We start from the raw sequence: 54,935 nt of genomic DNA on the forward strand, positions 1-54,935 counted from the left end.
GTCCTTTTGTTTACACCATTTGAACCTCATTTGCCAGTAGCAAAATATGACAGTTGGTTTTTTACCCTTTTATCTGGCAACAAAACTGACACCTTTTTTACAAGGAGTCATGTTTGCATTGAGCACAATACCTGCGGTCATAATGCAAACAAAAGCATAACTCTGATAATGTATGCACTGTCCTTGAAATTGATTGGTCCACACCCGAGACAGCTTTCTTTAGAGCCTGGTCTCACATGGTGTTAGACCAGATGACGCCAAAAGGCGCACAACTCAAGGACAATGCACCATCAGAGTATGAGAGCTCGGGGTAAGCATTTACACCATTGGAACCTAATTTGCTAGATAAAAGGGTAAAAAAAACAATTATCATCCTTTTGTATATTCGAAGTGCTGCACGCGAGTGTGTTTGGGAGGTGGGCAGGGGAGGCACATCTTTGGCGGAGTGGTTCGTGCACTGGGCTATTGTAATCCGGGTCACCTGGGTTTCAACGCTGGCCATGTACATTATTGGCAATTGGTATCTGGACCTGGGCAGGGCCATCCCTTTAACTAACTCAGCCAAACGTACCTGCTGGTGTTGTGTGTGCAAACACGAGGGCACTGTGAAGACACATATGCCTAGGAATTGATGTTTTTACTAAATTTTCCTTACAAGAATCCGGGTAAGACGTATGGGTTTACAGGTATGATATGGTGCTCTAACAGAACGTTGATATATATATTATAATGACAATGGAGAGGGGTCTTTTGTCTAGATGTTCGCACGACCACAATCTCTGTGACACGAAGTTCATCTCCTAACCATTCACATCATCAGAACATGAGATTGTATTTAAACTTTGGCCTGTGCCTCCGTTCGCAAAACAAGACAATAATTTTAATACACAATATTGTGTGACATCATCATTGGAGAGACCAAGGGGGCTATGCGTAATGATGCCCTCCCCTCTCTCAATACCCACCGTGGCCTCGTAACTGACCTTGGGCAGAATGCACCTTTGCAGGGCATAAGTCTGGAGGCGGTGCGGCATGCAGGATGAAATGTTGTGTGTAGGTAAAGATTACACTTTGAAAACTTTACATGACATTTAGTGCAAATGTTGGCTCAATTGCTCTGTTGTAAACTAACAGATAAAGTCTCTGTAATTTGTTCCCACGTTCTTCTCAAACATTGCCAAGTCACTTGACGGATGTAATTGGTTAACATCGTTTTAAATGGGGGCATACTCAGGAGTTGTGGGTGTATGACAATGTTAAACAACCTTGAAACAAATGTTAATCGGTGATCAGAATGAGCAATGATGCAATCTGCTGTTGTCTATCATTGTGGCGAAATGGGAATTCATGTAAGAGTTATTGTAAATATTACGTCAATATGAGTGTTTAACAGGGGATTGAGTTCACCAATAAAACACCCCTCACTTAGAACATGGGTATGGATCTACCCATAAGACACCCCTCACGTATGAACATAGCATGGTCAGATAGATAAAACACCCCTCACCTAGAACACGGGAATGGTTCAACCTATAACACACCCCTGACGAAGGGCACAGAAGTGGTACGGCCGATATTGCGTGACTAAGCCGTGTGGAGGAGAGAGGCGAGGCATTTTCTCAAAGAAGAATCCTTTTGATATTTGGGCTATGAGGACAGGCGTAAGTAGTTTAATTTAATACAGTAATTGTAATATGAAAAGTGTTATTGCACAAAGAATGCATATAATGGGGGAAACTGTGCCGTGTACTTATATAGCAACAAAATGTTGATTACGATTTAAAATATTACACCAAAAGATGCATACATTGGGTGAATAATTTATTAGGGAAAAGTTATGTTCATGTGTTAAGATGTTGATTCTATCTGGAAGTGATTCCCAACAGATAGTATGAGGATGTAATTGGAAAAAGTAGTCGGCTTAATATTGTGGGAAGAGGAATGTTGAAAGATGTAATGGGGCTCTGTACAAGTGTGATGACTCTCGGACAACACGAACTGTGGAGGGTCGCTTTATTTCTTATTAAGGGTGCTTCACGCATATAACTTATCCAGAGATGGCACGCAGATAACTTGGGCCAGGGATGGCACGCAAGTGATGACGACGCGAAGACAGTCGACCCCGATCCAACGGCAGCCCCGAACCTTGCCTCTCGCCTCCTTTTATCCCCCGGCGTGGCCCTCACTCCGCGCCCAACCACGCCCCCATTCTCGAACTCCCTGGCCCGTTCCCGAACTTCCCAGATGACCTCCCCCTTGTAACAACTCGGCCTCTATTAATATCAACCCCTGTAATTACTACTCGTGACCGCTAGGCCACGCACTGTCCCTGCACCCGCAGTCACCACACACGCACTGTCTCTACGTGAGAATTTTTTATTCCGATCAACTATTTGGGACATGGTGCGCTTCATTGTCACAGCTGCACTGTGTGGAGCAGAAGCCAATGAACGAGAGTCTGAAAGGGAGGTGGTGACTGCCGAGAGCGTCATCAGGAGCCGTCAGGCCATGCGAAAGGACTTAAAAGAGGGCTTCCCCTATTCACAGGAAGAGGGCCATTGGGTTTCCTGCTCATCTTTAGGATGCCCAAAAATCCATTCCACGACTGCAAATATGGCTGTCTTGGTAGCAACTACGTCGTTGTTACAGATACAATGAAAGTTGCGTCACTGTCTTGTGTGAACTCACAGCAGAGGAGTGAGGTGTGCAAAACTGGAGTGTTGATTTGCTGTCAAGCATAGAGAGGTTTCACGTGAAATCGTTGTCCCACGGAGTTCTTGATTCCTGTTGTTCATACTTGATGTTTTATGAGATAAACGGCTGTTGGATTACAAGTGCATCCACGTTGACATTACTGCGTTAGGGGATTGTAAGTCAAGCTACTCTTAACAGAAACATGGAGCTACTGAATTTATGTCTGTTACCTGTCGACCCACGCTTTTGTTATAACCTTGCCACAACTGGCAAAGTGTGTACCCGGGGGCATGGATGATGGGTCAAGCGCACGGAGCCACGGCCCCCACTTTCAAAGTGAAAGGCCATCGTTTATGGCTTCAGCACAGGAAAGATCTGGCGCATTTTAAACTTGTCGTGGAAATGAGGCATGAGGTACTATTGGGAAAAAAAATTAGGAGGGGAAAAAAAAACTTGGTGTTCTGCCTAAAAAGCATGTTTTGTGGCTTGGACCTTATGGGCCAGACCATTGGTCCGCACACTAAGTCATCCCCTTCTGTTTAGAACGGCATTCTGTTTTGCTCCTCCCTCATGCTTCTTGCCTTGACCCCCAGTGCATTGCCAGGTCTTTTTTTCTCTAAAGGGAAAAACTCGCATCTGTGAGAGCCATTAAGAGAAAACACACATATGTGCCTGTGTGTGTATGCGTGGAATCCATTACTGAAGTTATATCCTTGTTTTGAGCTGATACTTTGTTTTCATCATCGGCATAATCGTCCCTGCACTTTCATAAATGGGTCTCATTGAATATAACAAATGTTATTCACATGTAATGCATGAAATGGATACAACCAGACAGGAGCGACTGATATTTAGCCCTGCTGTTTAGGACTCTTGATAAATTACCTTAGTTGACTGCCCTCAAGGTGGCACAATTCTTTTGACCTCAGCGAGATGATGGCCCGAGTTGATCCGCAACAAGAAATTAAAATTGCAACATTCTAACTGCGAGTCAAAGCGATCTAACCAAGAATCCCGGGCATCCTGAATGTGTCCTCATTTAACTTAGTTTGTAGTGGCCCATGGCTCTTTGAAACTCCGACAGCAGAGAAGCAACCACGGCAATACTGTCAATCCACTGCTGAATGATGGCTTCCCTGTGTCGCATTGGTCAGATGAATTTGGGCCCAAGTTCACCATTTTGGTCTTTGAGGGTTGGTCAAGGGGGGCCAGGTCAGGTCCAGGTATTACTCACAATGGATGTTGGTCAATCAACGACCAAGAGTGGCACAACACACGAGGGATTGGTGGGGCCAAACCATGGGCAAGAGCCTTTGTCTCTCCAATATTGATGTCTCTATTAAATCGCTGCACCAGGTGTTAATTTAAGGCTGAGCTGACCTAGCAAGAGGCATGGAACAGGTTCTTCACATGCCAAGTTCCACTGACGCAGTGCAAAAACCCAGGCCGTCAGGATCGTAGTGGAGTGTGCTAGTTCCTACGCCCCACTCCCACACTGCACAGACACAGACCCACACACACACAGACACGCACACTAAGCTCTCAGGAAGTCACACACTCATGCCAGCACATGGAGCACTGTCCAAAAATTCCTAGAATAACTTGGACAGTTGTGGTCAAGCAAACGTAAGTCAAGTGAGAAAACATAGAGTGCATGCCGATTTAAAATGTTTCTATATGCTCTATCCAGACAAAAACACGCACACACACACCAAGATTTCTCAATTTAGCTGGATTGATTGTTGAAGGCAAATGATATTTGTAAACACGTATTCAGACTGGTCGTGTGGGGTGCCGAGTTCAGAACCAAGTATGCACATGTTGACAAAACCATGAAGCCAGGCACTACTCTTTCTACGTTGAGGCCTCCTTAGAGCAAGCCCAACTGATGCTCATATACACCATTTACCACGATTTGAACATGGTTAGGAATTGAACTTTGCTTGCCAGGACTGTAACGCAGCACACGGACCAATACACCACGCACCGTTCTCAGAACGCACGCAATTCACCTATACCAATACAAAGACCACCGGCTTTGCCTTTATGGACTGTTGGGAGCAAGTAGTCTTGAAGAGCAACTATTAAGACCTACATGGTGTCAGCGGCGGCTCAGAGGTCAAGCGGTGAGCTGGCACCGTTCAAATCTGGGCATTCGCTCAAATGATCAAACCGAGTTCTTGAAGTCTAGAAAATTGACATCAGCCCAGTTACCAATGACTACACAAAAACCGACCAATAGTTTTATTTTTGCACTTCAGATTTGACTAAATTCAATCTCTTAGAACTACAATTCTGTTTTACTTTCATGCTACAATCTCATAGCAGAGCTTTGTGAGAAAGTGTGCCCTTTCAGAAGCCCTGTGGAAAATCTCTTCCATGCGCCTTATCTGACACGCGCAGTGAGGTTTCTCAATGGATTCTTTGTTTCATGACGTGATGCCAAAAACACAATGTGGAATACATGGCTAGAAAACGTGGGGGGAGGGGAGAGACCTACATGGCACAAGAGGGTAAGAGATGTGGCCAACACAACACACGGCCATGTCGCCTTCGTTTCCCCGGTGCTCATATGTCCACATGAAGCAGTTACTCGTTTCAAGTCTTTCAATTTACGTAGGGGGAGACCTATACTTATCCTAAAGTAATTCATATAGCGCCTTAACCAAGGAACTTTACAGAGAGTTAAGAATGGTACATATGCATGTAATGGTGGAGATGAGGTGAATGAAATAGATGAGAGGAAGCAATGGGCGAATCTGCGATTCGTGAATTCAGTGGAAACGAAATTGATGACAGTGATTGATGATGGATTGAATTAATGGGGAATGAGTGATAGCCATAGTTAGTTCTGATAGCACCACACACTATTTGCTGTGGAATGGAAATCACACTCGGGCCACCGCATTTGTAGCACGAAACCACTGCGCCCACGTTCCCCAAACAACAACAACCGCCATTCGCCACTAAGTGGCGGTGACGTCACCACGACGCTTGTGCCAGGCCATGTGCACCTTGTTCCCCAAACACACGCATGGCCACACACACGCACAGAGGCCATCCAGCCCTCCAGGATTGTACAGAAAAAAACCTCCAGCGCACACAGAATGAACGGCTGAAAAGCGTTTCGAACACACATCGGTTACGAATGCAGAGATACATGGCATGCCACCAACAGTAATATAACTGTACAGTTCAGAATGGAATGCCAGCAGAGCGGCGCATGGGAAACCAGGAGCTGAGCGAACGTGTCCCTATGTTTGGAAGACACTCGAAAATAACGCCACTAGGGCGCAGCTGCACAGGCATAGGCCAAAGATAGTTCAATGACTTTGGTGACCCGCAGCAAAGGACGCGTAGGAATGTAGTCTATAAACATTAGGAAGAGAGAGTTAATTTACAGTACTGGGCCTGGTCGTGGGAGGCAGGCAACGGTCCAAGTAGGAGGCTGCTTGCGAGGCCCCCCCCACCCCCCCCCCCGAGTCGCTTACGGAGGTCGTGACCGCCTGTCGCGAACCCTGAAGCGACCAAATCAAGAGGCTCAGGCACGCCCAGGCCAGGAGGTGTTCTTGCTGCTGCCAGCGTTAAAGGGGCCGACCTGGGAGAATGCATCCTGGGTACGATGGACAACTGAATGCGGTAATGGTGTCACCTGAAAAACTCTGGTTGGGGGGATGGCAATGGGAAATGACGACGACTACGCTTCCTGATGGCTCAGAATATTGGAGAGTGCGCGGACGACGTTCACAGAAACCCTTCAGTGTTTTTGTTTGGAGGGGAGGTTGCCCAGAGAAAGCCTTTCAAGGGGGATTTTGTCGAGATATTCAAATTTGGGATCTCGAATGCAAGAACAATGTTAAGACCAGGAAAACCGAAGAACGTTAAAGAAAGAAATGTAAAACCCAAGACTGAATATACAGGATTGTGCAAAGTGAGGTGGAACGAATCAGGACAGCTGTTTATGAAACGAGGATAGATGTCTGGAATCTAACCCAGGAACTCTGCAGGGCCAGATTAGTGCTCCAACCATGGAAACCACCCAGCTATCTCCAAACACACACTTTAATTACAGCCTGATTCATCCCAGGTCACCCTTGTGCAAGAGACTAATTATCCCAATAGGCTCTCCACCCTGTATGAGTAAAGACCACCGGTTGAAATGCCAATGCTGTATATATGAACCCTGCGAAGATCACACGAACAGCCTTCTATTGCACCAAGGCCTTGAGGTGCCAGCGTCGGAGATGTCCTAGTGAGGCCACTCGCACTTCTGTGGGCTGCTCTGCGGGGCTTTCAGGCACTTCTTCAGCAGCTCGCATCCGGGAGGTGCCCAATTCTGTGACACACATGCGCACAAAAATACAAAGATCCCCTGTTGTAGCCTAAACAGACTGTCGAGGCAAGTGCTGTTAGCGAGTAGCACCTACGAGGTGCTGGCACGGCACACGAGGGGGTGGGTGAGTGGCCAGCACCATGCCCGACTGCCTTTGTCTGCCTAGTGGCGATGTATACACACTGCACCAGGTTATAATTTGAGGCCGAGTCGGCCTAGGGGAGGCCCAGGACCGGTTCAGAGAGAAGATCGTCACTGGTGTTGGCCGTGGGTGGAAATCGAACTCGGGTCCACAGATTTGTAGTGCAGAGCGCACACAAACACGTGCACATGTAAACACACACATACACAAAAGCACACAGACACACACGCAGGTACACATTTTAGGCTGAGTTAATGTGGAGAAATCCCAAAAGCTAAATTCAGAAACCACTGCCCAATGGTGGTGTGGCTCCAATTCCAGGGACTGATTGCAGACTGCTGGGATGGAAACACAAGAGAGTGATGGTCGATGCCAAGAGGTACGGTGCGTCCCTGCAAACGCGTGCTCACGACACTGCTGGCGGAACAAAACTTCCACCACAGGGACCTCTACAGAGTCGTTGGTTTACTTCTATGTTGACCGCACACGTTGGAAGAGGTGGACATAGCTCAACAATTGTAACCACATTTTACCACGTCATACGTCACACCGCGATCGACCCATTTCTACTACTGGAAGGACAGAGGCAATGGGGGAGGCAGAATTAGGAAACTTGCACCATTGGTTCAGCTGCCGTGCCGGGAGATTGAGTTGGGCCTCCATCTGGGCCGCAAGTCCGGTGCGCGAAGCGTTAAAACACGGGCAGCTCCGTCTAAAAAAGGGCGCCCCTGTGTGGCGACAGTGCTCAAACACACAACGATGGGGACGCGCTCAGTGGTGGGCGAAGGGGCGCGATAAACTCGCAACTGCGTGGTGAGAGGGCAGCACCCAGTGGCTTTCTCTAGGTATAGGCAACGCTTTGTTTTAAAAACTATTGAGCTAACTCAATTATCTGGAGTAATTGGGGTAAGGGGAAAGAATGGCTTGACAAAACAAAAATACAGCTCATCCAAAACACGTGTGCATTTAGTTACACAAATATATTTGTTATTTAGGTATATAAATTGGGAGCGATTCTGTAAATTGGGGTGTACATTGGGAGTGAATACTCAAAATGTGATGCTGTATTTGTATTGCTTTTAACAATAATCGGTTTACTTGCTGACGTTTGCATCACGTGACAACCAAGTCACTGACCCGCGACGAGGGGCAGCTCCTGGGAATATGAGCGCAGGCATGACAGGCGCACATGAGCACAATTAAACCAAAACCTGGATAATCTGTCTTCAGATAATCAAGAGTTAACGGTACAGTAATTCTTGAATTTCTCTGAAATGAAACCGTTCGTATGTTTGGTATTCATGCCATTCTCATTGTGCGATGCTACCCATGAAGGTGCTATTGTTTTACAGGAAATAGTCTGCAGTAGTTTATCAGTTGGGGCCGATGATTGCTATGTGTTGATTCGTCATAATCGTCATAATCCATGGGGTGCAGATCGCCCGTTACGTGTTCACTGCATGTTTCGTCATTTGTTTCCACTTTCCTCTCTGTCTTGTGCCAATATGCTCAGGTAGTGCCACATCTTTCTGGCAACAACCTCTTCATGTCATCGTCAAGCCATTCTCTGTTAGGTCTTCCTCTCTGTGTTGAGTAATTTGCGGGAGACTTAAAATTCGTCAAAAAAATTGGACCACGAACGCCGGTTCGCTCGCCCGACACTTTTTTTGCGAATGTCACAACGTCTTTCACGCCCACCGCGAAGCAAGCGACGCGCCACTCACGGCTGGGACATCCTCGCCGTTAACCAGGGTGGCCACAAGGTTCCAACCGCGGACCTCTGCAACAAGCGAGCAGGACGGGCGACCGCTCGGGCCGTGATCCCGAGGCCGCCACAACCGCTGCGGAGAAAAAGCCGCGTCCCACCTAACAAGCAAGCGGCTATCTCACCATGACGGCAACGTCGCACACGTTTAGCTGGGGCTGCCCGGCTACGAGGTTCGTCCTGTGCTCCTCCACTGCCTCGGAGACGGTGGCGAGCGCCTCCTGATACTCTGCCTCGGTGGGGCTGCGAGAGAGAGGCAGGTTACAGGGCACAGGAGAAAACAATCCCCCCTCTGAGAATAGGTTTTCCCCTTTTTTCTGGCAACAAAACAGTTGTGTTAAGATGTTAAAACACCAAACTGAAACCTTTTACAAGGAATCATGTCTGCATTAACCACAATACTTGTGGCCAGAATGCAAAGAAATGAAGCTGTCTCTGGTGTGGACCAATCTGTTTCAAAGACAATGCATATATTTTTAGAGTTTTTTATTGTTTGCATTCTGACCACAAGTATTGTGGTTAATGCAGACATGATTCCTTGTAAAATATTTCAGTTTGGTGTTTTAACATCTTAACACAACTGTTTTGTTGCCAGAAAAAAGGGGAAAACCTATTCTCATATTTTGATACTGGCAAAGGAGGTCCCAATCCCCCCTCTCTCTTCGCTGCAGAGACTGCTCGTGATGCGTGCTGGTGGCGAGCACCCTGTCAAGGCGGGTCGCGACGGGCTGGTGTGGCTGTGGACAGCAATCAAGTGCAGCCACTCTTAGCTCCCAAGCGCCAACGCTCACCCATTCAAACTGCAGTGGGGCGCCACGGTGGCGAGATGTTAACTACCTCACCTGCTGTACAGGTGGTCGTGGGTTCGATCCCGACCCTGACACCTGTTGTATATTTGGAGTTTGCATGTTCTCCCCGTGGTCGCGTTGATTTTTATCTGGCTCCTCCAGTTTTTCCCTCCACATTTAGAGACGTGCGTTTAGTGTGTTGGGCCGCTATAAATTTCCACACAATAAGCCACTTTGTTGAGCTATCATTTGTGGCCAGGTCGCTTCTGAAAAAGAGCTACATAGCTCAGGTGGGACTTGCCTGCTAAAATTGCAATAGTTTAGTTTATAGCTTAAAATAGTTTAAGATTAGAAATTCTGCAGCCGAATGATGAAAGTGGGCAGTAGTTATACTAAGCAGTGCATGATTTGAGATTGGTGACCACAGTTTCACTGTGAGCTATTCTTAATCGCCCAGTTCAGTGTAGGACGAGACAGCTGAATCTGCTGCGTACTGTTCTGATGCGGTTCAATACGGACTATTGTTTGCGGGGTAAATTGAAAATGATGATGATGATGATACCTGATTGGATACTTTTCTCCAGGATCACGCCCAAGGTGGAAGATGAGGGGCAGGCTCGTGTGCTCCGTTTGGTTATGCGTCGTCACATCGTCAACATGTTGTCCTGGACAAAAGTTGACTCCCTAGCGAGACAGAGAGAGACAGCCAAGCACACACACACACACAGAGATACACAGACAGAATTAAGAGGAGATAATCCCTCCTACTCTGAATGCACAGCTTATAGACATCCTACTTGCTAGACTGTCTCCTAGAGTTAACTCATAGCCCTGTGTGACTCACCAACCCCGCCGCATCGCGGACATGCGCCTTCCCCTCCAGTTGAGAGTTGTTTGACGCTCGGGATGGATTCCCGATGTTCGGAATCCGAACAAAATCCCGAAAACGTGAAATCGCATTAAGTGACGTCACTTAAATGATGTCCCTTCTGTGCTAATGCTGTCCAAAAGCGGCACCGAGTGATTTCACCATTCCTTGCATTATCACATTTAGTTTGGTACATAATGCAAACGATCCAAAAATCTGAGAGAAAAATATATAAATTATGTTTAGAAATCTGGAAATCTGACATTTTTTATCTGAAACTCATCCCTACTCGATGCTCTGTCAAGCATGGAGGCATCTGTGTAGTCAGGTGATGCTGTGGTTCAAGCCCGTGGCTCACAATCATAAGATTACCAATTCAAATCCCATTTCAGGGTCAACTCAGCCCATAATCTCTCCCGGGTTAGCAAACTGAGCACTGCTGTGTGGGAAGTCAACCATACTAGGGAGAGACTGGCTCCTGCCAGGGGAATGTGAAATGTTTTCTGTGAGCACAGAGCCGCCAACAGAGATGACTCCTACACGACTTCCCATTAGAGAGGAGAGATAGACGCTTTGACATTCTAACTCGATTACGCGTGCAAGGGAATTAGAGACCATCAGCATATTTATTTATACTGGAAGAATCCAACGAGCTACACAGCTCTTATTTACAGACGTCCAGAATATTCAGTCAAAGATCCAACGGTGATCGCCCGAGCAAAACATCCGTGCGTAACTGGAATGAGGCAGAGCTGATTGTGACTTTTTTGACTTCCTTTCACTGGGGGAGGGCCCGAGGAGCGAGGTGGGGGGGGGGGTGACACCTGTTTAAATTCCTCCCAGGAGTTGCTCCACGTCCACAGGTGTGCCTTGTAGGCGCCACAGCGCACGGCCATCAGCTCATTGCCCCTGTAGTAGAACACGGGTCTGCAACAGTCGACAGCAGAAACACAGAGAGGCCGCCGTTGCAATGTGTTCGTCATTGCAAGGCACGCGGGCCACTGGCTGCCCCCTGGTGACCTTTAGTGCGGCCCCTGACGTGCGCTTTTACCTGTGGCAACACCACAGGAAGGAAAGAACAGTCGAGGTTGTAATGTGTGGATAAATAAAAAGTAGGGCAGAGCGGTGGAGAAAGGTGGCTTAAAGAAAGGGACAGAGGCAAACTACGCAAAGTTGCAGGTGGCTTTTGCGATTGCTTCTGAAAGTTGCGCAAAATATTAGAAAAGGGCCAGGTAAACGGGAAAAGGTAGAAATGCCGGGATGGAAGTCCCCAAGATAGACAAAGGAGGCACGGCTCAAGATGAGCAGCAGGAAGAAAGAATGGGCGACGGGCAGGATAGGGAGGAAGGGGAGAGAAGGAATCACTGGGCCAACAAGTCGGGAATGAGAAGGTGACTATAAGAGGGGAGGGAAGAGAGGGAGCGGAGCTTGCGTGGAGGGGAGCAGCGTCCGTTTTCACGGGGGGTGGGAGGTTGTTGTTTTTTTGCGGGAGGCTTGAGCTGGTTTAGATATAGAGAAGGGGTGGGTGCTTAAATTGAATTGAGGTTTAGTGGAGAAAACAAATCTGAACAAGACAGAGCAAGCGAGAATACAAGGGAGAAAAAAAATAACACGAAATTTCAGACATTGAATTGTACAGCCACCCCGGCTCGAGACAAATGAATTACATTGCTGGGGTGATGGATTATCACGTGCCTAAGTTACAGCCAAAAGAATGTTCATGTTTTACATTTCACGAAAGTTTACCAACATGTTATATCATGAAGTATAATTTAATACCAACCAATACACGCGTGACAAACACGTGTTGCTTTCCAACGGGACAACCCGAGCAAAGCAGCCACGCCCATTCTTGACTACGCACGCGTCACTTACACCTGTGTTGTCATCATTTACACTCGGCAGACGACGATATCGCAACAAACCCTGCCCCCTCTAGACTCCTCTGCGACTCGTTGGTGAATGGACCGGCGGCACCCAAGGATGCCCTGGTAATGTGGTGTTGCTGGCCCTGGCTGCCCCTGGGGCTGCCCATCGCTGTTGTTTAGTACTTGTTGTTGTTGTTGTTGGTGGTGCTTGGTCGTGGGTTGTGCCGCTCTCTGCCTGCGTTTTACTACCTCGACTGCCCCTTGCCCCATCCGCGACCTCCCACGCCCCCTCCTTCTACCCTCACGAAGCTTACTCTTTCGTTTTGTAAAGACTCTTGCAGATTTCATCCCCTGACAAAATTTGCTCAAAACTGGGTTTCACCTGTGTTCACCAATCACCACGTCCCTACGATTAGCACGGTTGGCGACGTACGGTGCAAAAGAAGTTCAACATACATACACCACCCAACCAATCAAGATAATTACCACGGGCAGATATCAATTCTTCGCTCCTAGCCGAGACGATCACCTGGGTATGGTCTGGTTGTTGAACAGCGCAGGGCTCAGGTCCAGGCCATCAAGCTGCCGGTCGGAGGGTGGCCTCAGCCCAGCGAGCGCCAGCCCGGTCACAAATAGGTCCATCACCGTGCCCAGCTGCCGACTCACCTGCGGCACAGCAAGCAGCACAACAGCCCGTGATGACGATGATGAGCGGCGGTGGCTCGCACAAACGTGCGTGCAGTGAAACTGGATGCACACAAGCACGGTCGGCCACATTCGTGTCATTATCCCTTTGCCGTTCCGAGATGTCTGCAAGTTGCCGGGTGGATTTCTCGTTCACCGCTGAATCTTGGAACGTACAAGCCGCTCAACACTAATTTCATTTAGAGAGGCGTAGCGCCGCTGTCTGAAAGACATTGTGCTCACCACAGAGAACTGTAGCGACATGACCACACTCTATGACAGCTGGCACCCAAGTGTGCCACATTCCCTCCCGCATGGCCTTTTTCTTCCGATTCTCTTCCAATGACGAAATAGGAAGCAATGAAATGTCATCAGAAAAATGGAATCGGAAGAAAAACTGATGACGTACACGCACGTCATCGGAATTGAAAAGCGTTAACCTGAATGCGTTTTGAGATGGCCGTGTGGCTCAGAGGTCAGAGTGCTGAGATCCTGGGTTCATATCTGTGGTTTAGCCACCTGTGATTAAACTTGAGTTTTCAAGTGTAATGAGTTCATGGTCTTAGACTGGTTCCCATTGACTGCACAGACAAAAAAAACTATAATAAAAATTGGTTATCCATTAAAATTGGTTAATTTCGACTCTAACATTTAAAAACGTTCCTGTGACTGTCATGTCATGAATATTTCTCTCTATAACAGGGCAGGTGAGTAGGTGGTGCCCTCCTAGTATGGTTATGAGGTCGCATCAAGAGATTTCAGAAGCAGTGTTGTGTTATCTCCTTCAGCAGATCAATCTCCAACACTGATGCAATGCTCTGCACAATGGGGATAGACATTTGGGGTAAAGAGACAATTTCTTTTACGACTTTGATAAAACACAAATACATTTCAGTTGTAAGAGTTGGGCAATGCCAAATCTAAAAAAGCCAAATCTAGTGAGGTGGGTGGGGCTGCGGTTAGAGCAATGCAAAAACACTCTGGAAGGTAAGATGGACAATTGTTGCTTGGAATTTTATATTAGAAAATTTGTAAAAAAAATTAAAATTGTAAAAGTTTTTAATTTTAAAATGTTTTACAATTTTCAAAGTTATTGAAAAAATATATCATATATAAAAAATGTTTCGAGAACCTCTTATACATTAGTCATGGTTGAAATAAATGTATTTTTGGAGGATGGTACAGAGGGGAAAAGAGAGCTATATATTCTTAGGTGTTTTCGGTAAAGTCACGTAGGTAAAACATCAAAATTAATAAAAATAATAAAATAAAATAAAGATCACGACGTTTCGGAGGCTCATCAGAATGTGGTAGCCAATGAGCCAATGAATGGAAAGTATCGGCCCCTCTCTCCCGATACTTTCCATTCATTGGCTACCACATTCTCATGAGCCCCCCCCCCCCCTCTCCTCCCCCCTCAACTCGCTTTTAAGGGATTACATCTTGAATCATTGCCTCACTTGATGCAGCTGATCTGGCTGTGACTGTCCCACCTGATGACGGAGACTTGTGTTGCCTCCGAAACGTCGTGATCTTTATTTTATTTTATAATTTTTATTAATTTTGATGTTTTACCTACGTGACTTTACCTAAGAATATGATTCCTTGCAGTCACGAAAGCTTCAAGTCTGGAAGAAAAGAGAGCTATGACGTTTGCTATCCCAAGAACGTGGCGGGAACCCACTGACCACTCAAGCAACTGCTACTTCTGCATGGTGGACCCTTCCAAACGTCAGACTGGCAAGCATGCACCTGCTATGACCTATCCATCGCCCCGGTGCCACACTGCCAAGAGCTCCCCGTACCCACTCCTCCGGAGAGCAGCCATCTTTAAGAGAGCAGCAAGTCAGAGAGCGAGGAAGACGTTATAGATCCAGATGACAATTTCAGAGGTGGAGCTGAGGAGAGAAACCCATACTACCCCAACCAAAAAGACCTCGATGACTTGATCAGAAATCTTGGTCTCACCAAGTCCAATGCCGAGCTTTTGACATCTAGGCTCAAGCAGTGGAAATTGTTGGATTAAAGTGTGCAAGTCGCAGATCAGATGAAGCGTGACCAACCTTTTTGCAGCTTCTTCACCCGTCAAGATGGGCTCTGCTTCTGCCACAATGTCTGTTCGAGGCAATTGGAATTGCCTGTAACCAGAATGAGTGGCACCTCTTCATTGACAGCTCATCCAGGAGCCTCAAAGCCGTGCTGCTCCATAATGATAACAAGTACCCGTCTCTTCCCCTGGCTCACTCGGTGCACCTCAAAGAGGATTACAACAGCATCAAGACCTTGCTGATGCCTTGAAATATGATGAGTAAGGCTGGGAGTTCATCGGAGACTTCAAAATGATGGCATTCTAGATGGGTCTACCAGGCGGTTTTACCAAGTTGCCCTGCTATCTTTGTCCTTTGGGACAGCAGGGACACCAAGGCGCACTACCACAGGCGGGACTGGCTACAGCGGACCGAATTTTGTGGGGAGGAACAACGTCAAGTGGGAGCCACTGGTGGACCCCCAGAAGGTGCTGATGCCACCACTGCACATCAAATTGGGCCTTATGAAACTATTTGTCAGAGCTGTAGATAAGGAGTCGGCAGCCTTCAAGTATCTTCAAGACTTCTTCGTTAAGCTGTCTAAGACAAAGGTCAAAGCCAGTGTCTTCGTCGGACCACAGATAAAGAAGATCCTGGAGTGCAATGAATTCCCCAAGAAGCTCACGAGTAAGGAGAAAGCGGCTTGGGACAGCTTTGTCGCAGTGGTTCGTGGCTTCCTGGGCAATCACAAGGTCGAAAACTATGTGGAGCTGGTTGAGACTCTGGTGAAGAACTATGGCGCACAATGGGCTGTAGGATGTCCCTCAAAGTCCATATCCTTGATGCTCATCTTGATAAATTCAAGGAGAACATGGGAGCATACTTGGAGGAGCAAGGCAAGTGCTTCCACCTGGATATACTGGACTTTGAACGTCGCTACCAAGGACAGTATAACGAGAACATGATGGGAGACTACATTTGGGGGCTGATTCATGAAAGTGATTTACAGTATAATCGTAAATCTCGAAAAACTACTCGCTTCTAAATCTTCTGTACTTTAGTATGTTAATTTTGATTCATATGTTGTTATGTTGTTATTTTCTGACTTTATGTGAACGAAAAGACACAAATTCGCCTGTTTTCTCATTGAAAATAGGTAAATTTCAAAATATCCCTGTCCTGGTCATAAAAGCCAAGTTTGTTGGGAATAATAAGCATTTTCTATACTTTTCAGGTATAAGCAATTACGAAATAACCCTTGCTACCCAGGAACAAAAATTGTGTTACATTGTGTTATAATAAGGCAGCCACACAGGCCGACTGGGATCATTTGCCTTAATATGCTGAGAATTTGTGTTTCAGTTTCATTTATTTGGTATAGCCCTGTGAGCCATTCGGCTCTTGAATCGGGTGCAACCACAACAAACAAAAAACATAAACAAGAAAAACATCTTAAAGTGACTATGCGTAAACAGAAAAATCCATGAAAAAACTTCTAATTCTTCCAGAAAAAAAGCACCGTACACCAACGCTGTGCAAAAATCCCAGTGGGATGCAAGTCAAACAACAACAACCACAAGACAACTTAAATTAAAGCCATCATTTAAACTCCGTACTACAACAAACAAACATTGCCAAACGAAAAACGTTTCGAAATCACCAAAATAAAGCCATAAGCAATGTAACAGTGATCATAGGAACTATGACCGAAATTTTACAATAAACGACATAAACAACATGTACCACCAAACCCTGCAGCCATAGCTGGCTGCATGAGTCACTCCACAACAGCAGGAGCATCAGTAGGAGTATCAACATTTTTCAAATGCACCTTAAAAGATCAGCACACTAAATCAAAACACAAGATCATACGTTGCAGCGGTCATCCGGAACGTGTTATAGGTGAGTAGTGCAACTTTGTAGGAAGTCAACAGTTGATGTCTCTATGGATATCCTTGGCCCCACCATGGGAATGTGGAGTTTCTACTCCCGGCTCTGGCACATCATGCTTAAGGGCGAGGGAACAAATACACGGAGTTGAGTGCCAGCTCACCATGGCTTGCTAAAATTAGTAAATGCCCAAGGTTACGGAGGCTGTGCTAATCAGACATTAAAGTACATCTGGAAGGCAGAGCTGATTAAATACAATTAAATGACTCATTAATACATGTATTTGTTCTCTCGCCCTTAAGCAATCAAACCAATCAGAAAATAATTTATTCAGGAAAAACCAAGACCGTTGTCATCAACACTGCCTTCACAAATGCGGTATATTGTGGAATAATTTGTCCTATGCTGAGATTTCTCTTCATCCCTGTCTGATCCCGAAGGCCACTGTAGGAAAAACCCGTCCACTCGAGGTGACAGGGGGAAGTATTGCAGTGGTTCCTCCACCGCGCTACGAACCCAACGACCTGACTGATTATTTTTGCCATGGCTAACATCAGCGGTGAATGACATCTGGACCAGTCCTAGGGCCCCCTGCTTTACCAACCCACACTGACCAGTGAGTATGGTGAATATATTATTGAATAACTCCTGGGAACCCGCACAGCGTGGGGAGGCCCCTCATCCAGCAGTGGATGACAAAAGTGCCGTACTTGTACATGAGTACATTTGTTATAAAGTGAATTTCTAGTTCAAAGGGTCTCCTTGCAGTGCTCACTACCATTGGAAGCGCTGGGCCAACAGCAAAACATGCCAGGTTCCTGTTTGTTGAGAACCATTGGGATGATATACAATGTCCGTATGCATTACAAAACACTGGGTTAACATAATAAATTAAATCAAATGATCCTGAATCGCGACACCTTGCTGAAACGCCGAGGGGGTGGAATGTCACAAGTCTACAAGGCCTCGTCATCGATTAACTTGAATCGTCATTTTCATTCGCACGATAGACACCTTTTAAATGTACACACATCACTGATACAGAGCACGCCGAGTGCACGGCAGTGAAACACACGAGTAGCGCATTGAGTAACACTGTCATAATGCCTAAGCTTTAAAAATGTGATATTACAAAAAAGACATCCATTTACCAGACGCATTATATTTTGAGCGCAATCTTTTACTCTCCTTGGGGTTTTTTTCCTCTATCTCCCCGAGTTTCACCTGCAGCGCCCCCCCCTCCCAAGTGTATAAATTCTCTTATCAGGCTCGAGCAGATGGCAAAGAGAGAAGGGTTTCGTTTTTTATCAGCGCCACTGCCAAAACATTGCTGCTGCTGCTGCTACTCCTCGATCAAAGGCAAAGTAATCTCCGCGAATCCACTTTGCCAAAGGGACAAGGGAAAACTTGTGAAAAATGGCAAAAATGCATCCACAGTTGACAATTCGTTTTTAACCTCTGGTGAGGTGCTGCCGAAGCCTAAACATGACGCTGGCTTGTTTATCTTAGTCCAAGGCCTGTTTGAGACCAATACATCCTGGATGTTCATTTTAATAAGGCAAGATACACAGACTCGTAAGGAACACTTGTGCGTTTGGTCTTAGAATTCAAAATAATTGAGTACTGCGCCTTGTGAAGTCTGCATTGGCTGTTTAATATTAGCTGGTTCAGGACCATGCATAAGCACTGCAACCAGAGTCATTTGGCTAATGAGGCACTTTGAAATGTTTTTATACGCACAGAATATACACACACACACCTCTGCCAATTTTGATGATGAAAGATTCAATTAAATAATTGTGAACCCTTGAAGCTAATGCACACTTGTTTAAAAATAATGACAAGCTATTGCTTCACGCGATTTGTCCAAATAGCGCTCTTGGCAACACGATTTGATCACAATCAGAAGGTTGTGAATTAAAAAACCTGGGGTCAAACTGGACTGTGCATGCACTGACTCCAGCCACAGCGACGTGGGATGTCCACCACGAGCTCGGGACTGCCGATGGAGAATACTCGCCAAAATGCTCAATTGAACAGGGATACGTGTTGACTTTTAAGTTTCACATTTATTTTACAATTTACACCAAGAGGACATAATTTCATGAGATGAAGAGTCCGTTCAGCAGCCTTGCCGGATGGAGCATCAGGTTGCACCTGGGGTTTCTCACAGGACCTCTCCTGGATGTCCTCTTTTACATTTGAAAATGTCGTTTACATTTTATTGAAAGGTAATCAACTTAATTAAGTTGAAGTTGTTAAATATAATCCTTTTTATATTCTTGGTTCTTTCGGTAAAGTCACGTAGAAGGAAAATAAAAATATAATAAAAACTATAAAACAAAAAAATTTTCAATGACGTTTCGACTGCAACACAAGCCATCATCATCAGGTGTGAAATTCACAGCAAGAAAATTTGAAAAAAAAATTGCTGTGGATTTCACACCTGATGATGATTGCTTGTGTTGCAGTCGAAACGTTGTGAGTATTTTTATTGTTTTATATTTATATTATTTTATTATTTTCCTTCTACGTGACTTTACCGAAAGAACCAAGAATATGAATCCCTGCAGTCACGAAAGCTTTAAATCAAAATATAATCCTTTTTATTTTTTCTCCACACGCTGCTATGAGATTATTTCCCGCATGACAAATCGATTTTTTTTATTCTTAAGAGCTGGAATTTAGCCAAATGACATTTTTTAATGACCTTTCCGTGTGCAGTCATTGGCGACCTCATTACGCCTGTGAACTTGGTTTTTAAATCACAGGCAGCTGAAACCGCGACTCGAACCCAGGATCCCGGCAATGCCGACTCGGCACTCCAACCTCTGCGCCACCCCGCCACCTCAACAGATCACGCACAAATTGCCACCGGCAGATTGAGCATCGGGCACAAGTCTCGTGTTCCCCTTTCGTCATCAATTCCGCGAGCCTCTTCGCCCAGCCCACGCATTGACTCACCGTAGCTGGGTGGATGCGCCCAGGCCACCAGGCTATGGCTGGCTCCCTCATGCCGCCTTCGAACGTGGTCTCCTTGCCACACAAGAAGGGCCCATTGCTTCCAGCTGGGAGGTGCAACGAAACACACACGACAAATAAAGATCCTACGCTTAGCCTTTAGAAACGGTAGAAGCAAGTGCAATTAGTGAACGCCTTACCAAGACCGATAAGGCACGCGAGAGGTGGTCAACGCCACGCCAGGCAACCTTTGTCTCTCCTTTGACGATGTTCACGTACACCAATGGGTGATCATACAGTAAAAGCCCGATATAACGCAGGCGTGGTGGGACACGAGTAACACCCGTGTTATAGGCAACCCGCGTTATAATGGAAAATGCGTGTGTGCATCTCCACATATCTATGTCTCCATGTCTGTGTGTGTCTGCATGCATGTGCGGGGAGCAGTAGCGTAGCGGTTCGTGCGGTGACCCGAGTTCCAATTCCAGCTCACAGCCAACACCAGTGACAATTATCTGAACCAATCCTGGGCCTACCCTAGGTGGACTCGGCCTCAAATGAATATCTGGTGCGGTGTGTAAAAACATCGGCATTGGGGAGATAAACGAGATAAAGGGCATGGTGCTGGCCACCCACCCCTCGTGTACTGTGCCAGCCTTCATAGGTGCTCGCTAACAGCACTTGCCCCAACAGCCTGGTAATGCTATGCGGGGGATCTTTGTCTCTGCACGTGTCACTGTGTCTGTGGCTCCGTGTCCGTTCGCCCGACTGCGGATGCGGGAACGAGAGAGTTGGGAGGGTCAGGGGTGGGCGCTGACGTGACGGCTGCCTGCCGTATCGCGCCGCCACCGATAGAGAGGGAGTTGGGGGGTGGCGTTCGGATCGGCCACTGGGACGTTTCCACGGCACACCACCGGTTATTTTTGTGTTTTCCTGGGACATGACCTGACCGGCGATGTATATCCGAATCTGATGATCCGCATTATATCAGGCCTTTACTGTATTCTATTATCATAATTGTTAATATATATGTTACCTGGATAATCCCCCAAGATGGAACATGTCGTTTGCAAGGGTGTCCAGGGTGTTGTCAAGTGACACACACGCGAAGCAAACACGTAATGACACGTCTACACACATTTTAAAGTCTACAACTCACGCGGTATACGTTTATGCAATGTCACGCGCACGTATAAGAAGACAGCCAGGACAGCGCGCATGAAGGTCACACCGCAGGCCTACGCATGAATAAGTGGTGCACACTGCACATTCTCTAGCTGTACGCATGTTGAACTTCTTTCGCGCCGTACGTGGCCAACTGTTCTCATCGGAGGGGGGAGGAAAAACATCTAAAGAAATGAGTTTTCAATCTAGATTTAAAAGTGCATAGCTACAGTGGCTTCCTAATACCGGAAGAGCGTTCCCAACGGCCGCAGGAATGCATCTGAAAGCGCACGACACGGTGGCCGTCTTTGTTCGATGGATATCCAAAATTTGTGAGACTCAATTGGCCCCAGTGGAGGCCCAATGTAGATTTAGATCCTACGTGCCACTGATGTCAGCCTAGGCGGGAATCAAACCTAGGTATGCGGCAATGTACTCGCTTCACCACTATTGTTCACCACAGATTACATATTTAAATTAAAAAATCCACAAGTGATGGGTTAGCTTATGGGGCTGAAGGCCATGTCAGAACACGAAAGCAATCAGCCATCGAGACAATGTGGGTGGGATGTGGCCGTGTGGGTTTTAGGGCTCAATGGCGATGTCAGAGCACCTGGGCAGTATCGTTAAGATGCCGCAATCAATTTTTGCTGCCTCGTGTAACTAAACTGGGTTATCAAGTGTAGTGAGTTATTGGTCTCAACCTGACCATCAAAGGCCGTACAAATAAACCCACCATGTTAAGTGTACCCACGTCATTAATGTTTACCGAATTGCTGCCCACGAGTATCACCTATAACGTCTACCCCCAATGCAGAACCTTGCTGGGGTGGTGAACTGCACACGGGATAAGTCTAAAGCGAGCGGAGCCCACGCACTCTCTCCTGCGAGCTCTCTAACTGCACTCCGCCGCAGGCTTGACGAGCGGTCCCAGCTGACGGAGGTGGAACATCCAGGACAAGCGAGGCTTTGGGAAACAAAAAAAACCTCCACTGGGGGTTCGCTTCTAGGGACCCTCGTTCGTATCAAGCCTGTCCGTCAACACGTCCTGAGAGTGCAACCGAGGCTCGAATGAGTGGGTGGTGCTCCACCGGTGCGTTACGCCTACGCATGATGACCACGTGATACCCCAACCACCAAAACCATACTCATTTAGGCCTAAAGTTTAATGGTAAAGATAAAGAGACATTTTGGCCTGGGCAGTGGTTCTCAACCTCTTTTGGCTACTATACTGTGCCCCCCTTGTTGAATATTGTTTCAACTGAGTACAGCCCCTTTGCCTGACCCAACATGGTTCTGAGAAATCAATGCATGAATAATGGACATCAATATTTTATCATCATTAGACCTCCTTTGCCAGTACCAAAATATAATAATAGGGGTTTTCCCCATTTTTTCTGGCAACAAAACTGAAACCTTTTTACAAGGAATCATGTGTGCATTAACCACAATACTTGTGGTCAAAATGCAAACAAAAACACGCTCTGATAATATATGCATTGTCCTTAAGACTGATTGGTCCACACCAGAGACGGCTTTCTTTTGAGCCACGTCTCCATTGGTGCTAGACCAGAGGATGCCAAAAGGTTTCAGTTTTGTTGCCAGAAAAAATGGGAAAAACCCTATCATCAATATTCTACCCAATTGTCCATTTAGTGAGGTATCCTAACTGGCTACTAATTGCAAAAAAAAATGTCAACGGACGCTCCGCACGTGTGACGTAATGTGTTCACACTCGCTGGCTACTCTTGGAAACCACATTGTTTACGATCAATGAGTTTAGAAAGGTCTTTTATATTGTTCTAGTTTACCATATGCATTTCAATGTTATCGTAGCTATTTTATATGGCAGAGTCATACATAACTATTCACCAATGACTCTCACGTCCGATATCATTTCACACGATTATAAATCACCTCACGTACCCCCTGGGCTATTTGCACGTACCCCCAAGGGGTCCGCGTACCCCCCCGATTGAGAACCACCGGGTGAGGGAATGGGCTGTCCAATCTAATCGATCAACAACAACAACAACGGTGGCCAGACCTTCCTTGGGTCCTGACATGAGTGCCGCTCCATTGTCCGAGGTGAAAAACACGAACGTGTTGGTGTCGAGGCGGCGCGAGCGCAGCTCGGAGAGGATCCGCCCCACGGCTGCGTCGATCTCGCGCACCGCGTCCCCGTACCTCCGGAGGCAAAAAAACGAGAGAAGGAACGGGCATTCGGCAGAAATTGGGTCAGGGGGGCTCACTCGTGCCTTGTCAGAGCACCGATGTTCAACACCTGGGCAGCGCTGTGACAATTGAATAATAATAAAAGCACCCAATCGTTTTGTTTTTGTGTTGCGTCTTCGTGCAAGCAACAACTATCGCCATGGCAATGCTCATTTCCGTTGACGGCCGTGAGTCGTCGGCAGGAAGATGGCGGTAGCCACCCTCGAGCAACCACAAGATGTGGGAGTTTAATGTCAGCATCAATAATTACGCTGCCCTAAAAGGGAAAAATAACAATAGGCAAAGTTTTATGCAATGGTCCTTTACGTGGCAAAGAGAATATCTCTCCGAGCAGTGTTATAAATTAACGTATTGAGTTTGTGTTATTTGTGCTTGTGCACCACGGCCAAAGCAGTATCACACATTCCGCATCGACGAGCAGTGCGTCAGGCAGCTAAAACACAGCGAGTTTGCAGTGGGGAGTGCAGGTGATAGATCTCTTAGTTGCCCTGTTCTGCTGACCCGTATCACCCGAGTCTCGTCCCGTGACCTCATGCTCGCGAGCATTCGCCGTTGCCAAAGTCAACGGTTAAGAAATCCCCATTCTCGAATTGCCATTTGTTGGCCCTCATCTCCACTGGCGACTCCTCGTGGTGTAAATTCCACATTCCTATGGCAGTGGAGGAGTCGTTGAGGATGACCACTATTGTCGTAAGTGATTAGAGGGCTCAACAGCGGGTCAAGCAGTTGGCCTTACAGTACAGCCAGCTTGATAGTGGATGTTGGGGGCGTGGCGGTGGCGAGATGTTATCTATGTCGCCTGGTATGCAGGAGGTCGTGAGTTCGATCCCGACCCAGACGTCTGCATATACGGTGATTGCATGTTCTCCCTGTCGTCGTATGGATTTTTATAAGGGTCCTCTCGTTGATTCCCTCCACATTTAGACTCAACGTGTGTTTAGAGTTATTTGACTGCTATACATTGCCATACGATGAGCCACTTCGTTGAGCTATCATTTGTGATAGCCAGTTCACTCCTGAAAAATAGCTATATAGCTCAGTGGGCCTTACCTGATAAAATAAGCAAAACAATTTTTTACAGTTTTTCGTGTAGCGTCGTTAACATTACTCCACGACTGCAGCACAGTGTGTGGGGGTGCTCTCGGCTGTCACGGCATTGGTAGCGTACAAGCCTCGGCGACTCGTTCCCAGAAAGGGCCGAGAGGCGTAGACGGGAGTGTGGGTGGCGTCCACCGCCCAGTAGAGGAAAAACGGGCGGCCGGCGTCGCTTTCGCGTCCGATGAAATCCAGGGCCTCCTGCCGACACAAGACGCGGCAGGCAGACATGGTGAAGCTCCGTTACGGCTTTCTGTTGTAACGAGGCAAAGAAACGACGTCCGTCTGGAACACTCAGTCGGCAGAACGGCACGTGGTTGTCAACGAACGGCAGTGGAAAACAACAGCACCCGCCGGTGATGCACGGAGAACGAATACCAAACAGAGTGCGCTGCAGCAGGTAAATGCCACTCACGTCAATACCGTGCAGATGTATTCTGCCGAGGAAAGGTGCCGATGCTTGTGTGGCGTACGTGCATTCGCGTTGCATGATTAGACTGGATCCACATACAGGAGTAAACTTCCAGTCAAGCCAGAAGGCTTGGCAGTAGAGCTCACATTTAGAAGGTTGCGAGTTCAAATCTTGGTTGGGGGTTGACTGAGCCCATCATTCCTCTGGAATAATTGAAATAATTAAATTGTTTTGTTTACCCCTTTCCTTTGGTAATCTCTTGGTCAACTGGATATAAGGAATATTAATCAAGAACACCCAGGTTCATAAACCCCCTGTCAGTAAGTCTTCACCATTCCACTTAACCTCAAGATGCATCTAGTCTGGCACATGGGCCTGTGATGATGTCACCGCCACCTTTGGAGCTTCTTCCACCAGCATTCACGTAAGCAAGCAGTTGCACGCTCCACGTTTTACAATGTCGATATTAACTCGCTATTCGTGAAGGGTACGTTTAGGAGATTCTCGTAAATAGCAGACATTTTAATGAATGACCTCCAATAAACACATAAGTTATTAAGTACATGAAAATTATGATAACACAAACAAATTGTGAAAATAAACAAAGTAGTTTTTTTTTTATATTAAAGTATGAATTCATGACGATGATGTGCATCATTTGATCTCATCACTGTATCTCATCACATTCTCGCATCACATTCTCGCATCACATTCTCGCATCACATTCTCGCATCACATTCTCGCATCACATTCTCGCATCACATTCTCGCATCACATTCTCGCATCACATTCTCGCATCACATTCTCTCCCATCACTTTCTCCCTCGATAGCCACTTAAGAGTTCCATATGCAATTTGCGGGTGGTCAAAATCGCGGAGAGCAAGTGAGTGAACAACAAGGGAATCATGTACATGACAAACATGCTAATGGAGCCGTGTCCTGAGGTGAAGAAACGTGCTTCTGAAACTCCATCTGTCAGCTCAGCATCACATCATGGCAAGGAATGGCCCCAAAACAATCCCACAACAAAGTGCATTTTAAGACGCTTCAATTAACCGGCTTTATTTGAGGAACTATGTTAATGATAGGTGGCTGCCCACACTGAAACACCTCAAGCACCAAACCTTCTGCAACCAGATTTCACTTTGAACTTTGAACAACATGTTGTCTCAACGGATTTGGATTAATTAAAAAAACAGTCACGGCCATCAGGAAAGAGAACAGGATTTTAAAATACTCGAGCACATTTGCCGCTTTATCAACGGAAACAATTCTCACCTGCAGATACAGACGGGTGAGGTTGGACTCTCCCGTCTTGCGATTGATTTCGAATTCTTCGTAATATCTACATTAAAAGGAAAATTGCAACTTTAACAAATAAACAACTGGAGGCAAGGGTTATATTTGAAAACTTTTTTCTTTTTTATCAAACTCATACAGGATTAGCTCACTTCAAAGGAAAAAAGAAATGCTTAAAATGCAATATATATTTCAAATACTTACTCTACTGCATTTATCGCAACCCTTTTTAACCCATTCAAACTAAAGTTGAAAGCGTTAATGCATTAGCTCTTACACACAAAGTGCTTGCCACGAATGAACCACAATACCTTGCGTGATCTTGTCAAGAAGCATAAACCATCACGCGAATTCCAGTCATCCTCGCAGCGGCTTTTGGTTAGCTATCGAATAGAAGGTAACCACGTCACGCGCTTTCATCTAAAATGCTCTTTTTTCCGAAATTAGGATGCCACTGGAGTTATGCACTTTTAAATCTAAATTGAAAACCCATTTCGTATAGCTTATCATGTGAAAATGTACAGCAGCTAAATGCTCAATACGGATTATTCTAAACGTGGAAGGAAAACCGGAGGACCCAGATAAAAATCCATGCGACCAGGGTACGAACATGAAAACTCCAAATATACAGGGATCAGGGTTGGGATCAAACCCTCGACCTCCTGTATACGAGGCAAGGTAGTTAACATCTCACCACTGTGGCACCCCAGGTGAGAACTCAAGAGACCAGGATAGTTTAATTTGCAAGGGTGACCAAAAATGGCCCTTCATTTGAGCAGAGAGGGAAGGCAGGCATATATACATCTCAGTGTCATCCCAAGCATGCATCTCTCCATGCTTGTGTGCGCACTTTTTTTAATTTAGTTCCACTCTATTTGACAATGTCCATCGAACGTTTATTCAAATATTTCCGAGGGCAAATGCACAAGATCGACTCACGCGCCTTGTTTCGCTCTTGTGTATCTCGTGTCATATTTACCCTCACTCCCTCTGGCTGGGGTGGGGGGGGTTGACAAAAATCAAAACCACTTGCAGGAAGTCAATGATGATCACCTGCCAGAGGAATATGGAATTCCCTCCACTAGCTCTAGGCCACCTGCATAGACGAGTACCACCCCAAGCGTTGAGCAGAGCAGCAGCAAGCAGCAGTGTACAGGAAGAGCTCCGTTATCTGGCATCCATGGGGAATGGAGTTGGTACCAGTTAATAAAATGTCGGATATCTGAGTCATTCTCACGGTTCACCAAATTTTCCAAGCACATAACACAATTTTGAAGAAAGAAACTAAGCCTACATTTTAACTATGAGATGAGATATCAATATACTATTTTACAGAGGTTCACACCAATAAGTTGTAGAGAAGCAGTGGGGCAGTAGTACAGTCCTGTATGTACGGTGCAGTAAAACAAAATTAGGTTAGGCGGCGCAAGGCGTACACCCACATTACGCAAGTGTCACACCTATAACACTACACTTATACTGGTAGGAACCTCCTGGTTACACCAGCCCATAGGGGATTATTGTGTCCGTCCGTCCGTCGTGCAGGGAGGGGCTGGGTGGGGAGGGAGGGGCTGGGTGGGGAGGGGAGGGTGGGGAGGGGCTGGGTGGGGAGGGTGGGGCTGGGTGGGTAGGGGAGGGTGGGGAGGGGCTGGGTGGAGAGGGTGGGGCTGGATGGGAAGGGGCTGGCCCCCCCAATGGTGCCCTTATAAAACTCAACATTTAACCTACTCACGCCGGCTTGTACCCGCCCTCACAGTCAGGCATATTTGCGGAATACACCACGCCGCCGTTGACCCTGGCCATTGACCGAGCAACCCAACGTTCCTACCAGCTCCCTCCGCAGGAATGTATTAACATAACTTAAGACGACACTATAAATAGTATACTATCACGATAGAGCACAAGCACAACGCAATCACAATGGCGGATGTTTACAATTGAGTTTCCGCTAGCGACGCCACTCAGCAACGTCCTGAAGCCTCCATAAACAACGGATCTATGAGAAGTGCAACGGCAAGATGCCGGATGGCCTTCAAATTTTTTCCGGATATGCTAAGGAAGATTTTTATTGCCGTCTATGAAAGATGCCGGTTAATGGAGCATTCTGGATGGTAAAGTGCCGGATAACGGAGCTTTCCCCTGTATTTTAGAAAATAACAACGGAGAATGCTTCATTATTGTAAACAGGGGTAATGTTAAAATTCCAGCACACACAAACGTCTGCTCATGTCCATGATGCTCCGGGGTCACTTAAAGCCCTCGTATAACAGCCAATCCCTTGCTTCGACAACTATTTTCCAATTATATCGTGCCGCTCATAGCGCTTTGGGGCCGAGGTTTGGGGGGTCATACAGAGACCATCATGCGTGCTCAACCACCCAGGTGCAGGGCTATGACTTGACCAGTGCAAGGTGGTACAGCAAGTAGGTTTATGAAGTGCTTGTGTGGATTTTATGGGTATTAACCTCGCATGCGCATTTGGATGGGTGGCTTGCAGCCTTGCGAATCTGGGCCCAAAGGCTCTAGCGGCCGTGACGTCACCCCCTGGCGTTAAGAATACGGTGCGCCTGAAAGTCGCACAGTTGTGAGTCTCCTTTTTTTTAAAATAACAATAAAGCTTCAAACTTGCATCCGAAAGCCCGTGATTCACAGCTCAGATGTCCATCTGCTTTTGTAGGATGCACCTTCCCGTAGCTACTCGGCACACACCTGCCCAGCATGGCGCTGTTGTTGTACACGGGGATGTTGGGAGTGTCCACGTTGTCGAAGGGCCCAAAGTGGCAGTTGGGGGAGCCGAACCACTCGTGGAAGCCATGCCGGAGGGGCAGGAACTGCGGCTGGTGTCCCAGGTGCCTGTGAATTATTTTGTCACAATTGTGTTAGTAAACATGCTAAGGCAATGTCTTTCACAAATTTTCAGAGGGGGGACCACTTTCGTCGATAAGACATCATCAATGTGAGGGCTGCCACACCGTCTGCAAGGGGTGTTTTCACACGTTGTGTATTGTCGGGGGCCGTACGTCAGTAGCCGCACTAAAGGCCACCAGGGGCAGCCAGTGGCTCGTGGGCCTTGAAATAAAGAACACTGCTCTAAGGCCTGTACCATAAAGTGGTGCACAAACAGAGAAAGCAAGGGGGAAGAACAGTGGCACTTGGCTACACTGAAAACAAAAACCAAATAAAATCATTGTATGCTCATCACGTACCATTTCCCCACAATCTTGTTGATGTAGCCAGCATTCTGTAGCAGCTCTGGCAACAGCAGCTCAGAGTCAGGGATACCACCAACAATCTGTTGGGGGGTGTACGCTACACGCATTCGCACACACAAAGTCAAGTCAAATCAAAGAATCTCCACGATGTACGTGCAACAGAACAGGGCTCATATTTCTATCGGTGGCCCTGCCTGGGCCAGTCGTGGCAATTGCTCATTCTGGTCGCAGGCAACAGGATCTCCACAGGACAACCAATGTCGAGTTCCCACAAAGTGGTACTCATTTAACCAACCCTTGAGGAAGTGGCAGGCTGAGAAAAATTCCAATGCACGAGTTGAACCCGAATTGTAAATTTGCACGTGCTAACCACAGCATCATCTGGCCAGATACAAAAACACAAATACATGATGTCATATACAGTCACAAACTGAGTATTCATAATAAAGGTTTTTGGGTTAGATCGCATTATTTATAAATGTGTTGCAACCCTCCACCACCCGACACGGCCAATCAGTAAAAAAAGTGTCATGTTGACAAAAGATAAAATAGATCATTACTTTAGCCCACCGGTGTATTGAAGAGTGAATCCACAACATTTACAATTTCTGAGTACGACGTTTAGCTGGTAATTACATCCAGCATCATCGAGCAATTTGCCAGAATAGTGGAGCCCTCCACCTGCTCCCGGTCTTAAATAGAAAACATTCAAGTGAGTCTCTAGGCTCTGATACAGGAGGAACCTGTTTAAGATGCAAGTGTACATATAATGCACGCGTATATTCTGCATGTACTTATATTTAATATTTTCATTCTGTTGTAATTATATATAATTTTGTTTGCAGGCAGAGCCATGGTTTAAGGAGGGATATGAATCTGGTGCCCTCAGTTTGAGTCCTGGTCATGGCTAAAATCAGTGGCAAGTGATATCTCTACCTTTCAACAACCCTCACACTGACCAGCATGGTGCAGTCTGGGTAGACAGCCCCCAGGACTGATAATACAATGTGGAGGGGGCCAATATCAATCAGTGTACTGACCAACAGCTCCAAATTATAATAAATTTGTGTAATTGCCCATCATATGACGGGTTCGTAACAGTTTTAAGTTAATGAAAATGACTAAAACGTACAGATTGTAGCTATTATTATTTAATTTAAATGTCTCTATATATCACATGTCGTGTAAAATGACGATAATCTCCCAAAACATTTCCTCGAGGTGACTTTTGTTGAATCAGCACTTTGATGTTGGTTGGATTTTTGCATCTTGACAAATTAGTGACAATTTTGATAAGCCTTTCATGAAAAACAAAATATATTTAAAATTATGTGAAAATCCACTAAGCCTACCCAGCGTTACACAGTGTACAGTGTCAGGCGTTAGGCACAGATCACCAAAACTACATTTGTAATTATGTACAAATTATCATAGATTATTCAGTAAGCCGTAAATTATTTAGATATTTTTTTCTGATATAAATATCAAAATGATGAAGCCACTTTGTTGAGCTATGGTTTGTGGCCAGGTCGCTTCTGAAAAATAAGTTAATACCTCAGTGGGCTTTTCCTGGTAGGGTGGGTATGGTTTAGTTGAATCTGTATGCGTTTGGGTGATTTGTTTACCTTTCTTGTACTTTGCACTAATATCGTCTTTTTGTACTGTTTGTTGTTGGAATGTTCTTACCCGCCCCTACTGGACATCTGTGAAAAAAGAGCTTCATAGCTCATCAGATTCCTCCAGTGTAAATATTCTGATTCTGTATTGGGGAAACTAGAGGTTCCTCGGCTGAAAAGCACCGACACAAGATGCAAGTGCCGATAGCAAGCATCCAAATGTGGCCGGCACACCAATTGTGTGGCATACACGCACGACCACCTTTGTCTCTTCACACGTCGCACCCAATATGCAATTAAGGTCGCGTCAACCGAGGGGAAACTCCACGCCATGTTCAGATACCAGTTGCCACTTTCGCTGAGCATCGCGAGTAGCAATCGAACCACGGTTAATGGAAATGCAGCGCGGTAAAGTAACCGCCACACAACCACTCCAAGAGCACACAAAGGAGAATTAACAACAGGATTCGACACGTTCATCGATAACACTGGAACTTAAAAGAAAACAACATATAGAATCGTTGACATTTTAGGCAATCGTCTTTCTCCATGTGAAAGGGCCATCGTATAGTGTGCTTGTGCACCGCTGCCAATGCAGCATCACCAAAGTGATCAGTTTCATTTGTCACAAGACGGAGTCAATTTGATGTTTGTATTCAACTCTTCGGCCAGGTGGTGCTGTGCTAAAGCACTTGGCTTACAATGGGGAGTGTTTGAGTTCAAACCCTAAATAAATATTTGAATTATGATCACAATTGTGGATCAGTGAAGCCCGTCATCGCTCCGTGATCGAAAAATGAGTACGACTTTGCAGAGCATCAACAGGCGGTGTCCTCGGGAAGACCTGGCTCTGTCTAGAGAAACGCAGGATTTCCACCACGGCCTCAGTGCCCCCTGCAGAGGTCAGCACCGACCGCTGCTCGATTTGACTGACAACACCTTGCCCTTCTCCCCCCGCCTCAGAGCAGGGAAGGTGCGCGTTCACAGGGGAGCCACCGCGCCGTGCCGTGTGATTCACCATTGCGAGCGTGTGCGTTGGTCGTGTAGAAGCCATTTCGGATGGGCAGGCGGCCAGAGAGGAGTGAACTTCGCGCTGTGAGCCACAAACACCATCGGGTGGGGTGACGGCAAACGGCGTGTTAGCATTTGTGGCTCATTAGTCCGAGAAGAAAATGCCAAACAAGAATGGTTAATAATGCTCATGTCTTAAGTAAACCCAAAGCACCGAAACATGGGTTTTCAGCCACCCATGATGGCACCTGGTTCTCAACGATAGTAAGCTGTCTCAGCCTGGTCCCCAGTGACCGCGCAACATTAAGTGGAGTTATACCACTCTTCTCTTCTTCACCTCTAGGCCCTTTCAATCTCAAACCGCTCTCCTCTTCGCTCCAATAATGTAAAAAAAAAAACACACTTTTTTACACGCTTTTATTTATTAAAGCGTGTTTTTGTAAAAAGTATTTTTAAAAGTTTTATTCCTAAGTACTTTCAATGCACATCACCCTCGTAGCGTGATACAATGCAGCAGCATTGTGCTACTTTACTAACCTATTGTGCTGTGTTGCTGTGTACCCACGCTATTCATTAATGCCAATTTCTATAGTGCCGTGGCATTGCAAGCCATTACAAGGGCACTGAACAAGCAACATTGCCACTGCCTTGCTGCTGTCATCTGTCCCAGTTCAGCGAAACTTACAGGAGAGTGGCAGGATGTTTGATCGGCGCATACTATATTTAGCAACGAAGTAGAATGTGCGACAGGGTGAGCGTGTACACGAAGGCTGCGTACAGGGCGAGCAGAGCGGGTTGGCCGTGTAGAAATCCGGCAGCAGCATCCCCTCGGCCGCCATGCGGTCGAGGTTTGGGGTCTCCATGGCTGGGTTCCCAAACGCTCCCAGGTCTCCCCAGCCCATCTGCACAGAAGCAGCAGCAAACCATAAAATAGACCGGCAGATGTGGCGAGCACAACCAACATATCCCATGACACCCATCCGTCCGTAGTGCACTAAACTCGATCTTCATCAACAAACTCTTAACGGTTGAAAAACCATCTTGCCTGCATCATCCTTGGCACCGGCCATCCTCAGCTTGAATCCCTCACCTCCTTCCACTCCCTCCGCTGGCTTCTCTTTACCAGATGGGTAAGCTACGAGACCGCCCGCCTGTGCCACCGTGCCTCTACTTTCAGTCGTCCACCTGCTGTGAAAGCATTTAGAGCTTCCTAGCTCACTGGGACCCTCCTGAAGTAGTAAACTCCACTCAACTCCGGATCTCTCTTCGTTATCTCCCCCTGCACTACAGCTCACAGTAGAACTTTGCAGTGCAGGTCACAGCCTCCTCCTCTCTACACCAAGGACTAGGGCCGTCCCTGCCAGGCGTTGTTTCTCGATAGCAGCCCCCACCGTCTGGAATCACGTCCCGCTGCACATTCACAGCATTCAAACTACACCGACTTTTAAGAGACACTTAAAGGTCCCCACCTCTTTCCCCTGCCTTCCGAGCTAAACTGAGCTTGGCTCTGCACCTGAAGTGTCGCGATTAATTACGTCTGTGAAATATTGTGCACGTTACAAACTTACATTTTATTGTTATTAATGTTGTCCATTCAGGGATGCTCCTGTGGTGCATTGGTTAGTGCACTGGACAATTAAATTCGATTTCCTGGCATGGCGGTCAAAACATTGGGCAAGTTTCCTCAATCGCCCTACTTCTATCTGACCCATCAGTAGTTGATACACGATTGGCAGTCACGTTTGGTGGGATAAAGTACGTGTGCTCCCACCTCCTCCAAGCCGTCTGGCCAGCTTGGCAGAGTAGACCAGATACCATATAGTGTCTCTCTAGAGCTCCCTCTAGCGGTGGCCAATCTGCCAGCAGGGGGAGATGAAAGTAATTTCAGGGCTGCACCTTTTCTCTTTGACCCACATCCATTCTTAAACATTTGAATTCACGTCACAACTCTCAACACAAGCGGTCGTCTTTTTTTTTTATACTGTTATTTTTTTTGACCCTATCTACGTGACTTTACCGAAAGACCCAAAAATATGTGTGTTTGTTTAATGTACATGTATCATGTAATATTTTTGTAAAACATATTACTAACGTATGTTTCTTTATAAGAATAGGTTTTACCCTTTCTGGCAACAAAACAGGTGTTCAGATGTTAAAACACCAAACTGAAACCTTTTGCAAGGAATCATGTCTGCATTTTGGCATCCTCTGGTCTAACAAGGTTAGAGACTAGGCTCTAAAGAAAGCTATCTCTGGTGTGGACCAATCAGTTTCAAAGACAATGCATATACTATCAGAGCATTTTTTTGTTTGCATGTTCACCACAAGTATATGTGGTTAATGCAGACATCAATCCTTGCAAAAGGTTTCAGTTTGGTGTTATAACATCTTAACACAAACTGTTTAATTGCCAAAAAGGGTAAAACCTACTCTTATATTTTGATACTGGCAAGGGAGGTCCCATGATGTATTTCTTTTTCACGTAATTATGTTAGAGGCAAAATACATTGGGGGGAAAAGCAAACTTTTATGTTTCCTTTGTGTGCTTAATATTTTATCAAACAAAAATGGAAAGTTCAGTCAGCTGAGAAGCTTGATATTGATCAAATCCAAGAGAGTTATAATAGATGTCCCAATTTTTGATTGCAACATTAATCCCCACGCCGACGGATATCTCAATATTCTCCGGATATGCATGTCAGCCTATTTCTACGGCGTCTTGAGGAGCAGTTAGTTGCACTTGGCTGCACTCATAATCCAAAACCGAATTGCAAAAGCACAAAAAATGTACACATTTCTGTGCATTTGCCTTCAAGCACCTCAAAAGCGCTCTACATAAGTTATGCAATAATATTTTTGTCTTCCAAACCAGACACCCTTTAACTGAAAGCTTTGGTGGACATAAATACCTGGCATTGCTTTCTATAGCTCTGCAGAGTTGCAGCGAGACACCTCTCAAACGCAAAGGCGTTCCAGAATTTTGGTCCTTCCACTGAAAAAGTGTGATCTCTGGTTCTTTTGAGACAATGCATTGGAAAATCATCATCATGGCTTGGCTTCGCGAACGAAGATCTAGGAAGGACATCCACGTCTTCTGCAAGCACCATGGTGGCTGACGAGGCCTATGCGGGACAAGCAGGTCCTGCCACAATGGCTGCAAGTATAGGTCTCATCTGGGATGGGTGCTGAGGGATCATGGTTCTTCCTCCTCCTTTTGTCCTCCATACGGGCCCTGCGGGTATCTTCGAAGAAGGAGGTGGCCTGGTGGACTGTGTGCCGCCAGGAGTTGCGATCAGCTGCTTGTGTTGCCCACTGACGGTGATCGATGCAGCAAGCAGTGAGGGACTTCTTCAGGGAGTCTTTGTATCGCTTTCGTGGTGTCCCTATGTCGCGATGGCCAGAGGACAGTTCCCCATACAGCACAATCTTAGGTAAGCATTGGAAAATAACTAAGTGCCAATCCAGGGGGCTCACAGATTCTGCAACGGAATAGAGGGCACCACTTGGCTGGGGGAACCCTGTTATTTGAGCATGTAAATTAGAAAAGCCCAAACATGATTCAGTAAGCCACACATGATTCTTCCAGGGTCGGTAAGATAAGTATCACTCCGAGAGATGTCAACCGAGACCTTTAGAATGTCCACAAATGACTAATTGGCCATCAATGATACCGAGCACTGGCCCACAGGACAGGTGGACAGTTGACTTCCCCACCCATCCTTGCCGGTCATCTCCCCTGCCTCCGCTAAAGCCCAGGGCTCAAGACCTTTATTTTTTTTCTCTATGACTGACTGCCTCTAGAAAACAATCACGCCGATTTTGTACGGTATCTCAAAATGCGGCTGCATTTACGCGCTACACGAATCCAAATTGTATTATACAGTTAACATCTCGCCACGCTGGCGAGATGTTAACTACCTCGCCCGATATGCAGGAGGTTGTGGGTTAGATCCCGACTGACACCTGTATATTTGGAGTTTGCATGTTTTCCACGTGGTCGTGTGGTAGAGTATTTGGCCGCTATACATTTCCACACGATAAGCCACTTCATTGGGCTACCATTTGTGGCCAGGTCGCTTCTGAAAAATATCTGTATAGTCAGTGGGCCTTACCTGGTAAAATAAAAAATAGTTTAGTTTTTAGTTTAGATTAATTTGCATCTCAGCATGAGCGTGCGTGACCTGTGGTGTAGTTGCTGGCCATAGGTACAGTACTCACGTCGTCCATTAGCATGATGATGATGTTGGGCTTGGAGCTGGAGGCCAGACCCAAGCACAGCGAGCATAGGAGCACAACCACCACCCCACACATTGCGGCACGTGCCTGTGAATGGCAAGCACAGAAACAAACAGTTCAACTCTTGAGATGTGGAATCAGTATTGAGCCGTCAATACTCTTATTCCACGTTTATCTTCTCAGAGGGGGTCCCAGCATTGTGGAAATAACCTTGATTTCGATTTAAAGCTTTCGTGACTGCAGGGATTCATCTTCTTGGTTCTTTCGGTAAAGTCACGTAGAAGGGAAGTAATAAAATAATAAAAATAAAACATAATAAAATAAAATAATTCTCACGACGGCTGCTTGCGTTGTAGCCGAAACGTCGTGAGAATTATTTTATTTTATTATGTTTTATTTTTATTATTTTATTACTTCCCTTCTACGTGACTTTACCGAAAGGACCAAGAAGATGAATAACCTTGATCTTTCAAGATACATATCCGTTGAATTTACTGAAAATTTCGTGATGGAATTGCAACAACAAAACACATATTGGAAGCTCCTAGAAGAAAACTGGCTAGGAAGTAATGGAGTTTGTAACGGATGGGTCAATTGTGGAGGACGGTAAGGGGGCTTGGTTATGGAGACCGGCACTGGAGTGGCACCCAGAGGTCAGAGATGAAGTGGAAGACCTAACGCCGGACGAAGGTTAAAGTTTAATTTTTGGATTTAAAGCTTTCGTGACTGCAGGGATTCATATTATTGGTTCTTTCGGTAAAGTCACGTAGAAGGGAAATAATAAAATAATAAAAATAAAACAATAAAATTCTCACGTTTAAAAAACCTGCCACTTTTTTCAAAAAATGTCTTGCTGTGGTTTTCACACCTGATGATGATTGCTTGCGTTGCAATCGAAACGTCGTGAGAATTTTATTGTTTTATTTTTATTATTCCCCTTTTACGTGACTTTACCGAAAGAACCAAGACTATGTTAAAGTGTATTTTTTTACCGGGTGAGGACTCAAGAGCTAGGTAGTTTAATTTGCAGGAATTGACCAGGGTCACCAAAATGTACAGAATCAAACGGCACAGCCACGAAACAAATAGAAATCAAGAGCATAAGCAGCTGTTACATGAGAAAACGTGGTGTGACTGTGATCCGTAAAAATCCCACTAAGGTCGGGTGTCCGTCATGCAAGAACTGCGGTGATGGCAGGAGGAAGTGAGGACCACCCCCAACATTGCAAAGCTACGTGCAAGTGCACATCTTCACACCAAATACAAATATCCCCCGTGTAGCCTTAGCAGACCGTTGGAGGCAAGTGCTATTTGCGAGCACCTATGGAGGCCTGCATGACACATGGGTGGTGAGAGCCACGCCCGGCCGCCTTTGCCTCCCCAGTGTAGATGTTTACACACTACTCATTTAAGGCTGAGTCGACCTACACAAGTGGACCACACTACACACACATTTCAGACGCCAGCGCGTCTTCCAGCTATGGACCGTCCTCATCTGCACTGACAGATCCGAGGCAGTGAGTGGAAATTCCACATTCGTGTGACGGCTGGGAAACCTAATTCTTCCACGGTCGATATACAATACGCATCTGCACAAGGCGACAACACACCCGACAAATGTAAGCAAAAATGTATTAATACAACACACGGCGCCTGTGTATAATAATAATTACATCTGTATAGCAGCGCTGTTCATCAAGAATCTCAAAGCGCTGTACAGAACACAGCCCCAGCAGACACTCGATATACAAATTTAATGAATACATTTTTTTTAAATAACAATAAAATACAATTTTAATAATGGGAAGCGTATAAATAGGTTTGAAGGCGCATTTTTTAAATGTCCACAGACTCAGAGATCCCTCTGATATTTCGTAGAAGAGCGTTCCATAGCCTGGGGGCTACACGGGTAAACATCTCGAGTCACCCCATAGGGGGCCATCCATTGAGTCCGTACGCACAAATCTGTCAAAACTTGACCCCTCCCCCCCTCCCTGTACGCACGCGGACTTTTTTATACCCCCCCTGCCACCTACGAGACCTATAGAACGGCCGATATTTAATCCACGCAGAAACGACCAAGGATTAACAATATTAACGTGTTTAAGCACACAGATAGTCCACCGCCGGCTGCACTAAAGAATGAGGTTGCGTACCTTTAAAAAGGTGTGTCTCGTGTCCGCTAGCTTCAAACGCCGGCTGAACCCAGTCGAACAGGTGACGTATTATATCGGACTTTCATCATCACGCGCGCGCAATGTGTCGGGCTGAATAGCAGCAAGGCCAATGACGGCAAATTATCGAGGCTTCACCACCCCCCCCCCCCCCCCCGTTTCCTATGCGTACATTGTCAGTAGACCTCCCATACACGAGCGTACGCATTTGGCTTAACCCCCCTCCCCCCTCCATACTAAATGGATGGCCCCTAGACCCAAGCCGCCTCGACCTGGGAAAGCAGATCCGCATCATGGCCAGATCGTAGGGACCTGGAGGGGACACGTGGGTTCCCAGCATGTGTGCAACGTTGTTAAAGCTTCCTCTCCACATCAAGCAATCGAGCCCCTCCCACCCCATCTCCGCTCCTCCCTCAAGACCTCAAACCTCTTCCTCCCTGGCCCCAATCCTTCCCCTCCATCCCTAGGGTCCACCCCCATGGCCCCAATCCTTCCCCTCCATCCCTAGGGTCCACCTCCATGGCCCCCATCCTTCCCCTCCATCCCTAGGGTCCACCCCCATGGCCCCAATCCTTCCCCTCCATCCCTAGGGTCCACCCCATAGCCCCATCCTCCTTCCCTCCATCCCGAGGGGCCACCCCCATGCCCAATCCTTCCCCTCCATCCCTAGGGTCCACCCCCATGGCCCCAATCCTTCCCCTCCATCCCTAGGGTCCACCCCCATGGCCCCAATCCTTCCCCTCCATCCCTAGGGTCCACCCCCATGGCCCCAATCCTTCCCCTCCATCCCGAGGGTCCACCCCATGGCCCCAATCCTTCCCCTCCATCCCGAGGGTCCACCCCCATGGCCCCAATCCTTCCCCTCCATCCCTAGGGTCCACCCCCATGGCCCCAATCCTTCCCCTCCATCCCTAGGGTCCACCCCCATGGCCCAATCCTTCCCCTCCATCCCTAGGGTCACCCCATGGCCCCAATCCTTCCCCTCCATCCCTAGGGTCCACCCCCATGGCCCCAATCCTTCCCCTCCATCCCTAGGGTCCACCCCCATGGCCCCAATCCTTCCCCTCCATCCCGAGGGTCCACGCCCACCACCACCCTCATTCCCGTAGCCACGGACCCCACGCGCTCCCCACACCCCTCCACACGCCCTCCCCGTAGCCCCACTTCGTACCCAGCGTCATGGCACCACCCCGTGTTGGTGGAGTCAGCATTGGGGGGGACCAAATCTTCCAGGGTGTCTGGGGGTCCCAACCCAGAAAAAATTAACCCGTAAAAACAAAGTTTTTCACTCTAAATCCTTAATATGCGTGGCGGCTAGAGTCCTCTCGTCCTCTGGCTTGAGATGGCTGCCACCTATGGGTCAGATGATTGTCTGCCAGCATTAAGCAATTGGTAATTAAATATTTTTTTTAAAAATCCCTAAACAGTGTAAAATTTTGGAAAAAAAAATGTCACGCAAATTAATTGTCACGCACAACGAGTCTGTGTGGAAAATGTCAGCTCGATTGGATCACAGGAAGTGGGTTAAAAAAGACCGAAAGATTTGCACGGTCGTAAGCAAGCAAGCAAGCACGCAGCAAGCAAGCGAACTTAATATAAAGGATTTAAAAAGATCTGAATTTGAAAACTCATTTCCTACCTAAAATATTTAAAAATTCACTAACTCATGGGATGGACTTTTTTTTTACAATGTCTAAGAGTGTATTGTATTACATTGCTGTTTTTACTTGTTTACCATTTCTTGTTTCATTGTATGTAATGGCAGAGATTAGGGATTAATAAAGGACAACCAAAACCACAATAATATAAACAGAAATCTATGCATTGATTTATATGAAGACAGCCCAGATATTGTGGCCAAGGTTTAGCAAATTGTTGTTTTTATTTACATAGCATAGCAATTAATTTTTTATAGCAAAATATTGGGGGGGGGGGGGCATTTTGAGCATACTGTATTTGAATATTGCTGTGTGTCCCCCAATATATACTATAATTATATTATAATTACGGCCTTGGCTAGAAGCGCCTTAGAGCCAAAGGCGCTGTGTGTGCACGTGGAGGCGAGACAACTCGCGCCGACAATCGAGGAAGTGCGGTGGCTTGCTGCTGGCACGCGAAGCAGTCGCCAGTTCACGCGCCTCGACTAAACGCAGCGGCCCCGAATCAACATCGATTATCCCCGCAGTGAATGAACAACAACAACAACCGCGGAGTGAATGAACAACAACAACAACCGCGGAGCGAACCGAGACACGCACACTCAACTCGCAATCACTGCGCCACCGCTCCTCCACGATTCACCACCCGTCGATCCGCCGTAGGATCGATTTCACTACTACAATACTCACCCCCCAACATCGCCCCACGCCGAATCGATTCCAAGTCACGATTCGACAACTCACCCGCGGCAATGCCCTACAAGTAATAATCGATTATTTAATCGCGAGTACGGCGGAACGATGCCCGTCGATTCTTAGCGCGTGACAGATCACGTGACGGTCGAAGCCACGCCCTCCCCCGGGTGACGTCACCGCGCGAAGGCGGAAGTGGAGGGAGGCCCCTCCAGCATGGCGGTGTGCGTGGCTGTGGTGGCGAAGGAGGTGGGGATCTCTGTTCTGACTCTCCTCTCTGCCCTGGAAAGCTTCGATCACTCGCTTGACTCTGTTTGTTCTTTCAGGAGGGTGCTGGCTATGTTCCCACACACTCCATCCCCCCCCCGCCGCCGCAGTTACCCAACACGGTACTGTCTTTCCATCAATGAGAGGGGTTGTTTTGCTTGTGGGGTCAGGTCGCGTAAATATAAATGTTGCGACGTTCAACCCGCCACCACCCGACACAGACAGTTATTAAAGGTTTGTCACGTAAACAAAACGTGGCCGATTCGTTGCTCGTACGGCACACCGGTTGTGTGTTGGGGGAGTGAACCCACCGCAGCAACATTTACGCGATCCTAACCCAAAAAAACACCTCTCTGTTACGGGATAACATACATTGCTCGCGAAAGCCGACGACGCGCTGTCACTACCTTCCTTTCTTTCCAACCAACTCATTGTGTGGCCATTTCTTTTGGTTTCAATTTTTAGCAAGTTTTGGGAATCGCGTGACGCTGGCCCCGCCTTTGCGGATCATGTCGCCGGGAGCTTGTTGGTGTTTCCACGGCGTGCGGGAGGCGGGTGGCTCGCATCGGCTTCGATTTCAATGGCACGCAGTGTTAGTCGGTGGTGGGGTGGGTGGGGGGGTTGACGAGCCTCTGGGAAGTCGAACCGTGAAGCTCTGCGACACACAAAGCGACGATCACTAGAACGATCGACTCGGACCATGCGACGTTTATGTTTGAAAAGACAACGCGAAGCGTGTTGGTGTGTGTATATTATGTGTGCTGCTCTTTAGTTCAGCAGTGCCCCGTGGGGTTTTGCATGGAGCCGCTCTTGTCAGTGACGTCTCGTGAACTCTGCACGAGTTGTTTTAGCGAGCCCTGGCTCACGTTCACACGTTCAGACCCCCAAAAAGGTCCAAACGTGTCCAGAGGTCCCCACCCCGTGGTTAAAAGTTAAGGTCGCTGCATTAAAATTGGTCTCTCATACTCGTTGGTTTTTTCGGTAAAGTCACGTAGGTAAAATCAATTAAATCACGACGTTTCGGAGGCAACACAAGCTTCCGTCTTCAGGTGGAACCGTCACAGCAAAATTACTGTATCAAGTGAGAATTACTGTATCTCATAGTCACGAAAACTTAAAATCTAGAATTGGTCTCTCAAGCCAAAACATAGACTGGTGCAACAAAACATCGTTATATGTGAAGGCAACGGAGATTCAGTCCTTATTGGTCACCCCGTGTCCTTATACATATCAACGTTCATCATACGAAGTCCCATCGCAAGGGAGAAACACAAACAAATAAAAAAAAAATTTGCCCGTATTGAAACGGATTTACGGCTGAGTTTTCAGGTCCAGAAATGGCTGTAGACGGTGTATGCGTGTTGATTTTGTTAAATAATGGTGCTCGTCACAAACCCCAAAACAAACGACTCGTCGATAACCACCACCTGGGCTGCGTGTCCGACTTGGGTGCATTCGAAACGAGTGTTGAAACTACGTTTAATAAGTAAAAACATATAACACTTTCAAGTTACGGTCTGGTACATTATATTTACAGAGCTCCGCTGTCGCTTCCGCCTCTGCACCTCTCGCGGCAGCGAAACCATGAATCTCTCTGGGCCTGACGTTGATGGCTTTGGCAGGTGTTCATCCAGCAGTGGATAGTTAATGGCGGCTCCTGATGATGATACTCTAGTCACCTCAGAGGGTTGATGGCGGGTAAACATAATATTTGTGTTGTGGGAGGCAGTTAGCGTGAATGACGCTGTATAAAATGTAATTATTATTATTCGGGATGTGGTGGTTATAGGTTAGATGTTGTGACGTTATGGGTGAGGTTAGAAACCAGCGATGGTTTTGTTGCATAGGTAAAAAAAAGGTTAGAAACCAGTGATGATGTTTTGTGGCATCGATGGCGGTGGCCACGTTGGCCTCTCGACCTTTCCGCCGAAGATAATGAATGCGACGCTTACCCGTAATGTGGCTCCGTGTCTCGTACGGGTTTTGTTTTAACACGTCCATCGCAGAACTACCCGCTGTACATCCGCAACGCGCCGCCCAGCAACGAGCTCAAGTTCCACTACACGGTGCACACCTCGCTCGATGTGGTCGAGGAGAAGATGGCGGCGGCCGGGAAGTCTGCGGGAGACCTGCGGGAGCTCTACCTGGGGCTGCTGTACCCCACCGAGGACTACAAAGTGTATCCTGTCCTCCCTGCCTGGCCGCTCGCAAGCCCAGAGGGGGGGGGGGGGGGGGGGGAGTCGGATCTGCAGATTGGCTTCCTGCTGATCGTCGACCCCGAGTGGGAGTCAGATCTGCAAATTGGTTCTCTGCTCATCGATCCCCGAGGGGAGTCAGATCTGCTCGTCAGAATCTTTACGCTATCTTTATTCAGAATATTGGTTTATTCTGGAGAAATCCGATGAGCTACCAAGCTCGTTTTCACACAGATGTCCAGTAGGGGCACAGGGTTAGAAAGTCACAACAACAAACAATAAGATAATTGGTTCTTTACCCTTCTATCTGGCAACAAAACTGACACCTTTTTGCAAGGAGTCATGTTTGCATAGACCGCAATACCTGCAGTCATAATACAAACAAAAGAACATAACTCTGATAATGTGCACTGTCCTTGAAGTTGATTGGTCCACACCCGAGACAGCTTTCCTTCAAGCCTAGTCTCATATGGGTTGGACCAGATGACGCCAAAAGGCGCACAACTCGAGGACAATGCACCATCAGAGTATGAGAGCTCGGGGCAAGCATCTACACTATGGGGACCTCATTTGCCAGTAAAAATATGATAATTGGTTCTTTACCCTTCTATCTGGCAACAAAACTGACACCTTTTTGCAAGGAGTCATGTTTGCATAGACCGCAATACCTGCAGTCATAATACCAATCAACTTCAAGGACAGTGCACATTATCAGAGTTATGTTCTTTTGTTTGTATTATGACTGCAGGTATTGCGGTCTATGCAAACATGACTCCTTGCAAAAAGGTGTCAGTTTTGTTGCCAGATAGAAGGGTAAAGAACCAATTATCATATTTTTACTGGCAAATGAGGTCCCCATAGTGTAGATGCTTGCCCCGAGCTCTCATACTCTGATGGTGCATTGTCCTTGAGTTGTGCGCCTTTTGGCGTCATCTGGTCCAACCCATATGAGACTAGGCTTGAAGGAAAGCTGTCTCAGGTGTGGACCAATCAACTTCAAGGACAGTGCACATTATCAGAGTTATGTTCTTTTGTTTGTATTATGACTGCAGGTATTGCGGTCTATGCAAACATGACTCCTTGCAAAAAGGTGTCAGTTTTGTTGCCAGATAGAAGGGTAAAGAACCAATTATCATATTTTTACTGGCAAATGAGGTCCCCATAGTGTAGATGCTTGCCCCGAGCTCTCATACTCTGATGGTGCATTGTCCTTGAGTTGTGCGCCTTTTGGCGTCATCTGGTCCAACCCATATGAGACTAGGCTTGAAGGAAAGCTGTCTCGGGTGTGGACCAATCAACTTCAAGGACAGTGCACATTATCAGAGTTATGTTCTTTTGTTTGTATTATGACTGCAGGTATTGCGGTCTATGCAAACATGACTCCTTGCAAAAAGGTGTCAGTTTTGTTGCCAGATAGAAGGGTAAAGAACCAATTATCATATTTTTACTGGCAAATGAGGTCCCCATAGTGTAGAACAAACAATAAGCGTATAGGTAAGGTAATTAAATCACGATAAATAAGTATACTAACGCAAACTATTTTACTAGGTAAAGCCCACTGAGCTGTTATTTTTCAGAAGCGACCTGGCTATCAGAAATGATTGGTCAACGAAGTGGCTTATCATGTGGAAATGTGTGGCAGTCAAATACTCTAAACGCATGTTTCTAAATGTGGAGGAAAAGACCGGAGGACCCGGAGAAAAATCTATGCGACCACAGGGAGAGCATGCAAACTCCAAATATCCAGACGTCGGGGTCGGAATCGAACCCACGACCTCCTACATACCAGGAGAGGAAGATAACATCATATGAGCAATAGTCGGGTGGTTCTCTCATTTCCTCAGGGGGCCATGAGCCAGCGGTGGACATTCAAGAATTCCAGAATTCCACGATTGGTGTTAGGAATACTTGCTTAACCTTGATTTATCAAAAAAAATATGACGTTTTGCCTGGTTAACAGTCTTCTTGGTTCTTTCGGTAAAGTCACGTAGAAGGGAAGTAATAAAATAATAAAAATAAAACATAATAAAACAATTCTCACGACGTTTCGGCCACAACGCAAGCAGCCGTCCTCAGGTGAAAACCAGGTCCGTCGAGGCGACAGAGTCTGAATGAAACAGCACACGGGCTTAGAGCATATATATAAGCTGGGCGCATTGACAAAGGAATTTGCATATCAACAGGAATTTAGCATATTTATGGGAAATGCAGGAATGTAATTAGTACTGCATATGCATGTGCATTATGCAGGATTAACAGCATCAAAGGGAGCTGCAGTTACTGCTGCTGTAGCAGTTGCTGCTGCTACTGCAGTTGCTGCTGCTGCTGCAGTTGCTGCTGCTGCTGCACTTGCTGCTGCTGCTGCACTTGCTGCTGCTGCTGCACTTACTGCTGCTGCTGCAGTTGCTGCCTTATCCATTTTAATATAACACTATGTATTATTCTACCCACCCTAATGTGTATCATACTGCTATATGTTTACTGTACAATTACGACACCATACATTACTCTGCACACTGCACCATACCAGTGAGTGGAACGCGGTCTGAAAGTCACCGTTAACGTGAACACAATCAGTTAAGATCCGAAATGGTTTATTACGTCCTTCCAATGATTGCTAAGCCAGAATCCATCTTCTCGGTTGAAATTGTCTCTGTGTTTGTATATGTGGATCGCCTCATGAACGAATCTCTCATGATAGCCAGATGGCTTGCAGAGAACCTCTGTCTTGGAGAAGTCAATGTCATGTGAGCCCACTGAATTGTAACAGTGATCTGCCACGGCTGAGGTGTTTGTCCTACCGTGTTTCAGGTCTGCCTTATGTTCACGGATGCGGTCCGAGACATGTCGTTTGGTTTCTCCAATGTAACTGCTACCACAGAGGCAACTTAGTTTGTAGACGCCAGGGTACTGTATGTCTGGAACCACATCTTTTACAGACGGGACCAGATCACGGATTTTATGTACTGTGTTGAATCGGACCTGGATCTTGTGTTTAATCAGGATTTTGGAGATCTTTTTTGTGACCCCAGCAATGTAGGGTAAGGTGATGGTCTTGAAAGGCTCCTCAACAGGATCCTTCTTGATGGTTGGAGTGATGGCTTTGCGGATTGTGTAGTCGGAGTAACCATTAGCCTTAAGAGCTTGGCGTACGTGTTTGAGTTCACTGGAAATGTGTTCATGGTCGGAGATGCATTGGGCTCTATGATATAGAGTCTTGATGAGGGAATTCTTCTGGGATGGATGGTGGTGGGAATCCGGTTTTAGATAAGCATCCGTGTGGGTGGCTTTCCTGTAGACAGAGTGGCTCATTGAACCATCAGGTCTCCTTTTGATTAGGACATCCAAAAAGGGTAGCTTGCCATCATTTTCGACTTCCATGGTGAATCTGATGGCTGGGTGTATGGAATTGATGTGGTCGAGAAATTGGTCTAGAGCAGGCCGGCCATGTGGCCAGATGACAAAAGTGTCGTCTACGTACCTCTTCCATCAATTCCATACACCCAGCCATCAGATTCACCATGGAAGTCGAAAATGATGGCAAGCTACCCTTTTTGGATGTCCTAATCAAAAGGAGACCTGATGGTTCAATGAGCCACTCTGTCTACAGGAAAGCCACCCACACGGATGCTTATCTAAAACCGGATTCCCACCACCATCCATCCCAGAAGAATTCCCTCATCAAGACTCTATATCATAGAGCCCAATGCATCTCCGACCATGAACACATTTCCAGTGAACTCAAACACGTACGCCAAGCTCTTAAGGCTAATGGTTACTCCGACTACACAATCCGCAAAGCCATCACTCCAACCATCAAGAAGGATCCTGTTGAGGAGCCTTTCAAGACCATCACCTTACCCTACATTGCTGGGGTCACAAAAAAGATCTCCAAAATCCTGATTAAACACAAGATCCAGGTCCGATTCAACACAGTACATAAAATCCGTGATCTGGTCCCGTCTGTAAAAGATGTGGTTCCAGACATACAGTACCCTGGCGTCTACAAACTAAGTTGCCTCTGTGGTAGCAGTTACATTGGAGAAACCAAACGACATGTCTCGGACTGCATCCGTGAACATAAGGCAGACCTGAAACACGGTAGGACAAACACCTCAGCCGTGGCAGATCACTGTTACAATTCAGTGGGCTCACATGACATTGACTTCTCCAAGACAGAGGTTCTCTGCAAGCCATCTGGCTATCATGAGAGATTCGTTCATGAGGCGATCCACATATACAAACACAGAGACAATTTCAACCGAGAAGATGGATTCTGGCTTAGCAATCATTGGAAGGACGTAATAAACCATTTCGGATCTTAACTGATTGTGTTCACGTTAACGGTGACTTTCAGACCGCGTTCCACTCACTGGCATGGTGCAGTGTGCAGAGTAATGTATGGTGTCGTAATTGTACAGTAAACATATAGCAGTATGATACACATTAGGGTGGGTAGAATAATACATAGTGTTATATTAAAATGGATAAGGCAGCAACTGCAGCAGCAGCAGTAAGTGCAGCAGCAGCAGCAAGTGCAGCAGCAGCAGCAACTGCAGCAGCAGCAGCAACTGCAGTAGCAGCAGCAACTGCTACAGCAGCAGTAACTGCAGCTCCCTTTGATGCTGTTAATCCTGCATAATGCACATGCATATGCAGTACTAATTACATTCCTGCATTTCCCATAAATATGCTAAATTCCTGTTGATATGCAAATTCCTTTGTCAATGCGCCCAGCTTATATATATGCTCTAAGCCCGTGTGCTGTTTCATTCAGACTCTGTCGCCTCGACGGACCTGGTTTTCACCTGAGGACGGCTGCTTGCGTTGTGGCCGAAACGTCGTGAGAATTGTTTAATTATGTTTTATTTTTATTATTTTATTACTTCCCTTCTACGTGACTTTACCGAAAGAACCAAGAAGATGAATCCCTGCAGTCACGAAAGCTTTAAATCGAAATTTGGTTAACAGTCGTCACGTGTTGGTTACACGAGCCCCTACCGTTGGAATGTCACAATTTCACAGCTGTCTCGGAAGGCCACCAGATGTGATGAGTCCGGCCCTGCAGTCGTTTGAGTTAAGGGAACGCTTTGACTTAATGTGTTAAAGTTGGTGTTGGACGTAGTCCTGTGACGTGTATAGCTGGGGTTGGAGCACCCCTAGAGTGTGACCGAGGACTTCCTCGGATACGCTCCGATGAGTAGCACTTTGTGGAAAGTCAGCAGTGGGAAATATCTATGAAGTGACATTTACTCTTTACCACGTGTCATTTTTCCTGTATAATTTGGAACTTATAATTTGGATAAATTGTCTATATTTGGTCAACCTCAAGACCGCCGGCAGAAATAGTCATTGTCGCATTGCTCGTTCGAGAGGGGAACAGATCAACACTTTGTATATATATTTGGCTTGTTTATTCATATACAGTACTTATTGTTTAAATCTTGGGTGTCTCCTGGCTTAAACTAAAAATGCAGCAGTGCTTATATCTGCTCGCAACTCTTGAGCCAGTGGTGGAAAATCAACATTCATTTGGCTAGGGCCAGTCTCGTTTTGGTGGTTTCTGTTGACTTCACGAATTGAAACTCATTTAGTTGACCGCCAATTTGGATTCAAACTGAAGATCTTCCGAGTGCAAATTCAGTGCTCTAACTGCAGTTGCCACTGTGTTACATGTTGTGTGTCGAGCAGCAGTGTACGTTTCTATATCAGCTCCAACAGCAGTGCAATTTTAGTGTCACCTTCACCAGTGGTCTCAGATATGGCTACGTGACGAACACCAAAGTCAAGTTCGTCATCGTGGTCGACTCGTCAAACACGTCGCTCAGAGACAATGAAATCCGAAGTGTGGGTATCGCACCTGTTTGCACACAGCACATACGACTGCATTTTTCAAGACAGACCAAAGTGACCCTATCTTCGGGCTCTTGTGTAGGGCAGGCTGGGTGGCTCGGAGGGGTGTAATAGTGTCGGTACTGGGTGAGCACTGCCGAGATCATGGGTATACTGAATTGAATGCTTAGTCACCCACGAATAAACCAAATTATCAAGCGTAGCAAGTTGACAGCCTGATCATCAGTGACGACAAACTACTAAACTTTAACTACTAAACTAAACTTATTTATTTTACCAGGTAAGCCGACTGAGCTATGCATGTAATCCTCGGTTTACAAGCTTTTGTGGTACGCCATTTTGGAATAATGTGCGTGCTTTGTATTTAGACCTTTTATTGACACGAGCGAGGCAATTTTTGGAATAACGTCATCCCCAACGCGACGTACGCCACCCTAGCCTGGCACCGTGACCAAATGGCGTTGCCAGCAGCCAGTGCGGTACGATAACTAGTGTGCTATACTGTACAGCATCTCGCCGCGTGTACACCGGTGTTCATCCCTCTGTCTTGTGTCTCTCGAGAAAATCTAAAACTAAACATTATTTTGAATTTATAAAGTATTATATTCTGTGTACATGTATTGTATTGATATAGGCTAGGATAATAGAGGCGATTATGTATGCGAGTGAAATTCTAGATTTGAAGCTTTCATGACTGCAAGGATTCATACTCTTAGGTTTTTTCGGTAAAGTCACGTAGGTAAAAAATAAATAAATAATAAAACCAATAGAAATAATAATAGAAATAAAATAATGGTTTTATCATTTTATTTCTATTATTATTTCTATTATTTTTATTATTTATGTTTTACCTACGTGACTTTACCGGAAAAACCTAAGAGTATGCGAGTGAAATTCCCGAAACCCCTCCTTTACCAATATTTATTATGGGAAAATTGCTTTGACATGCGCGATTTTGAGATACGCGCGCTTTTCCAGGAACGCATCTTTCACGTATGTCAAGGAGAGCCTGTATAGCTCTTTTTCAGAAGTGACCTGGCCACAAATGGTAGATAAATGAAGTGGCTTATGTGGAAATTCATAGCAAAGGACCTGGATTAAAAATGAACGTGACCACGGGGAGAACATGCAAACTCCAAATATACAGGTGCCAGGATTGTAATGAAACCCACAACCTACAGACCAGGCGATGTAGTTAACATCTTGCCACCGCGGCGCCCAAAAGCATTTCTTAACAAATCTTGACTTAAAGCTTTCATGACTGCAGGAATTCATACTCTTTTGATCTTTCAGTAAAGTCACGTAGATAGAAAAATAATAAAAAAAATCACGACGTTTCGATCGCAACATAAGCAATCGTCTTCAGGTGAAAAAATACAGCAGGCGAACTGAAAGACCCAAAGAGCATTTCTTAACAGGTTTGATCTGTCACTTGTATTGACATATTGACACATTCCAACTCGGGGGGGAGAAATAGGACGTGTTTTTATTGGTATGCGGCAAACTCTGTGAGTGTACAAAAAGATGCACCACCGCTTGTGAGTGAATTATTTTATTAAAGTCACTTTGTGTTCGTCCTTACAATTATTTGTGGCCAGTTTATGCATTCAACAACATCTCTTCCCACTTACCAATTATAATTGGATATGCTCCAGAGGTCTTATGGGCTGAGACCTCAACAAACCAGGAGAGGGCTGCGGGTGTAGCCATTTGGGGGAGGAGGAGGGGGGGTGATGATATCTCCCATTGCAGTATAGTAATGCCCGAAATTGTGAAGAGTTGTGAAAAGGGTCCCAGAGGTTAGCAGTGGACTGATCGTAAACATGTAATGCTGCGTGTATAGTTCAATGTAAAACGAGTCTTGTGTTGGTCACACTTTAATAATGCTGGTGACCCTTCAACCTGTGCGCAAGATTTGTGTTGGCCGCACGTTAACACTGCTGTGACCGCATCGTCCTGTGACGCGCAGATGTTCCGTAAGCTGCACACGGCCTTCACAGACGTCATGTGCAACCCTTTCTACAATCCCGGCGATCCCATCCAGTCCACGTGAGAACACCAACATTGCCACACCGCTTACATCTGCCGTTGCCACAAATGAACCACAACACGTTGTTGATCTCGTCAAGGAGTTTAAACCATCACGCGAGCTCCGGTCATCCTCGTAGCAGCGGCTTTTGGCTAGCCATCGAACAAAGACGGTCACCGCATCGCGAGCCTCCGGATGCGCTTCTCTGGCCGTCTGGAACGCTCTTCCGATAGTAGGAAGCCACTGGAGCTATGCACTTTTAAAGCAAGATTGAAGACTTAATTAATTTAGAACTGCCTTTTGTGTTAAGTTTGTTGTCCTTCCCCACACCTCCGATATTAGCACAGTTGGCCAATTGATGCTTTCTCCCCATTTCAATGACTTACATTTACACATCCATTTGTATGCCGCTATGGTGCAATTCAGAATATATACCACACTGAATGATAGAATCAGTCTTGACCACATTTTTGTCTAAACATGGATCGAAAGAAAACTTTGCACACTCAATTTAGATTAATGTGTTGTAAGTGTAATAATGTATGTTTATTGTAGAAGGGTCTCTACCTGATGAACGTGTATCTACTACGAATGTTACATGTCTGTTTAATCACAGTGCACACATCTGGTCACCAATGACTGCACAGACAAACCAGCGCACTCGCAAGAAAATGTTGCAAGCTTCTCGCAAGGGGCAAAGTGCTAGCTCCAATGAGCATGAGGACTGTGCTCATCTCTGTTGCAACCACAAATGGAAATTCCACATTCTCATGAGAGTGGTCCGTTTGCCCCACCATGGTTAATTTGAAACAAAGTGGCACTCCTTTTATTGACCTTGCAGAGAGGATGATAAGCTTAGTTGGCCCCTGACCTGGAATTGCTCCCCCTCGCCTTCTGACTGCTGCCCTGCCCAGTTTTATAAAGACGCGTGAACGTGTGGTCCCTTTTAAACTGTAACAAAATGAGGACGGTTACTGTGGTTAGCTGATTTTAGTTCTTGAAGGAGCTATATTGTGTGTAATAGTTCATTCAGTTAACTAGGAAAATTACAACAAAGCCCCTTGTACCTCCAGGCATGGAAATTCTAAGTCGGTAATTGGAATAATGTCTCATCCACCTTCCAATTAGCACGGTTGGCGACGTACGGTGCAAAAGAAGTTCAATGAACATGTGTGCATTTCAGTGTAGCTGACTCTTCTTTGTAAAATAAAAATCTTCATGAGTGAAGAATTCCTACCATCAGCCTTGTGAGACATTGCAGGATTATCCTACGATGTTGTGCAACCAAAAAATTATCAGTATTATTGACTAGTTCATAAAGCCTGTCTTCGCCAGGCAAAAGTTTTGAATAGATATAATAATTAACCTGATTAGATTTTTTGACAATTTTTATCTATGAGCAGAGACGAACAACTACTCCAAAAATGTGTATTTCTCCGCAGAAATAACACATTATTGACGTACCCATTGGGAACGACTGAATTTAAAGATTCTGTTATATTTTTTATTAGAAAGAACAGAAATTAATTAATTTAATACTTTGAGGGGAAACCCCTATCTTTTACTGTTTTAAAATTATTCAGATTAAACATCATAAAATGGGTGTTCTATCATTGAAAACCGCTTGAATCCGAAATATCTCAAAAACAATAAAATATAAAACTCGCTTTAATTTTATTTGCTGTTTAATAGTCTATCAAACTAAAAGCAAACGCACTCTTAAATTTTAAACGGTTTATGAATGACACGCACAAGCATGTATATGGGGCACTTACAATCAAGATTTTGGGGGCATTAAAATGGAAAACTCGCATTTTCAGAATTTTTCTGTATGTCCTAAAAGCTACCTATTTACCAAATTTTAGCTTTCTGCCTTGTACCCTAAAGCTTTTTTAGACATCCAGGTTGAGGTATTCATATGGATATAGCGAAATTTAACAGAAATTATTTTTGTGGTTTTCTTTCAGAGCCTTCAACAATGTGGTCACGTCAATGATGATGCAAGCCGGCTGAAGATGCTGCCAAGAAAAGCACAGCTTGGCTTTTGTATGTACGAGTTCCGTCTGCGTCTTTGTCGCAGTGCTTGAGTGCATCTGTGTCAATAAATGTGTGTGTTGGTGTATACATGCATTGGCTTGCTGTATAGTATAATGTATAAATGAATGAATGTGCTTGTAAGGGTTGACACTGCTGTATTCCTGGCCAGAGGTAATTGGTTGTCTGATTGGTGAGAAAGGCGACTGGGCATGCATGGCGCTGGCCCATCTACTTAATTTGTGCGATACTGATTTAGTAAGTGCTCGTCAACCTGCACTTACCCTCGCATTTTCAGGCCAATTTGAAGATTATTTTATGATGCATGCATATGTGTACCGGTGTGTGCATTTACACACATGCCTCATCTTTATAAATATTTGACCTTGAAACGAAAATTTGGTCATGTAAACATTTACACCACAAGATGTTCTTATTGGTTTTGAATGCTGTTCGTTCACGATTTCCTGTAAATAAAATAAAGATATCTTACGTGTTGAATCTCAAATGGTGTAATGTGTGCTTTTATTTCGAACTACATTGTCACAATATCCTTGCCGCACACAGCCGATGGGATGATGAACGTACGCTGTGAATTACGCTGATGTCTCGTTTCCCTGAGCTGTGTGACTCGAGTATCAACTGAATTTTTCCATCCTGGCAGTGCGTTTCCATTCATTTCGGTCAACCTGAAGTTGAACCAGTTTTGCTTAGCAAGCTGGCCTGAACTTGCTTTCCGTCAGAATTTGGGCCACAACAGTCGCAAAGCAAAAGAAAATGTAGGCAGTGGGGAATATTTCAATTTGACATCGAACGTTTAATGTTACAGACGGCTTGACCTTTTTATTCTGTTAAATATTTGGAGGAGAAAGTGGTTTAGCAGAATTTTTTTCTGATACCAAGACCTGTTCCACTCGTGTAGTAACTCGGTAAATGGTGAAAAGCACTTCTGGGAGAAATGAGGTCAACTTGAGTTCACTGTCCCATGGAAACATGGACTAAGGCTGCAATCTGTGATAATATAGGAGGGCCATGCCATTGATGACATTCGCAGATGAGAGGAGTTTTCATCTTCAATGCAATGACTCGTATCAGCAGTATGGCGTTCTATAAATTATCTATTTTAATTGCACCAATCCTTATCTCTTAAATATATTGATAATGGGCAAGCATTTGCATTAATTCATTTTGTATCAAATGTGAAAGTGAAATCGATAAACCTTGTCTGAACCTTCGTGTCAATTTTAAGTAAATTGTTGGATGAGTAAGAAGTGCTCTGGGTATTCGGCCAACTCCACATATCTTCTATATATGTAAAAGGGAAATTTGTGAATGTGTGTTCAAAATGTTTAGTGTACTTCCCGACAAGTGAGTGGTGACGTCACATCTGTGATGTCACCCGCATGCAGCAGCGTCACGCAGTGTGCCTGCTGACGTCACCCAACCCTCCGCGTCGGCCGTGAATGAACCCAAAACAAGAATCCAAGTCTCGGGCGAAGCCGGGTAGTAAAGCGAGTTGTTCATACATCTTGCAAGACTTGGGAGTGCCCACACTTTGACTCACCACATGCTCGTCGACTGGCGCACCCATTTGGGGTGCCACAGTGGCGAGACGTTAACGACCTCGCCTGGTGTACAGGAGGTCGTGGGTTCGATCCTGACCCTCACGCCCGCTGTGTATTTTGAGTTCCCTCCAAATTTGGAAATATGTCCATGTGATAAGCCACTTCG

At 46.0% G+C, this 54,935-nt stretch overlaps 2 protein-coding genes across 4 annotated transcripts; one reads left to right on the top strand and one right to left on the bottom strand.

Moving 5' to 3' along the window:
• Window positions 1-2,106: 2,106 nt before the first annotated feature.
• Window positions 2,107-40,792, bottom strand: GALNS (galactosamine (N-acetyl)-6-sulfatase). 3 transcript variants are annotated; one of them, XM_061565564.1, is made up of 15 exons: window positions 40,734-40,792; window positions 36,284-36,388; window positions 32,844-32,967; window positions 32,073-32,147; window positions 29,433-29,535; window positions 28,936-29,079; window positions 26,206-26,272; window positions 24,588-24,715; window positions 23,232-23,371; window positions 20,024-20,127; window positions 12,988-13,124; window positions 11,415-11,517; window positions 10,285-10,406; window positions 9,060-9,177; window positions 2,107-7,030 (listed from the first exon to the last, which is right to left on the bottom strand). In XM_061565564.1, exons 2-15 carry the CDS (start codon window positions 36,374-36,376, stop codon window positions 6,944-6,946), a joined length of 1,545 nt encoding a protein of 514 aa, XP_061421548.1. In that variant the 5' UTR covers window positions 36,377-36,388; window positions 40,734-40,792; the 3' UTR covers window positions 2,107-6,943. The 3 variants fall into 3 exon arrangements, with proteins under 3 accessions (XP_061421548.1, XP_061421549.1, XP_061421551.1); XM_061565565.1 differs by having other exon boundaries at window positions 40,740-40,771; XM_061565567.1 differs by lacking the exon at window positions 40,734-40,792 and adding an exon at window positions 38,458-38,555.
• A 109-nt stretch (window positions 40,793-40,901) lies between these two features.
• TRAPPC2L (trafficking protein particle complex subunit 2L) lies at window positions 40,902-53,712 on the top strand. The gene is made up of 5 exons (XM_061565568.1): window positions 40,902-41,075; window positions 43,100-43,272; window positions 49,048-49,135; window positions 51,111-51,190; window positions 53,138-53,712. The coding sequence occupies exons 1-5, from the start codon at window positions 41,043-41,045 to the stop codon at window positions 53,181-53,183; spliced, it is 420 nt and encodes a 139-aa protein (XP_061421552.1). The 5' UTR covers window positions 40,902-41,042; the 3' UTR covers window positions 53,184-53,712.
• The last annotated feature ends 1,223 nt before the right edge of the window (window positions 53,713-54,935 follow it).

Source organism: Lethenteron reissneri, chromosome 35 (genome assembly GCF_015708825.2).
Source record: "Lethenteron reissneri isolate LAM-NWPU_2019-01 chromosome 35, ASM1570882v1, whole genome shotgun sequence".
Taxonomy (NCBI): domain Eukaryota; kingdom Metazoa; phylum Chordata; class Hyperoartia; order Petromyzontiformes; family Petromyzontidae; genus Lethenteron; species Lethenteron reissneri.

Excerpts from the sequence above, each read along its gene's own strand:
- GALNS (XM_061565564.1), bottom strand. The coding sequence starts at position 36,376 with ATGTGTGGGGTGGTGGTTGTGCTCCTATGCTCGCTGTGCTTGGGTCTG. Across the intron at positions 32,968-36,283 it reads TCATCATGCTAATGGACGAC|ATGGGCTGGGGAGACCTGGG; the intron begins GTGAGTACTGTA and ends GCTTCTGTGCAG. Across the intron at positions 24,716-26,205 it reads TCACCCGTCTGTATCTGCAG|GAGGCCCTGGATTTCATCGG; the intron begins GTGAGAATTGTT and ends TTGTGTCGGCAG.
- TRAPPC2L (XM_061565568.1), top strand. The coding sequence starts at position 41,043 with ATGGCGGTGTGCGTGGCTGTGGTGGCGAAGGAG. Across the intron at positions 43,273-49,047 it reads CCCACCGAGGACTACAAAGT|ATATGGCTACGTGACGAACA; the intron begins GTATCCTGTCCT and ends CAGTGGTCTCAG. Across the intron at positions 49,136-51,110 it reads GAGACAATGAAATCCGAAGT|ATGTTCCGTAAGCTGCACAC; the intron begins GTGGGTATCGCA and ends TGTGACGCGCAG.